Source organism: Podarcis liolepis, assembly GCF_965112155.1.
Source record: "Podarcis liolepis genome assembly, chromosome: 7".
NCBI lineage: Eukaryota > Metazoa > Chordata > Lepidosauria > Squamata > Lacertidae > Podarcis > Podarcis liolepis.
The window spans coordinates 3479563-3551105 of NC_139561.1; the positions used below are offsets into that span (position 1 = coordinate 3479563).

A 71543-nucleotide genomic window follows, 5' to 3' on the forward strand; every position below is an offset into this window, starting at 1 on the left:
CTTATAGCTTTTAGCAACAAATATTTCATTCATTTATTAAAATGTAAATAACTACAAAGTTCTAGTGGAGTCAAAGCTTAGTGTAAACTCTCAAAGCAACTGAATGCCTGTTTTGCTGAATTCTTCCCTCTTCCCATTCCTCTTTTTCAGAAAGTTGCTCTCATCCTGATCATGTTATGCATCACCTGGCTGGGCAAGTGCCAAGGCGCCTGTGTCCGAACCATGAATAAAGCAAATGTTAAAGATGGTAAAGTTATTGAACAGCCTACTGATTTGTGCAATTGATTATTTCATGCTTGGCTTTTTTTTAAAATAAAAAATTGATCCTGACTCAGGATTAGGGATGCGAGAGAAATTCCATTCAGTTTGCATTTGAAGGTGAATCTATCAAATTATCATTTTCTAGAAGACATGAGAAACAAAACAAAGTCTTCCTTTGCAATCTGCAGTTATATGAATTTTGCAAGGCAGTTCTCCAAACAAATAGTGTTTACAGAAATGCATATGCTAGGTAAAAGCGTGTGTAAGAATGAACATATTAGCAAAAATATAAAAATAAATGCAATATATTGGGAGAAATCACTTGCAAAAATGGGGACATTAGTCAAAACTGCATACAAAATGTGCTTATTATGAAATATTTGCACTAGCAATGTTGAACAATTTTCATGAAGAAAGAGCAGGGCCTGCACACTCAATCAAGCATTTCCATAGACTTCAACCCACCCCTACTTGCTGGGACAAGGCACCAGATGGCCAAATTCATGGAGATCCAGGCTTGGGCTGAGTCAGGTTGAGACAGCCCTAAATTGCCCTGGGTTGAATCAGGCCTCCAGAGCAATGAAAAGCTGTCAGGAGACAGCATGTCCAGAAGGAAGACTGCAGAGGTCAGCTTCACCACCTTGTTAAAAGCAACAGCTAAACATTAACTCCCCACCCAAATGGATTCAGGACTGGTTCGTGGGTGGGAGGGTTGATTCCTAGATTGTCCTGGATCAGGTGAAGGGTGTTTTGGAAATTCAAGCATTCTTTTGGATTCAGTGGCAACAGCAACAGTAGTGGAGAGGAGTTCACTGCCTTTATAGTGTCAGGCTCGAACACAGCATAAAAAACATACTTTTAGCAGAATGACCGCTCCCCGCTTAAAATGAGGGGCGCCCTTTGCGTGGACGCGTGCAGCCCCTAGATCTGGAGCGGCCCTATCAGCATAGGCTTGGCTTTGCCTTCCCTCAGGTGGGATACCTGGAGGTCTCCGCCTACCTCAGTCAGTTGTCCAATCCCACCTGGGGGAAGCGTTGCCAAGGAGACCAGGCCAGGTAGGGGAGGGATTACCTGCCCACACAATAGAGGGAGGATCTTACCTAGGAATCCTCACTTGGCTCCAGAGCTTCTCCCACCCTACCCACCCTCAGTTAATGTCTTCTTTTGCAGGTTAATTTTTCTTCACAGAAAAACTTACGCTAAGACTAGACCATGTCATTACCGAGGAGGCAGGTTTAGTCGTTGTTTGAAGACTATCCCTGCCTCCGGGTCTGGCCTTGACCAGATGGATACTGGAATCAACAGGGGAAACCCACATAACCTGAAGGTGTTGCTGTGTAATTCCAGGTCAATGATGAATAAAACCACTGCCATCCACGACCTGATTGTGGATGGAGGATTTGACCTGGCATGTGTGACAGAGACCTGGTTGGAGGAAGCAGATGGGCCTGTCCTTGCTGCTGCTTGCCCACCAGGTTTCTCTTACGCACAGCAACCCAGGTCATGTGGGCGGGGAGGGGGGTTGCAGTGATTTTTAGGAAGTCATTAGTTTGCATCAGGCGTCCTACTGGGAAGACCCAGTTTTCTGAGTGCATGTTCTGGAAGTTGGGCAATAGGGGCAGTACAGGATTCCTTTTGGTGTACCGACCTCCCCGCTGCACCAAGGATTCCCTGTCCGAGCTGCTTCAGGTCGTGGCAGATGTTCTCCTGGAGACACCTAGTTTGGTTGTCCTAGGGGATTTTAACATCCACGCCGACACGACCTTACAAGGGGCCGCTCGGGACTTCGTGGAAAGCATGGCCTCCATGGGGCTGTCCCTGAATAAGTCTGGCCCAACTCATAGTCATGGACATGCCTTAGACCTGGTATTCACCTCTAGTGACGTGGGTGATCTGACACTAACTAAAAGCGAAACCAAAGAAGTGCCATGGTCAGATCACTTCCTGGTGCAACTGGACTTCTCCGCGACCCTTCCCCTCTGCAGGGAGGTGGGACCAATTCGGATGGTCCGCCCCCGCCACTTAATGGATCCAAATGGTTTCCAGAGAGTGGTAGGGGATGCTTTATCCCATGTTGATGGCCTTTCAGCTGATTCCCTGGTGGCCCGCTGGAATGCGGAGTTAACCAGGGCTATCGACTGTCTGGCTCCGAAGCGCCCTCTCCGATTGCATGGAGCCCGGACAGCCCCGTGGTTTTCTTCGGAGCTGAGGGCGATGAAACAATCGCTGAGACGGCTAGAGCGTCGGTGGCAGAAAACTCACTCCGAATCTGACCGGACACAGGTTAGAGCTCAACGTCGAGCCTACCAAGTGGCGATAGCGACGGCGAAGAAGACTTTCTTCACCGCCTCTATTGCATCTGCAGAAAATAGTAGCAGGAGACTCTTTCAGGTGGTCCGCAAGTTAATGGAACCACCTTTACCACCGGGGCCTTGTAAAGACCCCAAGATCTCCTGCAACAATTTTGCAAAGTTTTTTGCAGATAAAATCACTCATATTCGGAAGGAGCTAGACACCACTGTGGGAGCAAGGCTGGGGCGGGAGAGTGCTGGAGCTCTGTCTGGTCAAGTTGCATGGAATCAATTTCAATCCGTTACCCCCGAGGATGTGGACAGGCTGCTTGGACACGTGAAACCAACCACCTGTCTCCTTGATTCTTGCCCATCCTGGCTAATAAAAGCAAGCCGGGAAGGACTGGGCGATGGGCTTCGTGGGGTGGTGAATGCTTCCCTCCGTGAGGGAGCCTTCCCAGACCCACTGAAAGAGGCGGTCATTAAACCGCTTCTTAAAAAACCATCTTTAGACCCGGCCAGTATGGCCAACTATTGCCCAGTCTCAAATCTTCCATTCTTGGGCAAGGTGATTGAGCGTGTGGTTGCTGAACAACTCCAGGCACGCCTGGAGGATGCGGACCATTTGGATCTCTTCCAATCGGGGTTCAGGCCTCATCATGGGACTGAAACTGCCTTGGTCGCACTGGTTGATGATCTCCGGCGAGCTAGGGACAAAGGTGAGAGTTGTTTCCTAGTTCTGCTGGATCTCTCAGCGGCCTTTGATACAATCAACCATAACATCCTTCTGGACCGTCTAGAGGGGTTGGGAGCTGGGGGCACTGTTATACAGTGGTTTCGCTCCTTCCTCCTGGGCCGTGTTCAGAAAGTGGTGTTGGGGGATGGGTGCTCAGACCCCTGGGCCCTCACTTGTGGGGTGCCTCAGGGTTCCGTCCTCTCCCCCATGCTTTTTAACATCTATATGAAGCCGCTGGGAGAGATCATCAGGGGGTTTGGACTGGGTGTCCATCAATATGCAGATGATACCCAGCTCTACCTCTCTTTCAAATCAGAACCAGTGAAGGAGGTGAAGGTCCTGTGTGAGTGCCTGGAGGCGGTTGGAGGATGGATGGCGGCTAATGGATTGAAGTTGAATCCTGACAAGACAGAAGTACTGTTCTTGGGGGACAGGGGGCGGGCTGGTGTGGAGGACTCCCTGGTCCTGAATGGGGTAACTGTGCCCCTGAAGGAAGAGGTGCGTAGCCTGGGAGTCATTTTGGACTCACAGCTGTCCATGGAGGCGCAGGTCAATTCTGTATCCAGGGCAGCTGTCTACCAACTCCACCTGTTACGCAGGCTGAGACCCTACCTGCCTGCGGACTGTCTTGCCAGAGTGGTGCATGCTCTAGTTATCTCCCGCTTGGACTACTGCAATGCGCTCTACGTGGGGCTACCTTTGAAGGTGACTCGGAAACTACAGCTAATCCAGAATGCGGCAGCTAGACTGGTGACTGGGGGCGGCAGCCGAGATCACATAACACCGGTCTTGAAAGACCTACATTGGCTCCCAGTACGTTTCCGAGCACAATTCAAAGTGCTGGTGCTGACTTTTAAAGCCCTAAACGGCCTCGGCCCAGTATACCTGAAGGAGCGTCTCCACCCCCATCGTTCTGCCCGGGCGCTGAGGTCCAGCGCCGAGGGCCTTCTGGCGGTTCCCTCATTGCGAGAAGCAAAGCTACAGGGAACCAGGCAGAGGGCCTTTTCGGTAGTGGCGCCTGCCCTGTGGAACGCCCTCCCATCAGATGTCAAAACGATAAACAACTACCTGACATTCAGAAGACATCTTAAGGCAGCCCTGTTCAGGGAAGTTTTTAATGTATGATATTTTAGTGTTTTTTTGGTTTCTTTGGAAGCCACCCAGAAACCCAGCCAGATGGGCGGGGTACAAATAATAAATTATTATTATTATTATTATTATTATTATTATTATTATTATTTGCAGGTTAACTTTTCTTCACAGGTAAGCGGGCGCTGCTACGTTAAGGTCACTGTTAAAGGGCCGGAAAGGAATTTCCCTGCATTGGCAGGTTTTGCCTTTCCCGTAGCAAAACGTCACAACTTTGGCGGTATCAGGCCTTGGGCGGAATCCTTTTGTCCATCTTCCTCTTTGCAGTGGCGATACCAGGGTTCCCCGTTAAAGGGGTTTTCTGAAGGGAGGCTTTGGCCGTACACCGAAAGGTCGTCATTGCTCTCTCCTGCGGCGGCGGCATTACGGGGGCGGCCATCTCTGCTTGAACATATGTTCTCCAGAGCCGGCCCATCCCCCCCCCACTGGATAACCCTGATGCTCCCTAGGTCCCCGGCGGGGACTGGGGAGGGAGAACGCCTAATGCCTGAGCCAAGGTTTACCCACATTTGAAATTTAATAAAGTTGTGGCCAATTTAATCCCATAGCACATTGTCTTGAGTCGTTATTCCACATGACGGGGGGACCGTGCAGGATCTGGGGACTCCGCCTGTCCACACAATAACATAGCATAAGCAAGATAAAATACTTTCCCCTTCAGTTATCAGGAGCACCAGAGGATAATAACAGAGAGATTTTAGCTGGCCAGTACACAGCAGGAACAGATCAGCGCCTACGTCAAAGCTCAAAGGTCAGACCCTATCAGGAAGATTGACATCCCTGAGAGGCTGTATGCTGGCTGGACTGACATCCAAAGGTCCTCCCACACCCTGCCAGCCCTTATCCCTGAAGCACATTAGCCATTCAGGGCAATAAAGCAACCCCTGAGAGTCCTAAAGGGTGTAACCTTTTAGGATGGGCCAATAATGAAGCAGGAAGACTTGTATAAACCAAAAAACCTATCTCCTCAGTATACAAAATTCTTTCGCAATAGGTTTTCCCTATAGAGGGGAGTGTGTGCACAGCCTTACGATGTACCAGGAACTATTCTTATTTCCTGATCCATGCACTTGATCAGTTACCATCCATATTTTGTTCCTTTGGTTTGCCTTCTGGGCATACCTTCTCAAACTGTGTTTTGCAGGATTGCCAGAGTTGTCCTCCTTCAGTATCCAGTCCCCTCTTCAGGTTCCCTAAATATTAAAGATTTGAGTGGGCAATGGTGTGTATCTTCTCTTTCCCACAGGAGTGGGGAATCTGTGGACCATCACTCTCACCATCCCCAGCCATTAACCACGCTGGTGGGTGGAGTCTAAAATGCAAATTGGAGTCTAAAAACACCTGGAAGGTCGCAGCTTGTCCATCCCTGGCCTAATATACAACTTGGTGAATGATCACACATGCACCCAAAGGCACCAGCCAGACCACAACCTGTCGTTTCATCAACCATTTCATCAACCACTGCAGCTGCAGAGGTGTATTTTGAAACCATTGGTTGTGGTGATGGGCATCCATGCAGGCAGGGGTGGGGGGAACCACTGCCCTCTCTCACAGGTGCCTCGTAATTTCCAGGTCCCCGTTTTTATTTTTTGAAAGTGGGAGGAGAGTGCATTTCTAGCATTTGCATAATTTGAACTTTCAGGCAAGATGTACAGGTGCTATTCTTCTCAATCTTGGGAGATAAACTAGTCTGTTCCCCCAGGGGGAAGCCCACAAGCGGAGAACAGGAGCAACTGGGACTCAGAAACAGGCTGTCTCCCACAGTGGGAAGAGCCAGACTGGAGAAATAAGCTGTGGGTGCTGTTACAGGCTGGGCAACCAGGAGAGTGTGGTGCCAAGTGGTGATCATTTCCCCAGGTTATCTTCTGATTTGAACAGCTGCTTTTTGTTGCATTTTGGAAGTGCGGGCACTGATGTCGATGAAACTGACCGTGTTCTCCCTGCCATCTCTAGGATCAGTCATTCCTCCAGATGGATGCACTTCTCCTTTGGATGGGACAAAACACGGAATGGGGTCTGAGTGGAATGGAGCTAATGGCATGAAATGCACATGCAGCAGAAGCGGAGCAGAATGCTGTGACAAAAGGTAGGAAAAAGTAAAAGATTGGCACTGGGCCTATTCATGCATTGCCCACACTGGCAGGGGGAGAATCTCCCTCTGTCAGTGAATAGAGGCTTGGTCAGTTATGGACACAGATTTACATGTGCTACTTTATATTTATTGGTGCAAATTTAGAAACAGTTAGAAATACAAGGCATTATAATCATCATCATCATCATCATCCTGCCCTTCCTCCCCCAGGAGCCCTTGGCAGCATACAGAAGTAGAATTTAATAGAGAAACAATGCAAATATTTTAAAACAGATTAAAACATCCTAAAAAGATCTAAACTCAATTGCAGCTTTAAGAAAACATTGTAAAAAACAATTTAAAACATTCTTTCATCCAAAGCTCTTAGGGCCGGTTAAACGACCCCCGTGGGCTGCTTGTGGCCCATGGGCCTTAGGTTGGCAACCCCTGCTTTAAAGCATGGGCTGTGCCTAGGAAGTGCATGGAAAGTAAGTGTGGAGAAGCCCTGAGACAAAGAAGACTGGCAGGCAGTGCCATTCCCTGGAGTGGCTGTCAGCAAGGAGGCAGGCGCTGGCTGAGGACCTCCTGAGCTTGCCTTAATGGGCTGCCCGCCACTGAGCCGGACACCGTGAGTAGCCCCTCTCGTTGGTGTTGTGGCACCACATTAAGATTGCAATCCTGTATAGCAATGTGCTTATCGAATTGACTCCCATGATCTATCAAGCTGAACCAGGGGCAAAGGACATGCAGTTAGAAGGAAAGGACAGGGTGAGCAGAGGGATTTCTTTTCAGGACCAGAACTGAGCAGAGCTCACACATCCCTTCCACACAGAAGTGCACATCTGGTTAGCCTTCTCCATTTCAGCCACATGTTTAGGACCTTGGCTTTTTTGTTGCTGTTGGTAAGCAACTGGGAGGCAGAAGCAGCTGTATTTGAAGAACTGCTGCAAATCACTAGGGGAATCAGTCTGCCAGGAGACCTTGATCTACCTTCTGCCCACACACCAAGGGAAGGCAAGCTGCTGAACTCCACGTTCAGCTCCTACTTTCACCAGTCCTGACCAGCATAGCTAATAGTCAGGGGTGATGGTAGCCTTGTTGGCTACTCCCAGTATATACACTTAGTGCCAATCCACATTTGCCTGAAAAATCCTGACTTGCTTTGCTCGGTGGCTCCATGGGTGCACTTTCTACTTCTGTCCTGGAACCATCTCCAGGAAACCAGGTTTCTTTGTGCACACTTGGGTTGTGCATTGTCAGATTTTTCTGAGTATTATCTGCCTTGCTCCACCCTCTGGGGGGTCAGTCTGGGGGTTACCTGTTGCTAAAAGGTAAAGAGAACAAGCTAAGTTTCCAGGACTCTTTGCTCCCCCCTCCAAATAGGTTATTAAGAGGGTTTCTAAAGGCACTCTAGGCTTCTGGCCTCCTTGCTCCCAACTTATCACCTCTGCATTCTCTAGAACGGCCTTTCAATTTTTTAAGAGGGAAGGTTTTGCAGTTATGCAGAAAGATGTGATACGATCAGAACGTGAGTGTTTTATTGCAGAACAGGGTCATCTGGAAAATGAGGGGGAAATCCCAGGTCCCAGACAGGCAATAACTGGGGGGGGGGTGCAGTTCAATGGTGGGAAGCTCTAATGAAAAACTATTGCCAGGGAGGGGGCATGGGAAGAAAGGGAGGAGGTGGGAGAAAACGGCCCCTGCCCGCAGATCTGCAGAAACTTCAAAGAAAGCTATTCACAAGCCCTTCCAAAATCAGTTTGCGTGGAGAGGCAGAGTCCCCCAAACCCTGGGCGGCCCCCATGTGGAATAACGACTCAAGACAACGTGCTATGGGATTAAAATTGGCCACAACTTTATTATGTTTCAGATGTGGGTAGACCTTGGCTCAGGCATTGGGCATTTATCCCTCCCAGTTCCCCACTGGGGATCTGGGGAACATCAGGGTTATCCAGTGGGGGGGGGTGGGCTGGCTCTGGAGAACATATGTTCAAGCAGAGAGAGTCTGCCCCTGTTACGGCACCGTCGCAGGGGAGAGCAATGACGACCTCTAGGCGTACGGTCAAAGCCTCCCCTCAAACAACCCCTTTAACGGGGAACCCTGGTATCACCGCCGCAAAGAGGAAGGAGGCGTGGGTCACCGCTGCACGCCCCCCCTCCATTCAGAGAAGATAGACTAAAGGATTCCGCCCAAGGCCTGATACCGCCAAAGTTGTGCCATTTTGCTACAGGAAAGGCAAAACCTGCCAATGCAGGGAAATTCCTTTCCGGCCCTTCAACAGCGGCCCTGACGTAGCAGCGCCCACGTACCTGTGGAGAAAAGGTTAACCTGCAAAAGAAGTCTTAACTGAGGGTGGGTAGGGTGGGAGAAGCTCTGGAGCCAACTGAAGATTCCCAGGTAAGATCCTCCCTCTATTGTGTGGGCAGGGGTCCCTCCCCCTACCTAACCTGATCACCTTGGCAACGCCTGCCCAGGCAGAATTCGGCAACTGACTGAGGTAGGTAGAGACCTCTAGGTATCTCACCTGGGGGAGGCGAAGCCAAGCCTGTGCTAATGGTGCCGCGTAGGGTCCAGGGGCTGCGTGCGACCATGCAAAGGGCCCCCCCCCCATTTAATGTGGGGAGCGGTCATTATCAAGTGGGCCAAATCTCTCTTCAGGTTTTCTGGCAAGATCAGATTTTCTCAAGAAACTTATGGCACAGCTGCAGAACAGCATGAAAAGCTCTAGGACCCAGAATAATTAGTTGGTACACAATGCGATCAAATTACAAGTCAAGCGAATGTGAATGTGGATTTATGAGTAGGCAGGCAGAGACTGCACTGAAAGATGTTAGCGATAGCTAAACTGGTGTGTCATTTTAGAGCTTCTTTAAAGGCTGTTGCAATTCAAGACAAACCTTGTTTCATACTTGTCAGGGGCTGCCTCAGGTCTCAGCTCACAAAAGACCAACGCCAAGCTCTTCTTATATACAAGGATGTTTATTGCAGTTCATTATTGGTTCCACAACCGAGGCGCGCAGCCCCGCGTCTCTAACGTCAGACATTTGAAGTCCCCTCTGAGTCGGTCCCACCTCTACACCAACTTAAGAGGCTTGTGCTAGACCACCTCTTCCTGTCTTTCCTTTTCCGCAGGGTCTTTCTGCCCCCCTGGGTTCCTTCCCTCCTGCTCTCTCCTGAAGCGGATTCCTCAGATGCCTGTTCCCCCCTCCTTCGTGCTTTGGGGCTAGGCTCCTCCTCCGGGCTTTCTCCATTTCCGCGCGCCTCCACATTTGAACTTGGCGCGCGTTCGCTACCCCTGGCCTTCCTCTTGACACTTACACTACTCCCTGTACTACTCTCCGCCTCTTCCGGCAGGACGTCCTGCCCCGATCTCCTTCCCCTGTCTCTTTCCTGCTCCGCTCCATGTGTCACACTGGGAACTCCCCTCTCTTCCCTTCGTTCCCGCTGGGAAGCCGGCCCCGATCTCCCACTCCCACTCGGGATTTCCCTGCTGCTTCCCTGCTCCTGGCAGGTCCCCCCTGTGACCCCCCTTGTCCTGACTAGGGGCGCCCCCTCCTGAGAATCCTCCGATTCACTTGAGAGACTCATGGAAGATCTCAAGTCATTGTCATCCTCTTCCTCACTGTCCTGGGATTCTTCCTCGTCGCTCTCCGTCTCCTCCCTCACCTGTGCCTCTGTCTCTGAACCCCTGACAATACTTAATGCTTCTTCTTTTATTAGCATACCTGGAACCAACGGGAAATGATGATGCTTCGCAGCTGAATTTTGAAGCTATAAAGGGACCCATCACAACTGTGATTCCATTCCCTTCATGTTAGAGAACCTGAATAAATCAGTCAATGTCTTCATCTCTGCCTCTTTTCTTCCATGAGTGCCAAAAGGATGAGTGTATCTTTATTGAATGACATGGCGGGGGCCTCGTCAGGTGGAGGGTCTCTCAAAGGGTTGGCCTGGGTCAATTTTTCATGTGTCCATTCCTACAATCTTTCTATTTCCAGATTTAACTGTGGATTCTCTTTTCTAAATCTCTTAGAAAATCCATACTTAAATACTATTTAAATGTGTGCTTTACCACAAAATACATGTTTAAATGTTGTATCTCAGCTCCTAAACACTTTTTATCAAAGATTAACAAATCTAAAAATGCATTTTAGGTAGGTTTTTGAGCCAAGAACTGAATCTCAGGTTTTGCGAGAGGAACAAAAATCGAAGTGTAATTATGATCCATGTATTAGTTTGGGAAGTAAGCTGAGGATTCAGTCGTGTGGGTTCTGCTTTGCAGGGGCTTTCCTTGGGGCAAAGGCACTGGCAAAGCAGACAAGGCCCTGCAGCTTCGCTTTCCTTTTTCCCAACTGACATTCCTTCCCACCCTTCTTCCTACCCTGACCTTCTTCCCACTCACCTCTCCTTCTTGTCTGATGCCCCACCCCCTGGCAGCCTAGGATCACTCTGGGCAGCCTGGGGTGATCCCCCTAGATTGGTCTGGTTCCAGGGTCAGACTCTGGTAATCTGCGCCAAGTGAGCCCAAAATTTGGCACCCCAAAATGGATCTTCTCAAATTTGCGCCCCCTTGGCTCAGCGCCCTGTATAGGGGAACCACTCGCACCACCCTAAATCTGGCACTTGAACCAGGATTTGGTGGAGTTGGGCACACAGCCACAATCCCTACCTGACAAATTCACTTTATTTCGGTTTGGTTCCTCTGCCAAGGGATACTGAGGTCTCCCAAATCTTGGCCGGTGAGGGAATTAAGACTCCGCCAGCCTCAGAATGCAGTCCTTCCCTGGAGCTTCTTGCCTTCCAAAAGTGGGAGACATTTAATCTATGGGTTCAGAATCCCTGGGAGGTGGGTGGCACATTTATGAGTGTCTTTGTTCTATGCACAAACTCAAGTGCATGCAGGGTATGTATGCAATTACTCATGCATTCACCACCCATCACTATTATAAGTAACCACACAGTGACAATGCACAATGGAACATACACACAAAGTATCTGTTATTTTTGTAAGCCACTTAGAGACTGTTTTAGTATTAAGCTGTATATAAAGATATGAAATAAAGAAAGGATAAATAAATAATATTGGGGAAAGGCTATTACATACCCTGCCACTGTCTTCTCTTTAGCCTTTCCTCATAGGGCTTGTTTCTATACTGCTGCTGACTATATATGCCCCCCGCCCCAATATCATGAGGAAACGTGGTCAGAGATACTCATTCAAAGAACAGAAAAGGAGACACCCACCATTTCAAACCAATAAATCTATCGCAAAATCACACAGATCAACTTTTCAGATTACATGCCTTTGTTTATGGGTCGCAAGATGTGTAACAGGTGATTTGTGGGACCACAGGGGATAAAGTATGTCACATCACTAGGTTTTCTGGGGCAACTTGTCTGTCCTGTGACTCTGGTTCCAAATTCCTGCAGTAAACACTCCTAGATACCTATCAAGCAGCTGGCCTAAGGTCAGCTGCAGAAAACGTCAGACTAAGATGCTGCAGGTAACAAGTCTCTGCTAGCTTGACAGGCTTTTTCATTTAATAAATTTATAAAGGGCACAAAAGGTACAATTTTGAAACAATAACAGAGTAAAATAAAACTTAACAATACATAATTCCAGGGTGGCAGTAAAGTTGGTAAAATTTATAAAAGCAATGAAAACACTATAAAAACATACTGGGAAAATAAAATAAAAACAAGTCTTTGCCATCAAAAAGATACCAAGACATCCTATATGAGAAGAGCTACGACTGAGAAGCACACAAGGTTGCTATTTAGCAGAGATCCAGATATTTATTTTATTTTATTGCATTTGCATGGTTCTCCCCTTCTTCATCTAGTCCCCACAGCAACCCTAAGAGGTAGGATGGACTGAGGGGCAGAGAGATGGGCCCAAGGTCCTAGTCTGACACTCTAACCACTACACCACACTGGCTCTGAGGGGACATGCACTGCTATGGTGGGCTTGTCATAAGCATCTGGTTGGCTTGTGTGGGAAAGAGTGTGCTCTACAATTCTATTAAACAGGCAAATCCCGTGCTAGGGATCATTAGGGAAGGCACTGGAAATAAAGCTGCCGATATCATGAAGCTGTTAGGCAAATGTATGATGCGATGGCATTTGGAGTACTGTGCACAGATCTGGTCACCTCACCTCCCCAAGGAGATTGTAGAGTTGGAAGAGGGCGGCCAAACCAATTAAGCAGGTAGAGAAAGGTGGGTGGGTGGGTAGTTTAGAGAACAGGTAGGCCACAGGTAGCATCAGGGAGGTCTGTGCATTTATGCAGAGCATGGAGAAAGTGGAGAGAGAGAACCTTCTCTCTCTCTCTCGCTCATAACAATAAAACTGTTGGACATCCAATGAGGCTGAACGTTGGAAGATTCAGGACATATAAAAGGAAGCATTTGTTCTTACAGCACACAGATTAATTATGGAACTTTATCCCCCAGAAGAAAGTTCCATAACGGTCACCAGCTTGGGTGACTTTGGGCCAAGTGGACCAATTCGTGGAGGAGAGGCCTATGGGGGCTACTCACTCTGATGGCTCGGATGTCAGAGGCACTATGTTTCTGAATGCCAATTGTTGGAAACCACAGGGGGGCGCTGTTGTGCTCAGGTCCTGCTTGTGGGTTTCCCATCAGCCTCTTGTGGTTTTTTAAAAATTATTTTTCATATTTTTTAACATTACAAACGTCAATTGAAACAAAATAACAAACTCCACCCCGGTTTTCAAAATGTACATTTTTTTATATTTACCGCATTTGATTACATTTATCTAACTTTAATTTAATCCTTTTTTTTAGTCTTTTGGTTTTTGCAAATTACAAGTGTTATAAAAAAAATAACGTCTTTAAGTGTTTACAATATTCTTTAATATAGTCTATGTATTTTTTCCATTCTGTATTAAATTTGTTGTCCTCTTGGTGTCTGTTCCTTCCAGTCATCTTCGCCATTTTAGCCTATTCCATCGCCTTCATAATCTGCTCTTCCTTAGTTGGTGTTTTCTCTTCCTTCCATCCCTGGGCGTAAAGCATTCTCGCAGCTGCCATCATATACATAAACAGTCTTTTCATATCCTTTGGTAATTCTTCTCCTATTATACCTCTTTAAAAGGCTTCTGGTTTCTTAACAAAAGTTATCTTAAACATTTTTTTCAATGCATTATATATCATTTCCCAGAATGCCTTTGCCTTTTCGCGCGTCCACCACATGTGGTAGAACGTGCCTTCTTTCTCTTTACACTTCCAGCATATGCTAGTATTATTTTTATATATTTATGCTAGTCTTACCAGGTCAAATACCATCTATACATCCAGGGACGTGGACTTAGAAAAAATATTGGGGGGGCCCGGGAAAGCTCATGAATAATAAATAAGCTCATGAATATGCAAATAAAGTGGCTCCGGCCCCAAATAGGGCAAGCCACGCCCCCCAGCCAGCCGATTGGCTGGCTGGGAGGTGTGGCCAGTCGGGATTCCCCTGTTCTCGCGGGAGCTGAAACGAAGCAGCGAGGCAGGAGCCCCCGCCCCCGGGGATTCCCTAATCTCGCGGGGGACGGCCGGGGCTCTCAGACTAGGGCGCGCGGCTGGCTGGCTGGCTGGCTGGCTGGCGAGGGACGGCGGCGGCGCTCTGCTGGAAGGGCGCCCGAAATTATTGGGGGGGCTGAGCCCCCCAAAAAAATTTTTTGAGGGGGCTCGAGCCCCCTCAGGCCCCATGGAGTCGGCGCCTATGTATACATCATTTTCATATAGTTCTCTTTTAACGTACAGCATGCTGTAAATTTCAAGTCCTCCTTCCACAGTCTTTCCCAATCTGCAAGTTGTATATTATACCCCACATCTTTTGCCCAGTGGATCATTAATGATTTTACCTCTTCATCTTTAGTTTCCCATTCCTGCAATAATTTATACATTCCCATCATCACTGTGAGAAAAGGTAAGAGGCGGCATGATAGAGGTGTATGAAATCATGTCTGGTATGGAGAAAACAGGTAGAGAAAAGTTTTTCTCCCCGTCTCTCTCACAGAGATGAACTCGTGGTCATCTAATGAAACTGAAGATTCAGGGAAGATGAAATGACGCCTGCTGCCCATAATTAAATTATGGAAACGTCTCACATGGCAGACAGTGATGGCTACCAACTTGGAGGGCTTGACAGGAGGATTGGACAAGTTCATGGAGGGTAAGGCTACTAACTGGGATGGCTGTCTTCTCCCTCCACTTTCATGAGCCGTAGGCTTCTCAGTGGGCGTTGTGTTGGCGGCTGTGAGAGCAGGATCCTGGACTGGGGAGGGCCATTGGCCGGATTCAGCAGGCTCTGCGCACAATGCATAAAGGGATGGAAGCTGCTCCCACAAGATGTAATGATGGCCACCAATTTGCTAAATTTAGGTAAGTGTGGATTTTGAAGGTGGCTGTATTGCAGTTCTCTTACTGTTTTGGAAAGTGCAAACCTGTTAAATTTTGGGTTAAATGTGAACTGAATCAAATTTCTTCCCCCCCCCAAAGAGAAAGTGGTAGCCACTTTCACCCAAGAGTGGCCTCTAAAAATGCCAAGCGCTGGGGGGGGGGTCCTACTGAGGAGTGCTATTTTTCCCATTACAATGCAGGGGAAAGAATGGGGGGAAACCATGCTACACATGGTTGTTGTCCAACAAAAGCCTGGGGGGGGGATATCATTCTTTACCACACCCAGAAAAGGTGTCAACAAAAATGCCAGGTGGATCTCATTAGGAGGGTGTTCCACAAATCATCAACAATTCCCGCTTTGAAACTGCCTGGCTTCAAATCCTGACCTGGCATAAATTCACTAGTCATCTTCCTCTCAGCCCAAATTCTCTGTGACTCTGCCCCAACCCAATCCAGCTAAAAGAGCTGCTATTTGCAGTACTCAAAGGTGGGCCAGTTCTGTCTGCCTGAAAAGGATGGTTGATTACATCCATTTCATCATGCCCTGCTTATTCCCACCCTATCCCAACTCTACAGCCCTCGTTGTCAGGTAAGTTATTGTCCCCAAGCCATCTCCCCCTCAAATGACACCCCATTTCAGGCCCCTCTCCTCAGCGGGCAGCCCTCTCTTTCCACAGCCTGTTGTTGTGAATATCTGGCGCTAAACTTCATGCAGGCTTCACTTTGCCAATGATGTTTTACAAGCTGTTCCTGTTCTGGTTTCTGCATGTTCCTACCAAGAAACAGATCTGAAGACGATTCAGCTGATAATACTCTGCCACCTACTCTAGTGTTCTCCGTGCAAAGAGAAAAAAGGCCCGGCTGAGACAGAAGCAAATGTTTTCTTCAAAACAAACATGATGTGGGCACAATAGTACACCACGAACACCAGGTCAAGGGAGACTTTCCCCTCAGCTTTGCCTCTCCACCTTCTCCTTCGTATAAATGTAGGCAGTGGATTCCCTGCCTACACACCCCGTACATTTCCCCATCACTTTCCTTCTCTCAGATAGTCCAGTCTTTTGAGGAGGTAGGCTTGTTGTGGAAAACCTCCAAATCAACTTTAATTGTGCAACCTGATCTTGCCGGCATGTGACTGAATCCCACCTTAATGCGACAGTTGGAAGCTCCCTCTGACATTACTGATTTATCCAAATTATGTCAACAAGATTATATCAATTGTATCACATTTGAGGAGTCTCTGCTAGAGGAATAAAGGTGGTTTATCTGCTCTACCTCTGTATATCAGGTTACTATCAAACGTAGAGGAGCCGTATCAGAAAAACAAACAATTTGGCAACTACAACTTGATTGTAGTGATCATTGTGACGAATGGCGGTTTCCCCAGATATACCTATAATTTCACTGACACTTGGAGGCTTGACACTAATGCAGAGGAAATTGGTTCCAGGTGAATGTACTGATTCTTATGATGCAAGCAAGCATCCATCTGGGTCAGCATGAAATACATGAGTTGCGAGTGTAATAATGGCACCATGAGCTGCTGTTCCAGGTAGGCATGAGCTTCCAAATTATTGATCTCTCAGCAAGTGGGTTTCCAAAAAAAAACCCCACCCAACCCCAATTGCCGGGTGTGGCAGAGATTTGGGAAGAGGGTACCACACAACCCTTTCCTCTCGGTTGTGACCTTCCTAACACACCACCCCCTCCGCCATGCAGCAATCAGCCTTGGGAATAAGGCTTCCGTTGTTACCAGTGTAAGGTTTTCCTCTTAGGGTTAAGAGGGCTAATTGCTGGAGCAAGCAGGGTTGAGATGGGATAATGGTGTGACTCCACAGGCAGGCAGCCTTTTGTCTTTTCCAAGACAGAGCTGCATTCCATACTGGGATATTAACTTGCAATAAACATTCAAAAGTTAAGCTGTATTTAAGTCAGCTTCTTTTAAGTCACCATCTATCAAAAGGGGTCGATTTAGAGAGGCACTTAGCAAGGTTTATTTTTCTGCTTCATCTTTATTGGTGATGTTTCTACAGAACTTCAATTAGCGCACAATTAAACCTCAAGGTCATTGTACTACAAAATGGAGGGGGGGATTGAATCGCAAGTCAGCATTAAAGCATAATAATGAGTTTAGGAGTGCTGGTGAATTTAGCTACAACATATCATTTATTTTGTTTAAGAAAATATATTGCCGCTCTTCCCCTGTTATCACAACACTCAGGGAAGCATCCCATTTAAAAACAATAATAAAATAATAAAAGTTTAAATTAACCCCAGATTCATTAAATTAAGATTGAACAAAGATGTTTATATTCTGTATTGGGTGGGGTGTAATTTTATAACAACCTTAAACATAAGAGAATTTTTACTAAATCTTGGCTCCTAGGAAAAATGAGAGCTCAAAAGACTGTGGGAAGTAAAGACGGAACTAATGTTTAAACATGTTTTTGTTTTTTAGATATGGTGCCATTGCTCACTTAGAAGGATGCACTTTGTAACTTGATAAAGAAATGTGTAAATACAAGTCTCATAAAATTAATGACCCCTCAAAACCATGTGATGTACCTTAAAAACCAGGCCTGTCTTCTTGTCATGTTTATATCAGGACATGAATAAACTGAGGGATTGCACAGCTCTCAGTCTCTGACTTCTTCCTTTCAGCAGCCAACAAACTAATGTCTTTATTTTCACTGTGTGGAGCGGGGAGAGGTCTCAGGGCCAGGCCAGGCCATTTTGCAACCTGGGGTGGGACCATAAACCTGCACTGCAGACCACGGCCCCAGCAACTAATCTTGCTGTAGCCAATTGCACAAGTTTTAAATTAAAAGCCAGAAGGTTATCTGCCCACCTCCACTGTGGGCAACTTTGAAAGTGAGGACACATTCTCCTGTTAATCACCTGATATCATTGTGACCACAAATATCACCAACACAAATGGAATAGGAATATTTAAGCCTGGGAACCGTTAGCAAATAATTATGCACAAGTTGTGCCATAAACAGACTGCTTGCGAGTTTAAACTCCTTCTACAATTAGGGATATCTTTGTGCATTAAGCCAGGGCAGTCGTGACAGGAAGGCAAGTGTGACAGGAAGATTCAAGGAAAATCAATATAGCATTTAAACATTTCAGTGTAGTATAGCATAGTATCACAAAAATGTTTTGGATATACAACCAGAAGCAGTATCCATTCCTCTCTTCAAAAGCATTGGCTATTCTTCTACAGTTCTCCATGACATTATGTTGTGAGCAGGGATTTTCAACTCTGACAAATATGAAAAATCAGAAAACAGTAAGGCTTCTTTGTGTTGATGAGGAGATGAGTGTTCGTTTGCCTCAAAATAGACCCAATATAAATGAGATTATCCGGCAAAAGCAAGCTCACAAATCTCATTGAGTTTGAACACATACTTAAGGTACGAGGCTCATATATAATTATTTTGGGAATGATCCATGTTCTTTTGTAGCTGCATTGTTTTATACTTTCCAGATGCCCCATGATAATATTATAAAGTAGGTACATTCTGTGCTATAAATCAAGCACTGCTAGGAGTTGCTTCTTTTTGTTTCCCCATACATTTCTTCTCAATTAAAAAATTGGTGTGGCACGAGCAAATTTTTATTCTGAAAGTGTGGCCAGAAAAAAAAGTTCAAGAACTACTGAGCTAAGGGAAGGGAGCCCCAGGCTCACAGGCCCAAAGTGGCCCTCCAGTCCTTTCTCTCTGGCCCTCAAGCAAGCCTTTCTCCAGGTCATGCCCTTCATGGGCGCTGCTCTGTTCTTTCCTTGAGTGCTTGGATTTGACTGGAATGTTTTCCTTGAGCTCTGGCGAAGTTTCCCATTTGCTTGTTGGAGAGGTGGGTACAGAAACATCTGACTTCTTCGTGGCTGGAATGTAGCCTCCTGTACAAAAGTAAGACTCACCTCTGTTGCTCTTCCCACATTTGCCTCTAGCCCTATCCATCTCTGCCATTTGAAGCTTGGGGTGTGGTCATCCAGGCTGATAAATGCACTCCCACAACCCCTGTATTAAGCAGACACCATCTCTCAGGTGTGCGTGACATGTCTATGCTAGAGGCAGGAAAGTAGCTTGTTGAGCTACTCAATGAGCATCCATCTAAGACCCAGTTGGTAAGGAGATAGAACGTATTTTAATGTGATTGTGGCTATAAAAGAGTTAACACTCTCCCATTACCCAGTCACAACCCAATGGTCAGTTACTTCTAGTAGCAAAAGTCAGAGGGGGACAGGGAGTGAAGGAAGTAGGGTGCTTTTGAAGGATTGTCCTGAAGTGGGAGAGTTAAACTGGACTCAGTTATGTCCTCTGAAAAGATGGGGTGGTATTGTACTACATGCCAATCTGTCAGGCAGGTTCTGACTCTTCTTGGGATAAATGGTGCTCTCTTTCAGGCCTTTTTCATCACTGGACAGGGATTTTCCACCAAAAGTCTTTTCCACTACGAATCTTTTGGTGCCAAGCCTCACACAATTTTCGCTGCTCCACTTGTGTTTTACAAGATGTTCCCATTCTGTTTTCAGTGTGTTCCTATTAAACAACATCTTCACAGCTTTCAAACAGGGGTCAGCAACTTTTTTCAGCCGTGGGCTGGTACACTGTCCCTCAAACCATGTGATGGGCCAGACTATATTTGGGGGGAGGGGAATGAACAAATTCCTATGCCCCACAAATAACCCAGAGATGCATTTTAAATAAAAGGACACATTCTAACCATGGAAAAACACACTGATTCCCGGACCGTCCATGGGCCAGATTTAGAAGGTGATTGGGCCGCATCTGGCCCCCAGGCCTTAGGTTGCCTACCCCTGCTTTAAAAGGCTGATAAGACCCTTCTGGGTTCTCCACTAATCTTCAGTGCAAAAGAAGCACCATTTGAATCAGAAGTCAATGTTTTCTTCCTGGCAAACATTTGTGCTCACATTAATTTTGCCCAAAACCTCTGGTGCCAAGGAGGCTTTCTCTCTCCTTCTCCTTTGTCTAAAGGTGGGTAGTGGGTTCCTGGAGACTTAAGTAAAGGGGCCTCCAGTTGCTACTAGACCCATTTCTGCCTCCAGTAGCAGCACACTGAGAAGCAAGATGGCAAGCACAAAGCATTTGCATTCCACTGTAACCAACTGTGGGTTGTATGCAACTAAATCCTACTCAGGGTAGACCCATTGAAATTAATAACTCTAAACCAGTCCTTGTATTGGATCCCACCCTGTTTGTTTAATCTGGATTTATTCCAAATTTTGAAAAGGAGTGGGGAAATCTGTCATTTTTTTGTTTCTTTCAGTTTCTCATTTTTCTACTTCTGAGTTCTCTACATTTCCGCACCAGTTTGTGAAACCTTTAAAAAAGTGACCATGAAAAATTAAGCAGCATTTAACTGCAACCTCCTCCTAATATACATCTTTCTATGTAATTTTACACATTTTATGCATTATACTCATGTTTCCAAAGTGACTTTCCTTTATATAATGCATCTTTCTATTCTAGTTTCAATAATAATAATAATAATAATAATAATAATAATAATAATAATAATAATAATTTATTTATACCCCACCCTCCCCGGCCAAGACCAGGCTCAGGGCCACTAACATCAGGTATAAAAACAAATGATTAAAATACAACTTTAAAACAGGATTAAAGTACAACTTAAAATGCAGCCTCATTTCAGTGGAAGCCCAGATCAAAAACTGTTTGGGGGGGGGGAGAAAACGTCAAATCTTCACCAAGGCCAACTATCCAGACTGGTCCTACGTGGGCCAGAAAAAAGCCAGGGAAGTCCCCAAATAGGGGTTCCATCACAGAAGGAAAAGGAAAGAGGGGGAGGGGATCAGGCTGATTCCAAGCCAAAGGCCAGGCGGAACAATTCTGTCTTACAGGCCCTGCGGAAAGAAATCAGATCCTGCAGGGCCCTGGTCTCATGAGACAGAGCGTTCCACCAGGCCGGAGCCAGTGTTGAAAAGGCCCTGGCTCTGGTGGAGGCTAATCTGACTTCCTTAGGGCCTGGGACCTCTAGGGTGTTGCTATATATGGACCTTAAGGTCCTCCGCGGGGCATACCAGGAGAGGCGGTCCCGTAGGTACGAGGGTCCTAGGCTGTGAAGGGCTTTAAAGGTCAAAACTAGCACCTTCAACCTGACCCTGTACTCCACCGGGAGCCAGTGCAGCTGGAAAAGCACTGGGTGAATGTGGTCCCATTTCAAGGATCCCATAAGGAGCATTCTGCACCCGCTGGAGTTTCTGGGGCAACTTCAAGGGCAGCCCCGCGTAGAGCAAGTTACAGTAGTCAAGCCTAGAGGTGACCGTCGCATGGATCACTGTGGCCAGGTTGGGGCAGGAAAGGTAAGGGACCAACTGCTTGATACGGTGGAGATGGAAAAATGCCACCTTTGCAGTAGCTGCAACCTGTGCCTCCATGGAGAGGGAGGCATTGAAGGTTACACCCAAACTCTTGACAGAAGGCACTGGCACAAGCTGAGCTCCCACAAGAGATGGGAGTTGGGGGGGGCACTAGGGGTGCCTTGGAAGAAGGCTGACAATACCATCTCTCCAGCTTGCACGAGGAGAAATTCACACCAAACTACTGATGTGGGAATGTGGAAAGCTGAGAGTTGAAGGAGGAGGGAACTGTAACTCACAGATCTTCCCATTCCTGGCTTAAGACCAGCTTGCCTTTTTCTTCAAGCCCTACTTGGGCCAATGTCCATCCCTCCACGATTCCCACCATGCAAGGGGTGCAGTGGACAGGGGCCTAGCCAGGATTTATATTAAAGGGCAGGCTTTTCGTGGGGGGGGGGGCAGAACTGAGTTATCTGTGATGCAATTGGTTAGTTAAGTTTGGGGAGCAGCTGCTCCCCCAGCACCCCCCTGGCTATGCCCATAGCAGCAGAGACAGTCTAGCTGTCCCTGGTCCTACAAATGCAACCCCTATAACTGGCCCCATTGCTCTCCATGCATTGGGGCTAGGCTCCTTTGCAATGGGGAGCCTTTTCTCCTTATGTGGGGCTACCCCGTGTGATTTTGAACCCTGAGCTTCCAGAATCCTACATCACTGCGAGAACCAACACAGATTGGGAAGGATGATTTGAGAATCCTTGCCCTGTAGTTCCATACATAAATAAATACAGCTGATGCTTTCTTTGCAATTTTGCTTTCTAATATCCCTAGCAGGAAGAATTCTGGCCTCTTGGGAAAGGTCAGTTTATTCCCCACCCCACCCTTATGTATCATATCCCAAAAGGCCTTGGTCTTTCTGCAGATCCACCACATGTGACACAATGACCCCTCACAGTTCTTGCATTTGCAACATTTCTTTGATACATTCTTATACATCTGAGCTAGTTCTTTGTAGATAGAAACATCTTAGTCGCTCACTAAGTTTCATATTTTGTTGAACTTTTTAAGCTTACATGCATTTTCCTGAAAGCTCAAGAGATCTCTGTATAGAACCCATTTAGGCTGCATGTTTATTTCTTTATGCACACAGCCCTCTGTTGGTAATAGTCATGGGGGGGGTTGTGTTCCAGAAGCTTTTTATTTCTCTTCTACATCTCCAGCAGATTCCTCCTTATATAATGGTTAAGAACATCATCTTTAAGCACTTTGACTTTGTCAAACCACAAATATGAATGCCACCTTTATCTTCTGTCAAATCCTTCCAAATCCAGTAACCTGGTATTCCTTAATGTTACCCACTCTTTAGCCGTGTGTGTGTGTGTGTGTGTGTGTGTGTGTGTGTGTGTGTAACTGGTCCTGAAAGCAACTGCCTCTCCCACTCTGGGGGGTACTTTCCCCCAGATTGACTTCTGACTTCATGAGCAGGTTTTCACTGACACTTTGCAGGTTTGGCTCCAGAGCTTTTCCCACCTTGCCCTCCCTTAGTTAAGCCTTCTTTTGCAGGTTAACCTCTTCTTCACAGGTACGCGGGTGCTGCTATGTCATGGTCACTGTTGAAGGGCCGAAAAGGAATTTCCCTGCATTGGCAGGTTTTGCCTTTCCCGTAGCAAAACATCACAACTATGGTGGTTTGAGGTGTTGGGCGGAATCCTTTAGTCTTTCTTCCTAAATGGTGTGTGTGTGTGTGTGTGAAGCAGTGACCCATGCCCCCCTTGCAGTGGTGATCCCAGGGTTCCCCGTTAAAGGGGTCTTGAGGGGAGGCACTGGCCATACGCTGAGCAGCGAAACAGGGGGCAGGAACATATGTTCTCCAGAGCCAGCCCAATCCCCACACATTCTGGATAACCCTGATGTCTCCCAGCTCCCCAGCTGGGGACTGGGAAGGATAGGTGCCCAGTGCCTGAACCAAGGTCTTCCTATGCCTGAAACGTAATAAATTTCTGGCCATTTTTAATCCCATAGCACGTTGTCTTGAGTCCTTATTCCGCTTGGGGGGCGCCTAGGGTTGGGGGGACTCCGCCTGTCGATGCAAATGGATTGAATTTCTCTCCGTAGGTGAACTCTATGCCCCAATAGATATGAGCAGAGCATGCACCCACATGGCTCCTCATGGAACACAGCTAAATGCATGAGTTGCAAATGTAGTAGTCATGGGATGCAATGCTGTCCCAGGTAGGCAAAAGCCTCCAAGCAGTGTTGTATTTATTCATCTCTAAAAGTATCACTAGAGCGTTTTGTCTCTCTGCCTGGAAGGAGAGTCATAGCCTCCATAGGGAGATGGCAATGGCTGCCCTCATTAAGAATTTAATGTGTGCATAGCGCTGATGATGTTCTGTGTATTGATCCAAATGCTTCCTCTAAAAAGGTAAAAGGTAAAGGACCCCTGACAGTTAAGTCCAGTAGCAGATGACTCTGGGGTTGTGCGCTCATCTCACTCTATAGGCCGAGGGAGCCAGCGTTTGTCCGCAGACACTTTATCCGGGTCATGTGGCCAGCATGACTAAGCCGCTTCTAGCGAACCAGAGCAGCACACGGAAATGCAGTTTACCTTCCCGCCGGAGCGGTACCTATTTATCTACTTGCAGTTTGACGTGCTTTCTAACTGCTAGGTTGGCAGGAGCTGGGACCAAGTCGCAGGGATTCGAACTGCTGACCTCCTGAGAGGCTCAGTGGTTTAGACCACAGCACCATCTGCATCCCAAATGCTTCCTTACAAACAAACAAAAGCATATCACACCCCAGTTCCTATCACTCTGTCTTGGACAGAAACATAGGGCTACATTTCCCTAATATAAAGCATTTGTATATGCTATTTCCACTAATATATTCATTTTTAAGCACATTTTTACCCACTTCATGTATTTTGGTAAACAATGGTTAGTTGGTGAACTGCATCACAAAATTTGGATAACTGAATTTCCAGAGATGCCTCTGTTTTGGTTCTCATATTATTTTGGAAAGTGCAAATTGGATAAATTTGGCTTTCAGTATGAACTTAAGTGAAACCCCCCCCCCCCATCCCTAATCAAGACCGGTTTCTTCTAATGTGCAGCCAAGCACATTTCATGCAGTGTGTGTGTGTTTGAAATGTTGTGTAGAATGAAACACATTTTTGCACAGCGGGGCCTGGTGCACGTCCAGCCCGAGATTCCCCAAGCAAATTTGCCTCAGGACAAGCCCAGGTATGATTTCCCAAACCTTCGTTTCCCCGGGATCCAGCAAAGCATTTCCAAGATAGATGAAGGCTGTGAAAGAAAAACACCTTGGCGACTTTAGATCAAGCTTGGCCTGCATGTTCAGCTCCTTCTTAGATACGGTGATTCTGCAGGTGCTGATGGATGCAAAGGGGACTTAGACTAAAAAACATGGGAATATAAGTACATTAAAATCCAAGGCCCCTCCAAGGCATGTTTCTAAGCTTTCAACACACATCCCTGTCCTTTCACATGCGGGAATCTAAATAAATCAGTTATCTGTGTGTGTCTCTTATCTTTTATTGAGTATTTATTACCGTGGATAAAAACAAGTGTATTCCACTGTGACCCAAAAACAACCCCCATTCTCCCAAGAAAACGCAGGCAAGGCACCTGAGGCCCCCAAGTCACTTGGGTCAGCTGAGATTAAGGCCACATGAGCAGCATCCATTGAAAGCACTCGGAGGTCACTTTCACAGTCATGGTGTCCCCCTAATCATCTTGGGAAGGATGTGAAGGGTGCTGAGGGGTGCCCTAGTCCCTTCTCCAGACTTGCCTGGGAAGGGAGATTGATGGTTAAACTACTCTGGGAGTGTAGCTCGCTGAGAGGAATTGACACTACTTGTAAAAAGGTAAAGGTGGACCCCTGACAGTTAAGTCCAGTGGCGAACGACTCTGGCTTTACTGGCCGAGGGAGCTGACGTTTGTCCACAAACAGTTTTTTGGGGTCATGTGGCCAGCATGACTAAGCCACTTCTGGTGAAACAAGAGCAGCGCAGAAAAAGGCCGTTTACCTTCCCGCTGGAGCGATACCTATTTATCTACTTGCACATTGACGTGCTTTCGAACTGCTAGGTTTGCAGGAGCAGGGACCAAGCAACGGGAGCTCACCCCGTCGCGGGGATTCACACCACTGACGTTCCGATCGGCAAGCCCAAGGCTCACTGGTTTACACCACAGTGCTACCCACATACATCTCCGAAAATATTGCTGAGGAATTCACTTCCCTGGGGCTCCAGGGAAGTGGCGTTTTCTGCCTCAGCGCAGCCGTAGTCTGGTCCTGGGGGTCCATGTTTTCCTCCCTGCGTGGCCGTTGGTGCCTCTCCCTTCTTGCTAAAAAGCCCCTGACCGCTAGGTTGCTAAAGATGCCTTATGATTGAAGCATGGCAAGATCTCCTTTTCTTGCTAGAACCCCCTGGCCATAAGGTTGCTAAAGATACCCAATTTCTTCAGAAACATGCAACAACTTGTTTTTCTTACTAAAAAGTCCCCAACCTCACGATTTCTAAAGAAACAACACCCTATAGAATGTTTAGCCGCAGCTATTTTGAAATAGCAATAGCAACCTATGCCCTAACTGCTATAGTCCTTTAGCCTTGTGACCTCCATAATAAATTTAAAAAGCATGTTTTATTTTGTGAAAGCAATCTGAAAAGACAACCTATATATGTTTCTCACAGCCAAGGAGGAATTTTTCCTGCAGATAAATGGGCTTTTGCTTGTCTCAGAGCAAATGTCACAACTTTGGCAGATGACCGACTGCAGAGGCAGAACAGTGACTGGTAGTGGATGAAAGCCCTCTCCTAATTTCATATGCCTGTATCATGTCACCTCTTACTTGCCTTTTCTCTACGGTAAAAAACTCCAAATGCTGTAATCTTTCCTTGGGGGAGTTGCTCCACCCCCTTCTTCATTTTGCTGGCCTTTTTTGACAGTATCCTTCTTGAGGTGAGGCTGTAAAGACAAATATCTAGAGCCATATCTCTTGCAGAACTCAGCACTATCCTGGTCTAATAACATTTAACGTGATTTTCCTGTTCCCGGTTCTGGTCTGAACTTATCAATGAATATCTCCGGAAGACGTAGAACTCTTCTAGCTGTTCTTGTAAACATTTTTGTCAGCAGAAGCAAATATTTCCTTCTGATGCAAACATTTCCTTCCCCCGTTAGGACCTCCATCCCTCTCATTTTGCCCCTCCTCCTTCCCATTTGTATAAAAGGGGGCATGGGATTCTCCACAGACTTACAGGAGGGACCCCAGAGCTCTTTCCTGCACCTCCCAGTAAGGGTTTGCCAGCAACTCATTGAAAAACCAAGATGGTAAGTGGAATGCTTTGGGGACGGTTGGTACACAACTTTTTCTTTGATCTAGATTATGTTTAAATGATGGAAAGGGAGATTTGTGGTGTGGAGAGGGGGCGTGCAAAGGCATTCAGAATTATGAGGATTGAGTATCTCAGTTGCTGAGGCTTTCTCAGACTCCAGGCCTATCATACTCAGAGTAGATCCATTGAAATTGATGGACAAGACTAACTTTGGCACATTAATTTCAGTGGCTCTACTCTGAGTAAAATTTAGTCACATAGAATCCATTTTTAAACAGAACGAGAGGTTCTACATATAAATATATGATAGCATCATGTGGAACGATTTGTGTATGTGTATGTCTATTTGCAGAAAATCCTCTTGAGCCTGACTGCCTTGTCTTTGACACTTGCCTTGTGTCAGGGATACTGCTGGTTCAGCGAGCACAAAGCAGAGATTAAAGATGGTAAGTAAACAGCAACGTAATGTTAATATGTAACCTATTCATGGCCAAATAATTATTTAATGTTTGAAAAATGTGTTCCTGACTAGAGATGAGGGGGAAATGCACCCCATTCATATTTTAGCATACACCTACCAAATCTGCTCTTGCAGAACCAGAACACAGACCAAAGTGCAGCTACCTTCAAAATCTACACTTCTCCGGATGTTGTGATGCTGCTCAGAGTCTAAAATGACCTAACGCTGCTCCTGTCTCATCTTCTCATTGATGAGTCCCTGCTTAAGCTCTTACTTTAATTATGTATTTTGTGTTTCTTATATTGTATTTTGAGGTTGTGAACTGCCCTGAGGATGATATATAAATAGTAATAATAATAATAACTGATAGAAATTGAAACGGCCAGATTCCCCATCCACAGGGCACCCCATTCACTCCCACCCTGTTTTAAGCTTGGAACCACCGTCTGCAGACGCAAGCAGGAGACTGCATGGCCGCAGTATAAGCAAGACAGATGCCCAGGAGTTGGACAAGAGGAAAATTTGCAGTCACTGTGCTTCTCTTGCGCAGTCTTTGCATTGTGGTGAGCAGCAGCTTCTGATTGCATTGATGTTAAATGTATAGGATTTCTCTCCCTAGGTCAGCCGGTACTGCCCACTGAGTGTACCGATCTCTATGATGGGAGCAAGCATCCATTTGGCTCCAAGTGGAATACAGCGGATTGCATGGAATGCACATGTGGTGAAAGTGGAATGGACTGCTGTTCCAGGTAGGCCAAATAACAAGAATAGCACTGGGTCTATTAATCTCTTTCAAATTATTTTGCTCCGTTCTCTCTGAAAGACCTTCTGCTCAATAAACATTCATGGATGGAATTAGCTGAAGACAGGTGTCCCAATTAATCTTTACATCTGAAGATATGTTGCATAAAATTGAGCATGTCTAGAGTGCCTTTCCAATCATCCAATCACCAGGCATTCGCTGCGTTGAAGCTTGGACTTTGGGATCTCCCTGAGTCCCAGATCCTCTCATCCGGAGACCACCTAGGTGCTGGTGCTGGGGAGAGGGACCCCGATGCACCCAATGGAAGAGGACCCCTCCTCTTTCCTGCACCTTCCTTCCTCCTTCTGTCTCCCTCCTGGCTGGTCTCTTGGTTTCGCAACAACATTTTGCTACACCCTTTTTTGTGCATGGGTGCTGCCCTCAACCACCGCAAACATATGGGGGGGGGGGAGAATCATCGTACAGCAACATGCAATGGCATATTGTGCAAGACATGTCCTTTGTGCATTCAGTTTGGGTTCCCCAGGTGAATTTGGCCTCAGGGCAAATGTTTTCCAAGGGATTGGTTTTCCCTGGATCGAGCAAACATCTTGCAAAACTGCTCTTCTGCCAGGTAGTTCCAATCATTCTTGGCATGTCCTAAGTGAGCAGGAGAAAGGAGCTCTCCTCTACAAGATCTCCATAAGCTCAGGGAAGCATTAGTTTACACATTGTTCTTCTTCTTTTTAGGTACGGTGGTACTGTTGAAGTTTCGGGATGTAAAGCAGTGTTAAATCCAAACACATGTGAATATGAGTTCTATAAACTGGATGATCCCTCCAAACCCTGTTTCTGAGCTTTACAAATCCCACCCAAATTCCCTTCATGTAAGAGAATCTGAATAAATCAGTCATATATGCATTTCGGTGTGTATCTGTTGTCTTTGCTTGATATCACTACTTGCAGAATTGGTACATATCATAATGAAAGTGATGGGCATGCCTATCTCAGCTATCAGCAGCTTTTTAGAGTCTAATGGATTGTTGTTGTTGTTTAGTCATGTCCGTCTCTTCGTGACCCCATTGGACCAGAGCACACCAGGCAATGGATTATTAAATATTGCTTAATTTGATATGTTGTTTATTTTAAAGTTATTGTGACTTTTTTGCATTGGATCAGATGGTTATTATTAATGTTTGACATTTTATTCTGTTTTTGTGTTTGTTGGGAGCAGCCCAGAGTAGCTGGGGCAACCCAGCCAGATGGGTGGGGAATAATAATAATAATAATAATAATAATGGGCAAAGTTCATGTAGTGACTAAATGGCCCATCACAAAGCCGTCTGTGGCTCCCATCCTCGTTATGTCTACTCAGAAGTAAGTCCCATTGAATTCAGTTGTGCTACCTCCCAGGTAAGTGCAGGTGTGGATTTATAGTTCTTTGAGGCCCTCTTCCTTCACTTAAACAAATATGATTATGTCGACACTGGGGAGGGTGAGTTGACAACAATAATATTTCTGGGTTTGCACTCTGATTCCCCTCCCCAAACAATTGGGGAACAATTCCTTCTGGAGGAAAAGGTGGTGCTGTGCTTCTGAAATACATGTCCTCCCCTCCCCCCAAAAAATTGGGAACTATGGGGGGAAATATGGAGACAATGCTGCTGCTGATGATCTTGATGATACTTATGTACTGCCTCCCAAGACAACTTGTGAATTATCTGGGGAAAGTTTATAACAATTCTGATGCCTCCACACTGGGAACCCCCTTCCCCATACAAGGGGGGGGGGCGACATGGAAGATTCAGGGAATAGATCAAGTCGATTTAAATTCTGATAATGATTATCCTAGCGCATCTGCACTGCCCCCAACAACAATAGCTTGGGGACAATTAGGTAAAAGTAGAACATGGATGGGGCTGATGAGGCCTCTGAACTAGGAGGCCTCCTGCAACCGCTTTGCAACAACCTCTGCTGTGCAGCAGGCAGCAGGAACAAAAAAGCATTCCCATCTCCTCCCCTCTCTCTCTCATATTCCACTGAGGCGCCTCTCAAGTAGCTGCCTGCTTCATATGTCAGCAGGCAAGAAGAAAAACACGGCAGCCATGGGTTGACCCCCCTATTTCTGCCTCCAACCCACCCCGGCATTTTCAAAAAGTCCCTCAAGGAGCAACACAAGGAACAGGCAATTCCTGCGCTGCTCCACATCCCAACACACACTTTTTAAATAAAAGGGTAGCTGCCTGCCTACTGCTCCATGTGGCTGGCAGGCAGCAAAGCAAAACTGGCAAGTGGGTGGATTCTGCCCTTCTTCCTCCAGCACTACATATACACACACTTTCAAGCAAAAAACAAAACCCACTCCTCCATGGCCAAAGCAGCTGCCTAGCAAAGGAAGGAGGGGGGAATCAGACCCTGACATGTCTGCTCCCTCCTTTTCAAAAAGACTTCCCCCACCCACAATAAAATGTTTCCCTCCACATTTTCCATAAGCCCTTCCATGGGTGGCAAAGTAAAGGGAAGGCTGGTGGGTGTGACACTTTCTAGAATCATAGAATCATAGAATCATAGAGTTGGAAGAGACCACAAGGGCCATCGAGTCCAACCCCCTGCCAAGCTCTCATGCTTTTTCAAAGGCCCTTTCATGGGCAGCCAAAGCAGAGGTGGTGAACAGCACTTCCCGTACCCCTAACAGCACCCCCAAAGTCCCTCTCTGCTTTAGTCCCACAGCATCTGCCAAGGCAAGGGCTTCCCTCCAGAAAGGAGTGGAGGAAGGAACAGCAGAGCCAGTTGTAGCTGGAAGTGGGTGCTCTGGGCTGCAGAACCAGAAGAAGCATTAGACTCAGCCCTCTCTTTGCGTTGGGCTATCAGCCCTCAGCTTAGATGGTTGCCTGCACATTATTTGTCAAAATATTTTGTTTCTAGAAGGGCTAGAGACTTCCTTTTGTTAAAGAGAAAGCTCATCCTACACGCCCATGCTAGCATACGTTCAGGTGCAATTACTTTAACTGCACCATTAGAAATTGGGCCCTACTAGGATGTTGGGAGGGACACGGGTGGCGCTGTGCGTTAAACCACAGAGCCTAGTACTTGCCAATCAGGCGGTCAGTGGTTCGAATCCCCGCGACGGGGTGAGCTCCCGTTGCTCAGTCCCTGCTCCTGCCAACCTAGCAGTTTGAAAGCACGTCAAAGTTCAAGTAGATAAATAGGTACCACTTCAGCGGGAAGACCATGCACTGCTGCCCACATGACGCGGAAGCTGTATGCTGGCTCCCTCAGCCAATAAAGCGAGATGAGCGCTGCAATCCCAGAGTCGGTCACGACTGGACCTAATGGTCAGGGGTCCCTTTACCTTCAGGATGTTGGGGGCTCCTATTCCTTGGTGTCCAAAGAACTCACCAATCACAATTCTGACTTGGCTGAAACCTCTGACAGACAGGAGTGGCCAGGCTGGCTCATTTAACAGAAGTTGCTTAGAACATAGAATCATAGAGTTGGAAGAGACCACAAGGGTCATCGAGTCCAACCCCCTGCCAAGCAGGAAACACCATCAGAGCACTCCTGACATATGGTTGTCAAGCCTCTGCTTAAAGACCTCCAAAGTAGGAGACTCCACCACACTCCTTGGCAGCAAATTCCACTGTCAAACAGCTCTTACTGTCAGGAAGTTCTTCCTAATGTTTAGGTGGAATATTCTTTCTTGTAGTTTGGATCCATTGCTCCGTGTCCACTTCTCTGGAGCAGCAGAAAACAACCTTTCTCCCTCCTCTATGTGACATCCTTTTATATATTTGAACATGGCTATCATGTCACCCCTTAAACACCTCTTCTCCAGGCTAAAGATGCCCAGCTCCCTTAGCCGTTCCTCATAAGGCATAGTTTCCAGGCCTTTGACCATTTTGGTTGCCCTCCTCTGGACACGTTCCAGTTTGTCAGTGTCCTTCTTGAACTGTGGTGCCCAGAACTGGACACAATACTCCAGGTGAGGTCTGACCAGAGCAGAATACAGTGGCACTATTACTTCCCTTGATCTAGATGATATACTCCTATTGATGCAGCCCAGAATTGCATTGGCTTTTTTGGCTGCCGCGTCACACTGTTGGCTCATGTCAAGTTTGTGGTCAACCAAGACTCCTAGATCCTTTTCACATGTACTGCTCTCAAGCCAGGTGTCACCCATCTTGTATTTGTGTCTCTCATTTTTTTTGCCCAAGTGCAATACTTTACATTTCTCCCTGTTAAAATTCATCTTGTTTGTTTTTGCCCAGTTCTCTAATCTGTCAAGGTCGTTTTGAAGTGTGATCCTGTCCTCTGGGGTGTTAGCCACCCCTCCCAGTTTGGTGTCATCTGCAGATTTGATCAGGATGCCCTTGAGTCCATCATCCAAGTCGTTGATAAAGATGTTGAATAAGACCGGGCCCAAGACAGAACCCTGTGGCACCCCACTAGTCACTCTTCTCCAGGATGAAGAGGAACCATTGATGAGCACCCTTTGGCTTCGGTCAGTCAGCCAGTTACAAATCCACTGAGTGGTAGCATAGTCAAGACCGCATTTTACCAGCTTCTTTACAAGAATATCATGGGGCACCTTGTCAAATGCCTTGCTGAAATCAAGGTAGGCTACATCCACTGCGTTCCCTTCATCTACCAGGCTTGTAATTCTGTCAAAAAACGAGATCAGGTTAGTCTGACATGACTTATTTTTCAGAAATCCATGCTGACTATTGGTGATCACAGCATTCCTTTCTAGGTGCTCACAGACTGTTTGCTTAATGATCTGCTCCAGAATCTTCCCTGGTATTGATGTCAGACTGACTGGGCAATAATTATTTGGGTCCTCTCTTTTCCCCTTTTTGAAAATAGGGACAACATTTGCCCTCCTCCAGTCTGCCGGGACTTCGCCTGTTCTCCAGGAATTCTCAAAGATGACTGCCAGTGATTCACATTGCACATTGTGCTTCATAACCTCCTTCCTAGGAGGGTTAGAGACTCACCTTTTAACATTTATTTTTATTATATTTGTATACTGCCCTCCACCCAAAGATCTCAGGGCGGTTGACAGCATAAAAATACAAAATAAAATGCAAAATACCTACTAAAAACAGGAGGAGAAAAAGAAAAGGAAAAAGGAAACTACCTCTCCCACCCACTGGACCTCTTGGGAAGGAGGCACATGAAGAAGGGCCTCAGAAGGTGATTGTAGGGTCCGGGGAGTGTCTTGCTTTGGGGGGTCAGATCCCTCCCACGGTGGCAGCCAAGAGGCAGAGGAAGGAAGAAAGTTCTTACCAAGCCATTTATTCAGTAATTCACAAAGCGTGACAAAGGAATGCAGTCTTCCCTAAATAACGGCATTGCTCCAAGTAAATTCCCCTCCCCTCCAGGTCTCCTCTATTCTACGTCACTCCTGCATCGGCTTATCTGAGCTGTCTGCCTCTGTGCTCTCTGTTCTGCTACCCTCGATGCCCACCTGGCTGCGGAAGGGGGGCTGGCCAGGAATCCTTTCCAAGGACACGGAGTCTGTCAGCTGTCTCTCCCCTGGTGCTGCTGCTTCTTCGGCTCTTCCTCTCCCAATATTTCCCACCTTCTCCCCTCTGAAGCCTCTCAGCTATGCCCTTCTGCAAACCACTGTTCTTCATTGGCTTCCCGACAGATATGCTATTTCCACTAATATACAGTGGTGCCTCGCAAGACGAAAAGAATCCGTTCTGTGATTCTCTTCGTCTAGCGGTTTTTTCGTCTTGCGAAGCAAACCCATTGACAGATTAGCGGGTTAGCGCTATTAGCTCTATTAGCGGCTTTTAGCAGCTTATCGGCTTATCGGATCAGCTGATAAGCGGCTTAGCGGCTTAGAAAAAGGGGGGAGGGAAAAAACCCGCAGGAACTCGCAAGACATTTTCGTCTTGCGAAGCAAGCCCATAGGAGATTCGTTTTGCGAAGCACCTCCAAAACGGAAAACTCTTTCGCCTAGCGAGTTTTCCATCTTGCGAGGCATTCGTCTTGTGGGGCACCACTGTATTCAGTTTTAAGCACATTTTTACCCACTTCATGTATTTTGGTAAACAATGGTTAGTTGGTGAACTGCATCACAAAATTTGGATAACTGAATTTCCAGAGAAGCCTCTGTTTTGGTTCTCATATTATTTTGGAAAGTGCAAATTTGATAAATTTGGCTTTCAGTATGAACTTAAGTGAACCCCCCCCCCCAATCCCTAATCAAGACCGGTTTCTTCTAATGTGCAGCCAAGCACATTTCGTGCAGTGTGTGTGTGTTTGAAATGTTGTGTAGAATGAAACACATTTTTGCACAGCTGGGCCTGGTGCACGTCCAGCCCGAGATTCCCCAAGCAAATTTGCCTCAGGACAAGCCCAGGTATGATTTCCCAAACCTTCGTTTCCCCGGGATCCAGCAAAGCATTTCCAAGATAGATGAAGGCTGTGGAAGAAAAACACCTTGGCGACTTTAGATCAAGCTTGGTCTGCATGTTCAGCTCCTTCTTAGATACGGTGATTCTGCAGGTGCTGATGGATGCAAAGGGGGGATAGACTAAAAAACATGGGAATATAAGTACATTAAAATCCAAGGCCCCTCCAAGGCATGTTTCTAAGCTTTCAACACACATCCCTGTCCTTTCACATGCGGGAATCTAAATAAATCAGTTATCTGTGTGTGTCTCTTATCTTTTATTGAGTATTTATTACTGTGGATAAAAACAAGTGTATTCCACTGTGACCCAAAAACAACCCCCATTCTCCCAAGAAAACGCAGGCAAGGCACCTGAGGCCCCCAAGTCACTTGGGTCAGCTGAGATTAAGGCCACATGAGCAGCATCCATTGAAAGCACTCGGAGGTCACTTTCACAGTCATGGTGTCCCCCTAATCATCTTGGGAAGGATGTGAAGGGTGCTGAGGGGTGCCCTAGTCCCTTCTCCAGATTGCCTGGGAAGTGTTAAACTACTCTGGAAGTGTAGCTCGCTGAGAGGAATTGATACATCACAGAAAATATTGCTGAGGAATTCACTTCCCTGGGGCTGCAGGAAAGTGGCGTTTTCTGCCTCAGCGCAGCCCTAGTCTGGTCCTGGGGGTCCATGTTTTCCTCCCTGCGTGGCTGTTGGTGCCTCTCCCTTCTTGCTAAAAAGCCCCTGACTGCAAGGTTGCTAAAGATGCCCTATAATTGAAACATGAACAAACACAAATTTCTTCAGAAACATGCAACATGTTTTTCTTACTAAAAAGTCCCTAACCTCACGATTTCTAAAGAAACAATACCCTAAAGCATGTTTAGCCACAGCTATTTTGAAATAGCAACCTACACCCTAGATGCTATAGTCCTATAGCCTTGAGCCCTTCATAATTAATAAAAAAGCATGTTTTATTTTGTGAAAGCAATCTGAAAAGACAACCTATATAATTTCTCAAAGCCAAGGAGGAATTTTTCCTGCAGATAAATGGGCTTCTGCTTGTCTCAGAGCAAATGTCACAACTTTGGCAGATGACTGACTGTGGAGGCAGAACAGTGACTGGTAGTGGATGAAAGCCCTCTCCTAATTTCATATGCCTGTATCATGTCACCTCTTACTTGCCTTTTCTCTAGGGTAAGAAATCCCAAATGCTGCAATCTTTCCTTGGGCGAGTTGCTCCACCCCCTTCTTCCTTTTGTTGGCCTTTTTTGACAGTATCCTTCTTGAGGTGAGGCCCTGGAGACAAATATCTAGAGCCATATCTCTTGCAGAACTCAACACTATCCTGGTCTAATAACGTTTAACCTGATTTTCCTGTTCCCGGTTCTAGTTCTGAACGGCACTTATCAATGAATATCTCCGCAAGACATAGAACTCTCCCAGCTGTTATTGGAAACATTTATGTCAGCAGAAGCAAATATTTTCTTCGGCCAGTTAGGACCTCCATCCCTCTCATTTTGCCCCTCCTCCTTCCCATTTGTATAAAAGGGGGCATGGGATTCTCCACAGACTTACATGAGGGACACCAGAGCTCTTTCCTCCACGCCCCAAGAAGAGTTTGCCAGCAACTCATTGAAAAACCAAGATGGTAAGTGGAATGCTTTGGGGATGGTTGGTGCACAATTTTTTCTTTAATCTAGATTAGGTTTAAATGGTGGAAAGGGGGATTTGAGGTGGGGAGAGGGGGTGTGCAAAGGCATTCAGAATTATGAGGATGAAGTACCTCACTTGCTGAGGCTTTCTCAGACTCCAGGCTTATCTGAAGGCTTATCCACATTTACTTTTCCTCTGCTTTTTCCAGGCACAGTCTGTGCTTTGCAGCAGGGTTGGCAACCTAAGGCCCAGGGGCAGGATGCAGCCCAATCACCTTCTCAATCCGGCCCCCGGACAGTCCATAAGTTTTTACATGAGTAGAATGTGTCCTTTTATTTAAAATACATCTCTGGGTTATTTGTAGGGCATATGAATTTGTTCATATTTCCCCCCAAAATATAGTCCAGCCCACCACATGGTCTGAGGGACGGTGGGCTGACCCACGGCTGAAAAAGGTTGCTGACCCTGCTTTATAGCTTTAGAGCTCACATTTGGGGATCAAATCCAAAGCTGGGATGGCTTTTGTAATTCTGGAACCGTCCCTCTTAAAAATCCCTCTTAGGAATAAAATGACCCAACTCAGCTACTCAAGTGTAGAAGCTTAATATAGAGGGATTTTTACAAAGGCCTAGGGTTTAATCCAGGGCGAGTCATACCCAGAGTAGATCCATTGAAATTGATGGACAAGACTAACTTTGGCACATTAATTTCAGTGGGTCTACTCTGAGTAAAATTTAGTCACATAGAATCCATTTTTAAACAGAACGAGAGGTTCTACATATAAATATATGATAGCATCATGTTGAACGATGTGTGTGTCTCTTTTGCAGAAAATCCTCTTGAGCCTGACTGCCTTGTCTCTGACACTTGCCTTGTGTCAGGGATTCTGCACGTTCAGCGAGCACAAAGCAGAGATTAAAAATGGTAAGTAAACAGCAATGTAATGTTGATATGTAACCTATTCATGGCCAAATAATTATTTAATGTTTGGAAAATGTGTTCCTGACTAGAGATTTTTTAGCATACACCTACCAAATTGCTGCCAAGGAGTGTGGTGGAGTCTCCTTCTTTGGAGGTCTTTAAGCAGAGGCTTGACAACCATATGTCAGGAGTGCTCTGATGGTGTTTCCTGCTTGGCAGGGGGTTGGACTCGATGGCCCTTGTGGTCTCTTCCAACTCTATGATTCTATGATTCTAAATCTGCTCTTGCAGAACCAGAACACAGACCAAAATGCAGCTACCTTCAAAATCTACACTTCTCCGGATGTTGTGATGCTGCTCAGAGTCTAAAATGACCTGACGCTGCTCCCATCTCATCTTCTCATTGATGAGTCCCTGCTTAAGCGTTTACTTTTATTATGTATTTTGTGTTTTTAGATTGTATTTTAAGTTGTGAACTGCCCTGAGGATGATATAGAAATAGTAATAATAATAACTGGTAGAAATTGAAACGGCCAGATTCCCCATCCACAGGGCACCCCATTCACTCCCACCCTGTTTTAAGCTTGGAACCACCGTCTGCAGACGCAAGCAGGAGACTGCATGGCCACAGTATAAGCAAGACAGACGTCCAGGGTCACTACCTTTCTTGTCAGCAACCAGGACATGCAAGAATAAAGGTGGCAAAGCTTCCCACTCCACTCCGTGTCAGGAAACGCTTTACCTATTACATTTTCACGTATCAGGCTGCGGTCAGAAGCACAGGAGGAGCTGGACAAGGGGACAAGTTGCAGCCACTGTGCTTCTCTTGCACAGTCTCTGAATTGTGCTGAGCAGCAGCTTCTTACTGCCTGAGCTGTTTGGGGGCTGATATTAATTTTCTCTCCCTAGGTAAACCGGTGCTGCCCACTGAGTGTACCGATCCATATGATGGCAGCAAGCATCCATTTGGCTCCAAGTGGAATACAGTGCAGTGCATGGAATGTGTATGTAGTGAAAGGGGAATGCAGTGCTGTTCCAGGTAGGCCAAATACCCAGAATGGCACTGGGTCTATTAATCTCTTTCAAATTATTTTGCCCCGTTCTCTCTGGAAGATCTTCTGTTCAATAAACATTCATGGACAGAATTAGCTGAAAACGGGTGTCCCAATTAATCTATACATCTGAAGATAGGTTGCATAAAATTGAACATGTCCAGAGTGCCTTTCCAATCATCCAATCACCAGGCATTCGCTGCGTTGAAGCTTGGACTTTGGGATCTCCCTGAGTCCCAGATCCTCTCATCCGGAGACCACCTAGGTGCTGGTGCTGGGGAGAGGGACCCCGATGCACCCAATGGAAGAGGACCCCTCCTCTTTCCTGCACCTTCCTGTCTCCTTCTGTCTCTCTCCTGGCTGGCCTCTTGGTTTCGCAACAACATTTTGCCACACCCTTTTTTGTGCATGGGTGCTGCCCTCAACCACCGCAAACATATGGGAGGGGGGAATCATCGTACAGCAACATGCAATGGCATATTTTGCAAGACATGTCCTTTGTGCATTCAGTTTGGGTTCCCCAGGTGAATTTGGCCTCAGGGCAAATGTTTTCCAAGGGCTTGGTTTTCCCTGGATCGAGCAAACATCTTGCAAAACTGCTCTTCTGCCAGGTAGTGCCAATCATTCTTGGCATGTCCTAAGTGAGCAGGAGAAAGGAGCGCTCCTCTACAAGATCTCCATAAGCTCAGGGAAACCTTAGTTTACATCAGTGTTTCCCAACCAGTGTTCCGCGGCACACTAGTGTGCCGCGAGATGTTGCCTGGTGTGCCGCGAGATGTTGCCTGGAGGGAGGCGGGCGAGTCCAAAAAAGGTTGGGAAACACTGGTTTCTCTTTCAAAAAGGAAACGTGGGTTAAAGCGGCGCCGCTGCCTCCCACTCACTTTCCTGCTCTGGCTTCCCTAACAGTTTTCCGAGTTGCGTCACTGGATCCAGCCCCCTTTTCCACATGTGACACGGGGCTGGAGGGAGGGAAAGAGGGCTTTACGTCGCGCACAAAGGCAGCCTCCTAGAAGCGCTCTGGGCCGGCGCCGTTTCGCCGAAGGCCCCCCACCCTCAGCTCCTTCAGAAAGGAAGCCCCGCCCCTCGGCTCCCTACGCCGCCAGGCAGCTCAGCTGACTGACGAGGACGTTCTGCGGCGGCCGCCGCCGCACAACCACCGCAGTTGCTGGCAGCGTCCGCAGCGCAATAAGTAACAGCGCCTGGTGCTGCCAACTCTTTCTCTCTCTCTCCCGCCCCGCCCCCAAGCTCTCGCGCGCCCCGCGTCAACATCGCCGCGCGCAGCTTCCCGAGCTCGAGGCCAGCCGCTGCACGCACGCGCCGGCTTGTCATCGGCTCCGGTTGTTGCCTTTCTCCGCCGAGGTCGGTGGACCCCGAGCCTAGGCTTCCTTCCCGCACCCCGCTTTCCGAAGACCGCACACCAGTTGGGCCAGTACATATTCCCCTCCCGTGACTGGAGCGGAATAGCCCTTTCTCTTCTTCCCCAACCCTTGTCGTTGGAGGAGTCCCTCAGTCCCTCGCTTTGCTGCCTCCTCCCCCCCCCCACCCCCAAAGCTTGGAGGTTCCCCGGCAAGGGGGAGGGGAAAAATTTAAAAGTTACACATTCGTGCGTCCCTCCCGGCGTGACGCTGCGCGCTGACGTCACGGGGCTGTAATGGTGGTGTGCCTCGAGATTTTTTTCATCAAACAAGTGTGCCTTTGCCCAAAAAAGGTTGGGAAACACTGGTTTACACATTGTTCTTCTTCTTTTTAGGTACGGTGGTACTGTTGATGTTCCGGGATGTAAAGCAGTGGTAAATCCAAACACATGTAAATATGAGTTCTATAAACTGGACGATCCCTCCAAACCCTGTTTCTGAGCTTTACAAATCCCACCCAAATTCCTTTCATGTAAGAGAATCTGAATAAATCAGTCATATATCCATTTCAGTGTGTATCTGTTGTCTTTGCTTGATATCACTACTTGCAGCATTTGGTACATATCATAATGATGATGATGATGATGATGATAATGATGATAATAATAATAATAATAATAATAATAATAATAATAATAATAATAAATTTTATTTATATCCTGCCCTCCCCTGCTGGAGCCGGGCTCAGGGTGGCTAACAACAATAAAACGGTACAACACTCTAAAATAATTCATTATAAAATTAAGTCAAATCAAACCAATGGCAATCATTGGGCCAGAGCTCCGCGAAGATTGCCAAAGGAGGAAGTCAAGTCAGGTTGTGCCCTGGCCAAAGGCCTGGTCGAACAGCTCTGTCTTGCAGGCCCTGCGGAAAGATGTCAAGTCCTGGAGGGCCCTTGTCTCTTGTGACAGTGCATTCCACCAGCTTGTAGCCACAGCCGAAAAAGCCCTGGCTCTAGTTGAGGCCAGCCTAGCCTCTCTGTGGCCTGGGACCTTCAGGATGTTTTTATTTGAAGACCGTAAGTTTCTCTGTGGGACATACCAGGAGAGGCAGTCCCATAGGTACGAGGGTCCTAGGCCGTATAGGGCTTTAAAGGTTAAAACCAGCACCTTAAACCTGATCCTGTACTCCACCGGGAGCCAGTGCAGCTGGTATAGCACCGGGTGAATGTGATCTCGCAGTGAGGACCCTGTAAGGAGTCTCACTGCGTCATTCTGCACCCGCTGGAGTTTCTGGGTCAGTCTCAAGGGCAGCCCCATGTAGAGCGAGTTAGAATAATCCAGTCTGGAGGTGACCGTCGCGTGGATCACAGTGGCTAGGTCAGGGCGAGAGAGGTAAGGAGCCAACTGCTTAGCTGGGCGGAGATGAAAAAATGCCGCCTTTGTTATAGCTGCAATCTGCACCTCCATGGAAAGGGAGGTGTCGAAGATTACACCCAAACTTTTAACGGACGGTGCTGGCACTAATTGCGCCCCTGCAAGAGATGGGAGTTGCCCCCCCAATCTCATATCATCCTGTCCCAGCCAGAGGACCTCTGTCTTTGAAGGATTTAACTTCAACCGGCTCCCACGTAACCATCCAGCCACAGCTTCCAAACATCTGATCAGTGTGTCTGGGGCCGAGTCAGGATGGCCATCCATCAACAGATAGAGTTGGGTGTCATCGGCATACTGATGGCAGCCCAGCCCCAAACTGGGCAAGATAAGCTGGGTGAGGGGGGCGCATAAAGATGTTGAAAAGTATCGGGGAGAGTATCACACCCTGAGGCACTCCACACACCAAGGAGTGGCGCGATGACAATTCCCCCCCAAGCGCCACCCTCTGTCCCCGACCAGAGAGAAACGAGCACAGTCATTGAAGGACTGTGCCCTGGATCCCCACGTCGGCAAGGCAGTGGTCCAGAAGTTTGTGATCGACCATGTCGAAGGCTGCTGACAGGTCTAGAAGAATCAGCAGCCCCGACCCACCTCAATCCAGCTGCCTGCGGAGATCATCTGTTAGGGCGGCTAGAGCCGTCTCGACCCCATGACCAGCGCAGAAGCCGGACTGGAATGGATCCAGAGCTGATGTTTCATCCAGAAACCCACCAAGCTGTTCAGTAACCGCTCTCTCAATCACCTTACCCAGAAATGGAAGATTCGAAACCGGGCGGTAATTGGATAGATCTAAGGGATCTAATGATGTTTTCTTTAAGAGCGGGTGCACCACTGCCTCCTTCAGTTCCCCTGGGAAGTGCCAAGGGACAAATTGATGATATCCCCTAGGGGGGCCCGCACCTCGCCTGGACACGCTCTAATCAGCCAAGACGGGCACGGGTCAAGAGGACAGGTGGTGGGCTTTCCAGCTTGGAGGAGTCTGTCCACATCAGCTGGGGATATCTGGTTAAAGTGGTCCAATACTGGACAGTCGAGGGGCCTCCAGTTCCTTTATTGTATCCAAATTGGCAGGGAGGCAATTCATGGCGAAGCAACAAGACCTTCTCCACAAAAAAGCTTGCAAATGCCTCACAGCTGTGTGTCAAATTGTTATTTAAATTTGGCTGTCCTTCAAGGGACGTTAAAGACCTAATTATACTAAATAATTGCGCCGGGCGAGAGCTAGCGGGTGCAATGGAGGCCGAGAAGTAAGACTTCTTAGCGGCCTTCACTGCCATCTCATAGGTTTTCATAAAAACCCTATAAGATGTTCTTGAGGCTCCGTCACGGGCACCCCGCCATACTTGCTCTAGCCGTCTGAGGTCCCGCTTCATTTTCTGAAGCTCCTCGGTAAACCAGGGAGCCTGGTTTCTGCAGGGTCGCAGAGGGCGCTTAGGTGCGATCTCATCGATGGCAGCCAGGAGCTGGATATTCCAGCCCTCAACAAGCTCAGTCAATGAGTCGCCAGGAGGAGCAAGGTCCCGCAAGGCTTGGCAGAATCTATCAGGGTCCATCAGCGTCTGCGGGCGAGCCCAAATCGGCTCGCCACCTAAGCAGGGTGGGGGTGGAAAGTCAATCCTGGCTTTCAGAGCGTAGTGATCAGACCATGGCACCTTCATCGAAGGAGACATGATCACATCTATACCTACGCCAAATATCAAATCCAGCGTGTGGCCTGTTTGGTGTTTGGGGCCCGAAACAAACATGGATGGGGCTGATGATGCCTCTGAACTAGGTGGCCTCCTGCAACCGCTTTGCAACAACCTCTGCTGTGCAGCAGGCAGCAGGAACAAAAAAGCAGTGCCATCTCCTCCCCTCTCTCTCTCATATTCCACTGAGGCGCCTCTCTCTTTTTATATATATATATATATATATAATATTTATTCAAAGTTTAAGGTTTCAAAAAGAAAAAAGAACAATACATAATATAAAAAAGAATACAACAGTAACAGAAAAAGAGAAAAAATAGATATAAAAATACATTCAATTAAAAAAAGATTTTATAAAAAAAGAACAGATTAAACCTTTACATAGCTTTCTTCCTTTACTTATTTCCTTGACCTCCTCACACCTCCCAATTTTGTATTCTAATTCAAATCGTTTTTTCAGCGAATCCTTCCAACCTTATTTTCATTTAAATAATTTAATTTAAAATAATATAATTTAACGTCAACTCTTTCATCACATTCATCAACACATTTTTACTTAATCCTTTATCTCATATCTACCAAAACTACCTAATTTTCTTTTTCCAACACCTTTCTAACAGTCCTTAATTTTACAATATTTTTGAATAAAAAAAATTCCTTCCAGTAGCACCTTAAAGACCAACTAAGTTAGTTCTTGGTATGAGCTTTCGTGTGCATGCACACTTCTTCAGATACACAAAATATTTTTGAAGATATACTTTAATTTTTTTCCAATCCTCTTCCACCGACTCTTCTCCTTGGTCCCGGATTCTGCCAGTCATCTCAGCCAGTTCCATATAGTCCATCACTTTCGTCTGCCATTCTTCTCGGGTAGGTAATTCTTGTGTCTTCCAGTACTTTCCGATGAGTATTCTTGCTGCTGTTGTGGCGTACAAAAAAAAAGTTCTATCCTCCCTTTGCACCAATTGGCCGACCATGCCCAGGAGGAAAGCCTCTGGTTTCTTCTGGAAGGTATATTTAAATACCTTTTTCATTTCATTATAAATCATCTCCCAGAAGGCCTTAATCCTTGGGCATGTCCACCAAAGGTGAAAGAATGTGCCCTCCGTCTCTTTACATTTCCAACATTTGTTATCGGGCAAATGGTAAATTTTTGCCAGCTTGACTGGGGTTAAGTGCCACCTGTAAATCATTTTCATTATATTTTCTCTTAAGGCATTACAAGCCGTGAACTTAATACCTGTGGTCCATAACTGCTCCCAATCAGCAAACAACATATTATGTCCAACATCTTGTGCCCATTTAATCATAACAGATTTAACAGTTTCATCTTGTGTATTCCATTTCAACAGCAAGTTATACATTCTTGATAAATTCTTGGTTTTAGGATCTAACAATTCTGTTTCCAATTTTGACTTTTCCACCTGAAAACCAATTTTCTTATCTAAATTATAAACCTCCCTTATTTGATAGTAATGAAGCCAGTCTCGTACTTTAGTTTTTAAATTGTCATAGCTCTGCAGCTTTAATCTATCTCCGTCTTGTTCTAAAATTTCCCAGTATTTTGGCCAGTTTGTCTCCATATTAATTTTTTTCAGAGCCTTGGCCTCCATTGGTGACAGCCACCTTGGTGTTTTACTTTCCAGCAAATCCTTATATCTCACCCAGACATTAAACAATGCTTTCCTAACAATATGGTTTTTAAAAGCTTTATGTGCTTTGACCTTGTCATACCACAGATATGCATGCCATCCAAAAACATTATTAAAACCTTCTAAGTCCAAGACGTCCATGTTTTCAAGAAGCAGCCAGTCTTTCAGCCAACAAAATGTGGCTGATTCATAATAGATTTTAAGGTCTGGCAGGGCAAATCCCCCTCTTTCTTTAGCATCAGTTAAAATCTTAAATTTTATTCGAGGTTTCTTGCCCTGCCAGACAAATCTCGAGATATCTCTCTGCCATTTCTTGAAACATTCCATCTTGTCCAAAATTTGCAATGTTTGGAACGGAAACAACATCCTAGGCAATACATTCATCTTTATCGCAGCAATTCGGCCCAGCATTGATAACTTCAATTTTGACCATATTTCTAAATCCTTTTTCACTTCCATCCAACATTTTTCATAGTTATCTTTAAATAAATTCACATTTTTAGCAGTCATATGGACCCCTAGATACTTAACTTTCTTGACCAATGTTAATCCTGTCTCCTTCTGAAACCTCTCTTTCTCAATCTCTGTTAAATTTTTCTCTAGCACCTTAGTTTTCAACTTATTCAGCTTAAATCCTGCAACTTGACCAAATTCTTGAATTAATTGCAATACTCTTTTGGTACTGGATTCTGGCTCCTGTAATGTCAAAACCAAATCATCAGCAAAAGCTTTCAATTTATACTGTTTGGTTCCGAGTTGTATACCTTTAACCAATTGGTCCTTTTTAATCATATTGAGCAAAACCTCCAGGACCGAGATAAAAAGCAGTGGGGAGATTGGGCAGCCCTGTCGTGTTCCTTTCTCAATCTTAAACTCTTCTGTGACTACGTTATTCACAATTAATTTTGCCTTTTGTTCTGAATATATTGCACCTATACCGTTTTCAAAGCCTTGGCCTACCCCCATTCCCTGTAAATTTTTCTTCATAAAACTCCAAGAAATATTATCAAATGCTTTCTCCGCGTCCAAAAATATCAAAACTGCTTTAGTATTAATATTCACTTGTAATTTTTCCAAAATATTAATTATGTTCCTTGTGTTGTCTGACAAATGTCTCCCCGGGAGAAAGCCCGCTTGATCTTTATGGATTTCTTCTACCAGCACCTTTTTAAATCTTTTAGCCATAATTTCTGCAAAAATTTTGTAATCCACATTAAGTAAGGATATGGGACGGTAGTTCTTCAGCTGTGTCTTTTCCGCTTCTGTTTTCGGTATCAGTGTAATATAAGCTTCTTTCCACGACTTGGGTGCCTCCCCCCCCCCTAATATTTCATTACAAACTTCCTTCAAAGGCTGTATTAACCATTCTTTCAAAGATTTATAATATTTTGCAGTCAAACCATCCGGCCCTGGAGATTTACCCAATTTCATATTCTGAATGGCTCCTTCCACCTCTTGGTCAGTTATTTTGTAGTTTAACATTAATTTACTCTCTTGAGAGATTTTTTGTAATCCATTTGTTCTCACAAACCGGTCAATGTCTATTTCTTTCTGAGTCTCCTGTGTATATAACTGTTTAAAATACTTCTGAAAACACTTCCTGATCTCCACAGGATTCTGTATGTTCTTTCCCTCCACCACTAGATTCGTAATAGTGTTAAGTTTTTGTCTTTTTTTCATTTGCCATGCCAGCAGTTTCCCACACTTGTTCGCTGATTCAAATGTCTTTTGTCTCATCTGTTTGATCTTCCATTCTATCTCCTGATTCATCAATTTCATATATTGTACTTGATATAACTTTATCTCTTTCAGGATCTCCTGTGATTTCGGTTTCGCCCTCAGTCTCTTTTCTCCATCCTTTATTTTCTCCAATATTTTTCCCCTTTTTTCATTTTGTACCCTTTTCTTAATTGCATTTTGTTGTATCAAAAACCCTCCTATAACTGCCTTACCTGCATCCCAAATCACTCTTTTTTCAGTCGTGGTATTCATATTTATCTCAAAATAGTCTCTCAAGTTTTGCTGGGCCTTTTTAGTGAATTCCTCGTTCCTAAACAAGGAGTCATTCATCCTCCATCTAAAGGAACCAGTTGGCATTAATGTCATTTCCATCTTCATTGCATTGTGGTCGGAGCAAGTTTTAGGGCAAATTTCCACTTTTTTTTATCTTCGGGGCCAGTCCCCTAGTTATCCAGATTTGATCAATTCTTGTCCATGTCATTTTGGCTTCAGAGAAGAAAGTTCCTTCTCTTCCCAAGGGGTTCTTAGTTCTCCAAATATCAACAAGGTCCATATTGTCAGTCATTTCGAAAAACGTCTTTGGTAGTCTGCCATCTTTCGTCACCGTTTGTCTTTGGGCTTTATCCATGTTCGTAGACACCACTCCATTCATATCTCCCATCAATATCATGTTGTAATCTAAATAGTCCAATAAAATTTCATACAATTTCTTTAAAAATTCTGATTTTCCCTCATTCGATGCATAAATACCTACTATCAGGAACTTCTCTCCTTGTAATTGAATTTCAATTGCAACAAATCTTCCTTGGTCATCTTTAAATAAAAATTTCGGTGACAGGCTTTCCTTTGCATAAAGTACTACTCCTCTTTTTTTAACTTTATCTGATGAGATGCATTCTGATCCTAATCTTTTATTAGTCAAAATTTTCCGATGTAGCCTTGTCACATGCGTTTCTTGTAGACAGATCAAGTCCAAATGTTCTTTTTTTAATATATGAAATACTCTCCCCCTCTTTTCCCGGGAGTTCAGTCCATTCACATTCCAGCTTAGTACTTGCAGTGTCATAATGTAATTACTCTCCTTCTCCCCCAATGGCGCCCAGTAGTTTATCTATATCAGTCGGTGGTGTTGATTTTCCTTTTTTTGTGAACTCCTGTCTAGTACGGCTGGCTCTTTTCCAAGTCCTTTCTGCAGATCTTCTTTGTGTATACTCAAGAACTTATCTTTTTCCTCCACTGATCTTATTTTTATCTTTCTTCCTTTGAAGCTGAAAGATAAACCTTGGGGAAATTCCCACCTGAAAAGGATATTGTTTTTTCTCAATAGGGCCACCAAATCTCCAAAGTCGTGTCTTAAATCCAAAAGATGTTTCAGTATATCTTTGAAGATTTCCACTCTTGATTGCAGAATTATCAAAGGTTTCTGAAAATGCAAACTCAAAATTTTATCCCTTTCTTCTTTGGATCGGAGGGTAATCAGGCAGTCCCTTATTTTAATATTTTTTCCTTCTTTTCCTAACCTGAAAGCCCTCACAATCTTAAAATCTTCATGTTTCAATTCCGATTTCCAAAACTCTGCAAATTCTTGCGTCAAAAAGTCTGTCAGGGTGCCCTTCTCCAATTCAGGAATAGCTCTAATCCTTAAATTCATCTGTTTTTCCTTCAGTTTGATCATAGACAACGTCAGCTTGTGATCTGCAATTTCCTTCTGTAGGCCTGGAACCTTCTCTGTCTCCAGCTGCGCTACTTTAAATTCCACAGCAGCAGTTTTTTCCTGTGTCAATTTCGATTCCTGCAATAGTTTCTGAATAGATTCTGTATTACTATTCACCTTTTCCCCCAAATTGTCTAATGTTTCTGTGTTTAAGTCAATTTTTTTATTTGCCATATCAACTTTCTTATTGGTCTCTTCAACCTTCTTATTGGTCTCTTCGACCTTCGTACTGAGTTGTAGCAGAGTTTCATTAATCTTAACCAATGCATTTGCTAAAACTTCTTCTGTCATTCCGCTAGGCTTTGATTGTGTGGATGCCGAACCCGATGCTGTAGGAAGGCCGGCAGTTGATTGCCTTCGCTGCCCCCAAGCTTTCCCAGACCTCAGAACTGACGCGTCTATTTTCTCTTTCCCATCTGCCATAACAATAAAGCAGCAGAAAAGCCAAGGTCAATTTCAGATAAGCTGTTCCTGTTTACCAGTGGAAAATTCCCCTTGTTGCAGTTTCTAAGGGTCCCCCTAGGTTTACACAGTTGCAATAGTCCGATAGAATAACTTTCACTCTTTTAACAAAAGAAAAAAAACTCCAGCCGAAGAATAAAAACAGTTTCAATTTAGTTACCTTCCAGTTGCTTTCCCCCCCCTTCTTGACAAACAAAAACCAAGGCTGGCCACAATGTATCCAACCTACTGTCAAATAATCCTTTTATTGACAGCTGACGTGCAGGCTGTAAAAGCAACAGTCTTAGTCCGTAGGCAGACCGTTCCCTGGTCTGAGCGGTGGATTTTAAGCACTTCTCCTCTCTTTATGCAGATTTAAATAGTCCAAAATAGTCCAAAACAGCCCCCTTCCTTCCCTGCTTCTAGGAGGGGGGTTAGGAAGAGTTCTCGGGTTAGAAAGCAACCCTTTTCAAATTTATTTCCAGCTCTTTAGCTCAAAAGTCTCTATGCTTTGATCTATTTACAAAACGGGAGGCAGACTTCCTGTTTATACCTCCCGCCGCGGTAACCAATTAAGTCTTTAAACTCTTTTTTTTTCTTCAATAAATCCAATTCCCCCTACTCATGGGTACTTTCTTTAGAATCCAATTGTTCCAGGAAAGAAATCAGCGCTCTCCAGCAACGGCCATGCGGCTTCGCTCCGCAAAAGAAGCAATCTACTCACAGCAGCGCGCCTTTCCCCCGTTTCGCTCCGAAGCCCCGAAAAAGGCTTCCTCGCAAGCTGGGGGGGCGCAAAAGGTGCCCACCGAGTCACCACGTTCCCAGGCTTCACCGCCTGCGATTTGTGAGTGTCCCCGCTTCGCTGCAGCGTAAAGGACCCGATTTCCGCGGAGCCGATCCCCTCCAGATCAAAGGGAATCCGCCATTAGCTGATGGCGCTGACCGGAAGTCAATGAGGTGCCTTTCAAGTAGCTGCCTGCTTCATATGTCAGCAGGCAAGAAAAGAAACACGGCAGCCATGGGTTGACCCCCCTATTTCTTCCTCCAACCCACCCCTGCATTTTCAAAAAGTCCCTGAAGGAGCAACACAAGCAACAAACAATTCTTGCACTGCTCCACATCTCAACACACACTTTTTAAATAAAAAAAGGGGCTGCCTGCCTGCAGCTCCATGTGGCTGGCAGGCAGCAAAGCAAAACTGGCAAGTGGGTGGATTCTGCCCTTCTTCCTCCAGCACTACATATACACACACTTTCAAGCAAAAAACAAAAGCCCACTCCTCCATGGCCAGAGCAGCTGCCTGGCAAAGCAAGGAGGAGGGAATCAGACCCCGACATGTCTGCTCCCTCCTTTTCAAAAAGACTCCCCCCTCCCAGACGAGAAAATGTCTCCCTCCACATTTTCCATAAGCCCTTCCATGGGTGGCAAAGTAAAGGGAAGGCTGGTGGGTGTGACACTTTCTAACTCTCATGCTTTTTCAAAGGCCCTTTCATGGGCAGCCAAAGCAGAGGTGGTGAACAGCACTTCCCGTACCCCTAACAGCACCCCCAAAGTCCCTCTCTGCTTTAGTCCCACAGCATCTGCCAAGGCAAGGGCTTCCCTCCAGAAAGGAGTGGAGGAAGGAACAGCAGAGCCAGTTGTAGCTGGAAGTGGGTGCTCTGGGCTGCAGAACCAGAAGAAGCCTTAGACTCAGCCCTCGCTTTGCGTTGGCTTATCAGCCCTCAGCTTAGATGGTTGCCTGCACATTATTTGTCAAAATATTTTGTTTCTAGAAGGGCTAGAGACTTCCTTTTGTTAAAAAGAAAGCTCATCCTACAGGCCCAGGCTAGCATAGGTTCAGGTGCAATTACTCTAACTGCACCATTAGAAATTGGGCCCTACTAGGATGTTGGGAGGGACGCGGGTGGCGCTGTGCATTAAACCACAGAGCCTAGGACTTGCCAATCAGACGGTCAGTGGTTCGAATCCCCGCGACGGGGTGAGCTCCCATTGCTCAGTCCCTGCTCCTGCCAACCTAGCACTTCAAAAGCACGTCAAAGTGCAAGTAGATAAATAGGTACCCCTTCAGCGGGAAGACCATGCACATGAAGGAGGCACATGAAGAAGGGCCTCAGAAGATGATTGTAGGGTCCAGGTAGTATCATGCTTTGGGGGATCAGATCCCTCCCACGGTGGCAGCCAAGAGGCAGAGAAAGGATGAAAGCACATTTTTACCCACTTCATGTATTTTGGTAAACAATGGTTAGTTGGTGAACCGCATCACAAAATTTGGATAACTGAATTTCCAGAGATGCCTCTGTTTTGGTTCTCATATTATTTTGGAAAGTGCAAATTTGATAAATTTGGCTTTCAGTATGAACTTAAGTGGAACCCCCCCCCCCAATCCCTAATCAAGACTGGTTTCTTCTAATGTGCAGCCAAGCACATTTCGTGCAGTGTGTGTGTTTGAAATGTTGTGTAGAATGAAACACATTTTTGCACAGCTGGGCCTGGTGCACGTCCAGCCCGAGATTCCCCAAGCAAATTTGCCTCAGGACAAGCCCAGGTATGATTTCCCAAACCTTCGTTTCCCCGGGATCCAGCAAAGCATTTCCAAGATAGATGAAGGCTGTGGAAGAAAAACACCTTGGCGACTTTAGATCAAGCTTGGCCTGCATGTTCAGCTCCTTCTTAGATACGGTGATTCTGCAGGTGCTGATGGATGCAAAGGGGAGTTAGACTAAAAAACATGGGAATATAAGTACATTGAAATCCAAGGCCCCTCCAAGGCATGTTTCTAAGCTTTCAACACACATCCCTGTCCTTTCACATATGGGAATCTAAATAAATCAGTTATCTGTGTGTGTCTCTTATCTTTTACTGAATATTTATTATCACAGATAAAAATAAGTATGCTATTTTTTGCTCTATAAGACTCACTTTTTCCCTCCTAAAAAGTAAGAGGAAATGTGTGTGCATCTTATGGAGCGAATGCAGGCTGCGCAGCTATCCCAGAAGCCAGAATAGCAAGAGGGATTGCTGCTTTCACTGTGCAGCGATCCCTCTTGCTGTTCTGGCTTCTGAGATTCAGAATATTTTTTTTCTTGTTTTCCTCCTACAAAAACTAGGCCCGTCTTATGGTCTGGTGCATCATATAGAGCGAAAAATACGGAATATTCCACTGTGACCAAAACCTACCCCCATTCTCCCAAGAAAACGCAGGTAAGGCACCTGAGGCCCACAAGTCACTTGGGTCAGCTGAGATTAAGGCCACATGAGCAGCATCCATTGAAAGCACTCGGAGGTCACTTTCACAGTCATGGTGTCCCCCTAATCATCTTGGGAAGGATGTGAAGGGTGCTGAGGGGTGCCCTAGTCTCTTCTCCAGACTTGCCTGGGAAGGGAGATTGATGGTTAAACTACTCTGGAAGTGTAGCTCGCTGAGATGAATTGATACTACTTGTCAAAAGGTAAAGGACCCCTGACAGTTAAGTCCAGTCGCGAACGACTCTGGCTTTATTTGCCGAGGGAGCTGACGTTTGTCCACAAACAGTTTTTCCGGGTCATGTGGCCAGCATGACAAAGCCACTTCTGGTGAAACAAGAGCAGCGCAGGGAAAGACCGTTTACCTTCCCACTGGAGCGATACCTATTTATCTTACTTGCACATTGATGTGCTTTCGAACTGCTATGTGGGCAGGAGCAGGGACAGAGCAACGGGAGCTCACCCTGTCGCGGGGATTCGAACCAATGACCTTCCAATCGGCAAGCCCAAGTCTCACTGGTTTACACCACAGTGCTACCCACGTACATCTCCCAAATTATTGCTGAGGAATTCACTTCCCTGGGGCTCCAGGGAAGTGGTGTTTTCTGCCTCGGCGCAGCCGTAGTCTGGACTTGGGGGTCCATGTTTTCCTCCTGCGTGGCCATTGATGCCTCTCCCTTCTTGCTAAAAAGCCCCTGACCGCAAGGTTGCTAAAGATGCCTTATGATTGAAGCATGGCAAGATCTCCTTTTCTTGCTAGAACCCCCTGGCCATAAGGTTGCTAAAGATACCCAATTTCTTCAGAAACATGCAACAACTTGTTTTTCTTACTACAGTCCCTAACCTTGTGATTTCTAAAGAAACAACGCCCTATAGAATGTTTAGCCACAGCTATTTTGAAATAGCAATAGCAACCTATGCCCTAGCTGCTATAGTCCTTTAGCCTTGTGACCTCCATAATAAATTTAAAAAGCATGTTTTATTTTGTGAAAGCAATCTGAAAAGACAACCTATATATATTTCTCACAGCCAAGGAGGAATTTTTCCTGCAGATAAATGGGCTTTTGCTTGTCTCAGAGCAAATGTCACAACTTTGGCAGATGACTGACTGCGGAGGCAGAACAGTGACTGGTAGTGGATGAAAGCCCTCTCCTAATTTCATATGCCTGTATCATGTCACCTCTTACTTGCCTTTTCTCTAGGGTAAGAAATCCCAGATGCTGCAATCTTTCCTTGGGGGAGTTGCTCCACCCCCTTGTTCATTTTGCTGGCCTTTTTTGACAGTATCCTTCTTGAGGTGAGGCTGTAAAGACAAATATCTAGAGCCATATCTCTTGCAGAACTCAACACTATCCTGGTCTAATAACATTTAACGTGATTTTCCTGTTCCGGGTTCTGGTTCTGATCTGCACTTATCAATGAATATCTCTGGAAGACGTAGAACTCTTCTAGCTGTTCTTGTAAACATTTTTGTCAGCAGAAGCAAATATTTCCTTCTGATGCAAGCATTTCCTTCCCCCGTTAGGACCTCCATCCCTCTCATTCTGCCCCTCCTCCTTCCCATTTGTATAAAAGGGGGCATGGGATTCTCCACAGACTTACAGGAGGGACACCAGAGCTCTTTCCTGCACCTCCCAGTAAGGGTTTGCCAGCAACTCATTGAAAAACCAAGATGGTAAGTGGAATGCTTTGGAGACAGTTGGCACACAACTTTTTCTTTGATCTAGATTATGTTTAAATGATGGAAAGGGAGATTTGTGGTGTGGAAAGGGGATGTGCAAAGGCATTCAGAATTATGAGGATTGAGTATCTCAGTTGCTGAGGCTTTCTCAGACTCCAGGCTTATCATACTCAGAGTAGATCCATTGAAATTGATGGACAAGACTAACTTTGGCACATTAATTTCAGTGGCTCTACTCTGACTAAAATTTAGTCACATAGAATCCATTTTTTAACAGAACGAGAGGTTCTACATATAAATATATGATAGCATCATGTTGAACGATGTGTGTGTCTCTTTTGCAGAAAATCCTCTTGAGCCTGACTGCCTTGTCTTTCACACTTGCCTTGTGTCAGGGATTCTGCACGTTCAGCGAGCACAAAGCAGAGATTAAAGATGGTAAGTAAACAGCAACGTAATGTTGATATGTAACCTATTCATGGCCAAATAATTATTTAATGTTTGGAAAATGTGTTCCTGACTAGAGATGAGGGGGAAATGCACCCCATTCATATTTTAGCATACACCTACCAAATCTGCTCTTGCAGAACCAGAACACAGACCAAAGTGCAGCTACCTTCAAAATCTACACTTCTCCGGATGTTGTGATGCTGCTCAGAGTCTAAAATGACCTGACGCTGCTCCCGTCTCATCTTCTCATTGATGAATCCCTGCTTAAGCTCTTACTTTTATTGTGTATTTTGTGTTTTTTAGGTTGTGAACTGCCCTGAGAGTGGTATATAAATAGTAATAATAATAACTGATAGAAACTGAAACGGCCAGATTCCCCATCCACACGGCACCCCTTTCACTCCCACTCTGTTTTAAGCTTGGAACCACCGTCTGCAGATGCAAGCAGGAGACTGCATGGCCGCAGTATAAGCAAGACAGATGCCCAGGAGTTGGACAAGTGGAAAATTTTCAGTCACTGTGCTTCTCTTGCGCAGTCTCTGCATTGTGGTGAGCAGCAGTTTCTGATTGCATTGATGTTAAATGTATAGGATTTCTCTCCCTAGGTCAGCCAGTACTGCCCACTGAGTGTACCGATCCATATGATGGCAGCAAGCATCCATTCGGCTCCAACTGGAATACAGCGGATTGCATGGAATGCACATGTAGTGAAAGTGGAATGCAGTGCTGTTCCAGGTAGGCCAATTACCCAGAATAGCACTGGGTCTATTAATCTCTTTCAAATTATTTTGCCCCGTTCTCTCTGGAAGATCTTCTGCTCAATAAACATTCATGGATGGAATTAGCTGAAGACGAGTGTCCCAATTAATCTTTATATCTGAAGATATGTTGCATAAAATTGAGCATGTCCAGAGTGCCTTTCCAATCATCCAATGACCAGGCATTCACTGTGTGGAAGCTTGGACTTTGGGATCTCCCTGAGTCCCAGATCCTCTCATCCGGAGACCACCTAGGAGTTGGTGCTGGGGAGAGGGACCCCAATGCGCCCAATGGAAGAGGACCCCTCCTCTTTCCTGCACCTTCCTGTCTCCTTCTGTCTCCCTCCTGGCTGGCCTCTTGGTTTCGCAACAACATTTTGCTACACCCTTTTTTGTGCATGGGTGCTGCCCTCAACCACCACAAACATAGTGGGGGGTGGAGGGTCATCGTACAGCAACATGCAATTGTTGAATGGTTTCTTTAAATGTAAAGGTTCATCATTGTTCCACTCCATGTGTATGTCTTTAAGGGGCCAGAGCAAGGGCCAGAGCAAGATAACGAAACCCAGCTTTACAGCTGTAAAACATAGCAGGTGCTGCTGAGTTGTATTTGATTAAGGTGTGTCAGCATCTGGGTGTAGTATATAAGGAGCAGCACCTAGTTCTCCTATTACCCTGGGGGATGGGTTGGTGGTTGGGTCTGGTTTGTTGATGTATTTAGTGTAAATGGAGTTTTTGTTTTTCTTATTAAAACCTTCTTTAAGTTATTTTTGAGTCCTTTCTTTTTAATGCATGGTCTCCCCAGCAAGCTCTCTGCAGCGCTACCATACTGCAAAAAGCCAACAGCAATGGCATATTGTGCAAGACATGTCCTTTGTGCATTCAGCTTAGGTTCCCCAGGTGAATTTGGCCTCAGGGCAAATGTTTTCCAAGGGATTGGTTTTCCCTGGATCGAGCAAACATCTTGCAAAACTGCTCTTCTGCCAGGTAGTGCCAATCATTCTTGGCATGTCCTAAGTGAGCAGGAGAAAGGAGCGCTTCTCTACAAGATCTCCATAAGCTCAGGGAAACCTTAGTTTACACATTGTTCTTCTTCTTTTTAGATACGGAGGTACTGTTGATGTTCCGGGATGTAAAGCAGTGTTAAATCCAAACACATGTGAATATGAGTTCTCTAAACTGGATGACCCCTCCAAACCCTGTTTCTGAGCTTTACAAATTCCTTTCATGTAAGAGAATCTGAATAAATCAGTCATATATGCATTTTGGTGTGTATCTGTTGTCTTTGCTTGATATCACTACTTGCAGAATTTGGTACATATCATAATGAAAGTGATGGACATGCCTATCTCAGCTATCAGCAGCTTTTTAGAGACTGATGGATTGTTGTTGTTGTTGTTGTTTAGTCGTGTACGTCTCTTCGTGACCCCATTGGACCAGAGCACACCAGGCAATGGATTATTAAATATTGCTTAATTTGATATGTTGTTTATTTTAAAGTTATTGTGACTTTTTTGTATTGGATCAGATGGTTATTATTAATGTTTGACATTTTATTCTGTTTTTGTGTGTGTTGGGAGCAGCCCAGAGTAGCTGGGGCAACCCAGCCAGATGGGTGGGGAATAATAATAATAATAATAATAATAATAATAATAGGCAAAGTTAATGTAGTGACTAAATGGCCCATCACAAAGCCATATGTGGCTCCCATCCTCGTTATGTCTACTCAGAAGTAAGTCCCATTGAATTCAGTTGTGCTACCTCCTAGGTAAGTGCAGGTGTGGATTTATAGTTATTTGTGGCCCTCTTCCTTCACTTAAACAAATATGATTATGTCGACATTGTGGGGGGTGAGTCGACAACAATAATATTTCTGGGTTTGCACTTTGATTCCCCTCCCCAAACAATTGGGGAACAATTCCTGCTGGAGGAAAAGGTGGTGCTGTGCTTCTGAAATACATGTCCTCCCCTCCCCCCCAAAAATTGGGAACTATGGGGGGAAATATGGAGACAATGCTGCTGCTGATGATCTTGATGATACTTATGTACTGCCTCCCAAGACAACTTGTGAATTATCTGGGGAAAGTTTATAACAATTCTGATGCCTCCACACTGGGAACCCCCTTCCCCATACAAGGGGGGGGGGCGACATGGAAGATTCAGGGAATAGATCAAGATGATTTACAGGCAATTCCTGCACTGCTCCGCATCCCAACACACACTTTTTAAATAAAAAAGGAGCTGCCTGCCTGCAGCTCCATGTGGCTGGCAGGCAGCACTGCAAAACTGCCAAGTGGGTGGATTCTGCCCTTCTTCCTCCAGCACTACATAGGGTGAGGTGGGGGAGATTGATGCAGAAAAATTCAATATCATATTTTATGTAACAAAAATGAGTCTTTTTTTTTTTTGCTTTATGCATGGCATAACTAATCAATATTATAATAGCAATCAAAAGAACCATTATAGCTAGAAGAACAAGAATACAATGACTTTAGTAAAAAAAATGAGTTTTGTATCATTCTGCTACACCTACAGGGCACTTTGATACATTGGATGGGGCACTTTGATACAAAGTGTAAATTTTATGAGAATGGTAACAATTTACAAAAAATTAATGAAAAAAACAATTTTTATTGTGAGAGATCATAATTAGCCATACAATTTATTACTTAAATTCCAAATAACATATCGAAACTAACAGTGTTTCACACATATCATAGACTTTATGGCAGGTTTTCTTAACAAAACATCAAAACCTATATTAATCTTTCATCAAACACATATCCATTAAAAAAAAAACTTTGAAAAAACTTTTAAAAGTATAAGAACTCACATTAAATGGTTAAAAAGTAGTAATTTAAACAAAATACTTACAAGAAATAAGATAATTACTTAATGTTTAGCTTCTATTGCACATTATATCCACTGAAGTCAATAGAAAAAGCATAAAGAGATGATGTTTGAGATGTGCCCTTTGAGAAATTTGGTTTTGGCAACTGCAAAACAATATCCTTCAAATCAATACTTGCCTTATCTTCTAGAATGGGGAAGACAAACATACAAGATCCTGTTTTTTCCCTAAGATATGACACTTGAAAGTCGTATTATATTATTATATACGATGTAAAACAGCATTGGAACACTTTTAAATTTCATGTAATTTTGTAGTTGAGTTGGCCACGCTAAAAACACACCTACTCTCATCAAATGATAACAGCTAACTGGCGGGCGGCGCTGTCTCAGCTGCTGTACTCACACATGTATAGAAACATTTTAGTGATGTCACGACACGAATAATGTTTCTCAAAACTGAAATGTTGTTGGTGTATCAATGTGCCCCTTGCATCAATGTGCCCTGCCTCACCCTATACACACACTTTGAAACAAAAAACACTCCTCCGTGGCCGGAGCAGCTGCCTGGCAAAGCAAGGAAGGAGGGAAGCAGACCCTGGCATGTCTGCTCCCTCCTTTTCAAAAAGACTCCCCCCCCCCAGACAATAAAATGTCTCCCTCCACATTTTCCACAAGCCCTTCCATGGGTGGCAAAGTAAAGGGAAGGCTGGTGGGTGTGACACTTTCTAGCTCTCATGCTTTTTCAAAGGCCCTTTCATGGGCAGCCAAAGCAGAGGTGGTGAACAGCACTTCCCGTACCCCTAACAGCACCCCCAAAGTCCCTCTCTGCTTTAGTCCCACAGCATCTGCCAAGGCAAGGGCTTCCCTCCAGAAAGGAGTGGAGGAAGGAACAGCAGAGCCAATTGTAGCTGGAAGTGCAGAACCAGAAGAATCATTAGACTCTTCCCCTCTCTCTGCGTTGTGAAGGTCGGCAGTTCGAATCCCTGCAACGGCGTGAGCTCCCATTGCTCAGTCCCTGCTCCTGCCAATCTAGCAGCTCGAAAGCACGTCAAAGTGCAAGTAGATAAATAGGTACCGCTCCGGCAGGAAGGTAAACGGCGTTTCCGTGCACTGCTCTGGTTCGCCAGAAGCGGCTTAGTCATGCTGGCCACATGACCCGGAAGCTGTACGGCAGCTCCCTCGGCCAATAAAGCGAGATGAGCGCCGCAACCCCAGAGTTGGTCACGATTGGACCTAATGGTCAGGGGTCCCTTTACCTTCAGGATGTTGGGGGCTCCTATTCCTTGGTGTCCAAACAACTCACCAATCACAATTCTGACTTGGCTGAAACCTCTGACAGACAGGAGTGGCCAGGCTGACTCATTTAACAGAAGTTGCTTAGAAAATGCACATTATGCTTCATAACCTTCGGCCTAGAAGGGTTAGAGACACCTTTTAACATTTATTTTTATTATATTTGTATACTGCCCTCCACCCAAAGATCTCAGGGTGGTAAAAATACAAAATAAAAACACAAAATACCTACTAAAAACAGGAGGAGAAAAAGAAAAGGAAAAAGGAAACTCCCTCTCCCAGCCACTGGACCTCTTGGGAAGGAGGCACATGAAGAAGGGCCTCAGAAGATGATTGTAGGGTCCGGGGAGTGTCTTGCTTTGGGGGGTCAGATCCCTCCCACGGTGGCAGCCAAGAGGCAGAGGAAGGAAGAAAGTTCTTACCAAGCCATTTATTCAATGATTCACAAAGCGTGACAAAGGAATGCAGTCTTCCCTAAATAACGGCATTGCTCCAAGTAAATGGTTTGAGTCGGCAAAAGGCAGCTTCCTGTGTCCCTATGATTGTCTTTGTCCTCCCACCACTTTGCTTTAGACCAGGCACCCCCAAACTCGACCCGTCAGACTACAACTCCCATCATCCCTAGCTAACAGGACCAGTGGTCAGGGATGGTGGGAAGTGTAGTCCCAAAACATCTGCAGGGCCGAGTTTGGGGATGCCTGCTCTAGACCAGTGGTTTTCAACCAGTGTGCCATGGTTCCCTGGGGTGCCTTGAATGGTGGTCAGGGGTGCCACGGGCAACACTGGCCTCTGTCCCTCTTTCCTTCCCTCCCTCCTCTGATGCCCTCTCATGTCTCTGCCTCCCAAAGGCTTTCACAGCTGTTTGTTGCAGCAGCCCTGGCTACAAGCTCCCCAGGCGAAAGGTGCTTCTAGGGCAGTGTGAGGAGGCACTTCTCTTTGGGGCAGGGGGGGCAGTTCAGGGACCTGGGGCAGCAGCTGCGGCTGCCCAGAGGACTCCCAAGGAGGGGGGAGAAGAGAGGAGGCTGAGGGAACCCTCCACAAGGGAGGGAGAGGGGCTGCCGGCTCTGCAGGAAAGAGGTGACACAACTGGGCTCCTGAGCCCCACAGGAGTCTGCAGAAAGAATGCAGTTGGTCAAGGGAGCTGTGGACTCAAAAAGGCTGAAAACCTCTGCTCTAGCCAATGATCCCAAACTGTCTTTGACGCTGAAAAAAAGACACAACCACAGTATAGCTCAACTCTTGTTTCTTGGGTAGCTCATTGAGAATGCCAGAATGAGGCTGGTGTAGGCAGCTCCCCCACCCAGGTATTAATAATAAAACCTATACTTCTACGGGTACCTACTCAAAGTTAAACCCTGGGTTATTGAGTCGCCACAACTATGACATAATGCACTTGAGAGCATGTGCTGAATGGAAGGCGGGAGGAGGAAGGGTGCCAAATGAATCTTTGGGGCGCCATATTCCTAAAGTCTGCCCCTGCCATTGAGTGAGATGCCTTTTTGTGCATCTCAGCTGAGCTGAAGTTCCTCCTCCAGATGTCACTGGACTGCAACTCCCATCAGTTTCCCTGATTACAAAAGCAGATAAAGAAGCCGGTTTTGTTTCCGACACAGTTCATTAAAATGGCAATCAGCTTAATCTTATGGCTTAATTTAAAAACACAGCTAAATGAGCAAGCAAATGATCTCCAGATCTTGATAGACCCAGAATTGTTATAGTCATCTGCTGATTTTCCTTCTCTTTTGCCTCTTTCAGAAAGTCATCCTACCACTGATTGTTTTGCCCCAGGGGTTTTGCTTCCTTGGCCCCTTCAAAGCAGAGATAAAAAATGGCAGCATTGTCAAGCAGCCTATTAATATGAGCAAAGGATGATTTGATGCTTTGAACACACACACACACACACACACACACACACAGAGAGAGAGACAGGTAAAGGACCCCTGTCCAGTCCAGCCAAAGGCGACTATCTCACTATATAAATGTGTTTTCCTACATTTTGTTATTTTCCAATTCAACAAAAATAGTGACTTCCTGCTCACCCAACATTGATGCTTATCACCCAATTATCCAATTTCATCCTCTTTAGCATGTTTCTCAATATGTTCTGCTCTTTTCTTACACTTCAATCCCCACTATGGTCTTCTCGTATGGGAAATAACTTCTTAAATAGATTACAGTCTATTTAAGGCCATCTTTAGCATATGCACCAATGGAGTGCAAAGATCCGCCCCAAATTTACTTTAGCTCCCAAATTAACTTTTATTATGCCTGTGTCACTATTATCTTTTGATAAATAGCGCTCACACCTGCGCAGCTCCAAAAGTAAGGCTTTTGTGTGTTTTGTTTAAAACCAGCTTTTCTAAAGAAGACAAAGAACAAAGTGTAAAGACTCCAGGCATGCGCTTACAGTCGTAGGGAGGTGTCTGGAAGATGAGACGGGCGGGCATTGTGCGCATGCGTTGGAGAAATGTCTCGGGCAGCCTTTCATTGTGGGAGCAACCTTCTTTCTAGAAGAGCTGGGAGGGCCCTTGTGAGCACACATATACGAGTTCTTCTTGGGAAGGTTCCGGAGCCTGCACACACTCCCGTCGCTAGATAGGCGCGTTCTCTTTTCTTTCTTTTTTTTAAGATATTTTATTAAAGATTTTAAACAATTCTGGGCTTTTTGCCCTGCCAGACAAACTTGGAGATATCTCTCTGCCACTTCCTGAAACACTCCACCTTATCAACAATCTGTAAGGTCTGAAACAAAAACAGCATTTTTGGCAATACATTCATCTTTATAGCAGCAATTCGGCCCAACAAGGAAAGTTTCAATCTTGACCAACTTTCTAGATCCTTTTTGATTTCTGACCAACATTTTTCATAATTATCCTTAAATAAATTCAGATTCTTGGCTGTCATGTTCACCCCTAGGTATCTCACCTTTTTAACCACATTTAAATCTGTCTCTTTCTGAAACCTTTCTGATTCTGAAGGTGTCAAATTTTTTTCCCAATACCTTAGTTTTTTGCTTGTTTAGTTTAAATCCCGCCACCCGACCAAACTCATGAATCAATTCTAAAACCCTTTTTGTACTAGATTCTGGCTCCTGTAGTGTCAAAACCAGGTCATCTGCAAAAGCTTTGAGTTTATACTGTTTAGCTCCGACCTGAATTCCTTCAACCAACCGGTCCCCTCTAATCATATTCAAGAGCACCTCCAGGACTGAGATAAATAACAAAGGGGAAATAGGGCAACCTTATCATGTTCCTTTTTCAATCTTAAACTCTTGTGTCACCACATTGTTAACTATCAATTTAGCTTTTTGTTCTGAATAAATTGCATCTATGCCATTTTCAAACCCCCGTCCCACTCCCATCCCTTCAAGGTTTTTCTTCATGAACTTCCATGAGATGTTGTCAAAGGCCTCCTCCGCGTCTATAAAAATTAACACTGCTTTTGTATTAATGTTTGTTTGCAAAAGTTCCAGAATGTCAATATTACTCCTTGTGTTGGCAAACAAATGTCTGCCTGGGAGAAAGCCTGCCTGATCTTTATGAATCACTTTCATTGTGGGAGCAATCTTCTTTCTAGAAGAGCTGGGAGGGCCCTTGTGAGCACACATATACGAGTTCTTCTTGGGAAGGTTCCGGAGCCTGCGCACACTCCCGTCGCTAGATAGGCGCCTTCTCTTTCTGTCTCTCCCTCTTTCCTGTCACTCCCCCTCCTCCCAGCTTTGGTGAGCGGCAGGCATGCGGCGCAAGGTCAGTCGTGTCGAAGGTGCTGCTGACCCCGCTGCCGCAGTGCAGCTCAATACAATATGCTTAGGTGGCTTCATCGGTGGGCGCCTGGTGCCCCCCAGAATTCGGCGCCCGGTGCTCTGCACCCTTGCACCCCCGGGTAAAGACGGCCCTGGGTATGGCCATTCCCCTTAAGCCAGGCATGGCCAAACTTGGCCCTCCAGATGTCTTGGGACTACAACGCCCACCATCCCTAGCTAACAGGACCAGTGGTCAGGGATGGTGGGAACTGTAGTCCCAAAACATCTGGAGGGCCAAGTGTGGCCATGCCTGCTTTAAGCAGTCCTCCTTAAAAGATTCTCAATTTGTGTCTCTAATCATTGCCTCAGTTTTGCCCTCTCTGCATATTCCAGGATTTTCATCAGCCATTCTTCCTTTGAGGGTGTCCTTCCATTTCTAAACGTAGAGAATCCTTGCCGCTGTAGTTACATACATAAATACAGCTGAAGCTTTCTTTGGAATTTTGCTTTCTAACATCCCCAGCAGGAAGAATTCTGGCCTCTTGGGAAAGGTCAGTTCATTCCCCCCCCCCCCTTATGTATCATGTCCCAAAAGGCCTTGGTCTTCCTGCAGATCCACCGCATGTGATAAAATGACCCCTCACAGTTCTTGCATTTGCAACATTTCTTTGATACATTCTTATACATTTGAGCTAGTTCTTTGTAGATAGAAACCATCTGCACATCTCAGTTGCTCACTAAGTTTCAAATTTTGTTGAACTTTTTAAGCTTACATGCATTTTCCTGAAAGCTGAATAGATCTCTGTATAGAACCCATTTAGGCTGCATGTTTATTCTTTTATGCACAGAGGCCTCTTTAACTGTGTGTGTGTGTGTGTGTGTGTGTGTGTGTGTGTGTGTGTGTTGTGTGTAACTGGTCCTGAAAGCATCTGCCTCTCCCACTCTGGAGGGCACAGCTAAAGAATACCAGGCCATCTAGTCTCGGTTCTAAAACTTCCAAGGAAGGCCAGTCCAACCTTCCCAGGTAATCTGTTTCTGAAGAAATTTGTGTTTGTTCATGCTTCAGTCATAAGGCACCTTTAGCAACCTTGCGGTCGGGGGCTTTTTAGCAAGAAGGGCGAGGCACCAACATCCACGCAGGGAGGAAAACATGGACCCCCAGGACCAGACTACAGCTGCGCCGAGGCAGAAAACACCTGGAGCCCCAGGGAAGTGAATTCCTCAGCAATATTTTGGGTGATGTATCAATTCCTCTCAGCGAGCTACACTTCCAGAGTAGTTTAACACTTCCCAGGCAATCTGGAGAAGGGACTAGGGCACCCCTCAGCACCCTTCACATCCTTCCCAAGATGATTAGGGGACACCATGACTGTGAAAGTGACCTCCGAGTGCTTTCAATGGATGCTGCTCATGTGGCCTTAATCTCAGCTGACCCAAGTGACTTGGGGGCCTCAGGTGCCTTGCCTGCGTTTTCTTGGGAGAATGGGGGGTAGGTTTTGGGTCACAGTGGAATATACTTGTTTTTATCCATGATAATAAAGACATCAATAAAATATAAGAGACACACAAAAATAACTGATTTATTTACATTGTGTGGACAGGCGGAGACCCCCGACCCTGCGTGACACCTGTGTGGAATAATGACTCAAGACAACGTGTTATGGGATTAAAATTTGGCTACAACTTTATTAAAACTTCAGCTGTAGGGAGACCTTGGCTTAGGCATTGGGTGTTTATCCCTCCTTGTCCCTGGCAAGGGATCTAGGGAACATCAGGGTTATCCAGAATATATGGGGATTGGGCTGGCTCTGGAGAACGTCTGTTCAAGCAGAGAGTCCGCCCCCCATTTCGCCACCATCCCAGGGGAGAGCAATGACAACCTAACAGCGTATGGCCAATGCCTCCCCTCAAAACAACCCCTTTAACGGGGAACTCTGGGATCCGTGCCGTGGGGGAGGGGTCACTGCTTCGCCCCCCCCCCCCCCATTTAGGGAAGACAGACTAAAGGATTCCACCCAAGCCCTGAAACCGCGAAAGTTGTAACGTTTTGCTACGGGGAAGGCAAAACCTGCCAATGCAGGGAAATTCCTTTCCGGCCCTTCAACAGCGACCATAATGTAGCAGCGCCTGCGTACCTGTGGAGAAGAGGTTAACCTGCAAAAGAAGGCTTAACTGCGGGAGGGCAGGGTGGGAGAAGCTCTGGAGCCGACTGAGAACTCCCAGGCAAGTTCTGCCCACTGTTGTGTGGGCTGGTCAGTCCCTCCCCTTACCTGGCCAACTCTCTCCTGGCAACGCAGGAGATGTCCACAAGTTCTACTCTTATGAGAGATAAAAACTTTACTTTCTCCACTTTGCTCCACCCCCTTCTTCATTTTGCTGGCCTTTTTTGACAGTATCCTTCTTGAGGTGAGGCTGTAAAGACAAATATCTAGAGCCATATCACTTGCAGAACTCAACACTATCCTGGTCTAATAACATTTAACATGTTTTTCCTGTTCCCAGTTCTGGTTCTGATCTGCACTTATCAGTGAATATCTCTGGAAGACGTAGAACTCTCCAGGCTGTTCTTGCAAACATTTAGGTCATCAGAAGCAAATGTTTCCTTCCTGGCAAGCATTTCCTTCGCCCGTTAGGACCTCCATCCCTCTCATTTTGCCCCTCCTCCTTCCCATTTGTATAAAAGGGGGCATGGGATTCTCCACAGACTTACAGGAGGGACACCAGAGCTCTTTCCTGCACCTCCCAGTAAGGGTTTGCCAACAACTCATTGAAAAACCAAGATGGTAAGTGGAATGCTTTGGAGACAGTTGGCACACAACTTTTTCTTTATTCTAGATTATGTTTAAATGATGGAAAGGGAGATTTGTGGTGTGGAAAGGGGGTGTGCAAAGGCATTCAGAATTATGAGGATTAAGTACCTCAGCTGCTGAGGCTTCCTCAGACTCCAGGCCTATCATACTCTGAGTAGATCCATTGAATTTGATGGACAAGACTAACTTTGGCACATTAATTTCAGTGGCTCTACTCTGACTAAAATTTAGTCACATATAATCCATTTTTTAACAGAACGAGAGGTTCTACATATAAATATATGATAGCATCATGTTGAACGATGTGTGTGTCTCTTTTGCAGAAAATCCTCTTGAGCCTGACTGCCTTGTCTCTGACACTTGCCTTGTGTCAGGGATTCTGCACGTTCAGCGAGCACAAAGCAGAGATTAAAGATGGTAAGTAAACAGCAACGTAATGTTAATATGTAACCTATTCATGGCCAAATAATTATTTAATGTTTGAAAAATGTGTTCCTGACTAGAGATGAGGGGGAAATGCACCCCATTCATATTTTAGCATACACCTACCAAATCTGCTCTTGCAGAACCAGAACACAGACCAAAGTGCAGCTACCTTCAAAATCTACACTTCTCCGGATGTTGTGATGCTGCTCAGAGTCTAAAATGACCTGACGCTGCTCCCGTCTCATCTTCTCATTGATGAGTCCCTGCTTAAGCTCTTACCTTTTTTGTGTATTTTGTGTTTTTTAGGTTATGAACTGCCCTGAGAGTGGTATATAAATAGTAATAATAATAACTGATAGAAATTGAAATGGCCAGATTCCCCATCCACAGGGCACCCCATTCACTCCCACCCTGTTTTAAGCTTGGAACCACTGTCTGCAGACGCAAGAAGGAGACTGCATGGCCACAGTATAAGCAAGACAGATGCCCAGGAGTTGGACAAGTGGAAAATTTTCAGTCACTGTGCTTCTCTTGCGCAGTCTCTGCATTGTGGTGAGCAGCAGCTTCTGGTTGCATTTATGTTAAATGTATAGGATTTCTCTCCCTAGGTCAGCCGGTGCTGCCCACTGCGTGTACCGATCCATATGATGGCAGCAAGCATCCATTCGGCTCTAAGTGGAATACAGCACAGTGCATGGAATGCAGATGTAGTGAAAGTGGAATGGACTGCTGTGCCAGGTACGCCAAATAACCAGAATAGCACTGGGTCTATTAATCTCTTTCAAATTACTTTGCCCTGTTCTCTCTGGAAGACCTTCTGCTCAATAAACATTCAGGGACGGAATTAGCTGAAGACGGGTGTCCCAATTAATCTTTACATCTGAAGATATGTTGCATAAAATTGAGCATGTCTAGAGTGCCTTTCCAATCATCCAATCACCAGGCATTCACTGCGTTGAAGCTTGGACTTTGGGATCTCCCTGAGTCCCAGATCCTCTCATCCGGAGACCACCTAGGAGTTGGTGCTGCGGAGGGACCCTGATGCACCCAATGGAACGGGACCCCTCCTCTTTCCTGCACCTTCCTGTCTCCTTCTGTCACCCTCCTGGCTGGCCTCTTGGTTTCGCAACAACATTTTGCTTCACCCATTTTTGTGCATGGATGCTGCCCTCAACCACTGCAAACATATGGGGGGGGGGAGAATCATCGTACAGCAACATGCAATGGCATATTGTGCAAGACATGTCCTTTGTGCATTCAGCTTGGGTTCCCCAGGTGAATTTGGCCTCAGGGCAAATGTTTTCCAAGGGCTTGGTTTTCCCTGGATCGAGGAAACATCTTGCAAAACTGCTCTTCTGCCAGGTAGTTCCAATCATTCTTGGCATGTCCTAAGCGAGCAGGAGAAAGGAGTTCTCCTCCACAAGATCTCCATAAGCTCAGGGAAACCTTAGTTTACACATTCTTCTTCTTCTTTTTAGGTACGGTGGTACTGTTGATGTTCCGGGATGTAAAGCAGTGGTAAATCCAAACACATGTAAATATGAGTTCTATAAACTGGACGATCCCTCCAAACCCTGTTTCTGAGCTTTACAAATCCCACCCAAATTCCCTTCATGTAAGAGTATCTGAATAAATCAGTCATATATGCATTTTGGTGTGTATCTGTTGTCTTTGCTTGGTATCACTACTTGCAGAATTTGGTACATATCATAATGAAAGTGATGGACATGCCTATCTCAGCTATCAGCAGCTTTTTAGAGACTGATGGATTGTTGTTGTTGTTTAGTTGTTTAGTCATGTCCGTCTCTTCGTGACCCCATTGGACCAGAGCACACCAGGCAATGGATTATTAAATATTGCTTAATTTGATATGTTATTTATTTTAAAGTTATTGTGACTTTTTTGTATTGGATCAGATGGTTATTATTAATGTTTGATATTTTATTCTGTTTTTGTGTTTGTTGGGAGCAGCCCAGAGTAGCTGGGGCAACCCAGCCAGATGGGTGGGGAATAATAATAATAATAATAATAATAATAATAATAATAATAGGCAAAGTTAATGTAGTGACTAAATGGCCCATCACAAAGCCATCTGTGGCTCCCATCCTCGTTATGTCTACTCAGAAGTAAGTCCCATTGAATTCAGTTGTGCTAACTCCCAGGGAAACAATTGGGGAACAATTCCTGCTGGAGGAAAAGGTGGTGCTATGCTTCTGAAATCCCCTCCCCCCCCAAAAAAATTGGGAACTATGGGGGGAAATATGGTGACAATGCTGATGATGATGATGATACTTATTTACTGCCTCCCAAGACAACTTGTGAATTATCTGGGGAAAGTTTATAACAATTCTGATGCCTCCACACTGGGAACCCCCTTCCCCATACAAGGGGGGGGGGCGACTTGGAAGATTCAGGGAATAGATCAAGACGATTTAATTTCTGATAATGATTATACTAGCGCATCTGCACTGCCCCCAACAACAATGGCTTGGGAACAATTAGGTAAAAGTGGATCATGGATGGGGCTGATGAGGCCTCTTAACTAGGAGGCCTCCTGCAACCGCTTTGCAACAACCTCTGCTGTGCAGCAGGCAGCAGAAACAAAAAAGGGCATTTCGTGGACAGGCGGAGTCCCCAGATCCCGAGTGGTTTCCCCCCCCCCATGTGGAATAACGACTCAAGACAATGTGCTATGGGATTAAATTGGCCATAACTTTATTATATTTCAAATGTGGGTAGACCTTGGCTCAGGCATTAGGCGTTCTCCCTCCCCAGTCCCCGCCGGGGACCTAGGGAGCATCAGGGTTATCCAGTGGGGGGGGGGATGGGCCGGCTCTGGAGAACATATGTTCAAGCAGAGATGGCCGCCCCCATTACGACGATGCCGCAGGGGAGAACAATGACGACCTTTCGGCGTACGGTCAGAGCCTCCCTTCAGAAACCCCTTTAACGGGGAACCCTGGTATCGCCGCTGCAAAGAGGAAGATGGAGAAAAGGATTCCACCCAAGGCCTGATACTGCCAAAGTTGTGACGTTTTGCTATGGGAAAGGCGAAACCTGCCAATGCAGGGAAATTCCTTTCCGGCCCTTTGACAGTGACCTTAACGTATCAGCGCCCGCATACCTGTGAAGAAAAGTTAACCTGCAAAACCTGTGAGGAAAAGTTAACCTGCAAAATAAGGCATTAACTGAGGGTGGGTAGGGTGGGAGAAGCTCTGGAGCCAAGTGAGGATTCCCAGGTAAGATCCTCCCTCTATTGTGTGGGCAGGTAATCCCTCCCCTACCTGGCCTGATCTCCTTGGCAACGCTTCCCCCAGGTGGGATTGGACAACTGACTGGGGTAGGCAGAGACCTCCAGGTATCTATACTCTGAACAAAAGGCCAAGTTAATTGTAAATAATGTGATAACTGAGGAATTCAAAATAGAAAAAGGGACACGACAGGGGTGCCCAATCTCCCCATTACTTTTTATATCAGTCCTGGAGGTTTTGCTAAATATGATTAGAAGTGACCAGCTGGTTAAAGGGGTCCAGGTCGGAGCTAAACAGTACAAATTGAGGGCCTTTGCAGATGACTTGGTACTTACATTACAAGAGCCAGACACTAGTACGAAAAGAGTTTTAGAGTTAATTCAAGAATTTGGTCAAGTCGCCGGATTTAAACTGAATAAACAAAAAACTAAAGTTTTGGAGAAAAATTTAACAGTCATGGAAAGGGAGAAATTTCAGAATGAAACAGGCCTGACAGTGGTTAAGAAGGTGAAATATCTAGGGGTTAATATGACATCTAAGAATTTGAATCTATTTAAAGATAACTATGAGAAATGTTGGACAGAAGTTAAAAAGGATTTAGAAATATGGTCAAATTTGAAGCTTTCCTTGTTAGGCCGAATTGCAGTTATAAAGATGAATGTATTGCCTAGAATGTTATTTTTGTTTCAAGCATTGCAAATTCTTGACAAGATTGACTGTTTCAAGAGGTGGCAGAAGGACATTTCGAAATTTGTCTGGCAGGGCAAAAAACCCAGAATAAAATTTAAGATTTTAACGGATTCAAAGGAAAGAGGGGGATTTGCCCTGCCGGACTTAAAACTGTACTATGAGTCAGCAGCGTTCTGCTGGATGAAAGAGTGGATGCTCCTCGAGAATACAGATATCTTGGACTTGGAAGGTTTTAATAATGTATTTGGATGGCATGCATATTTATGGTATGATAAGGTTAAAGCGCATAAAGCTTTTAAAAATCACATTGTTAGGAAAGCATTATATAATGTCTGGATCAGATATAAAGATCTGTTGGAAAACAAAACCCCTAGATGGCTGTCGCCAATGGAGGCTAAAGCTGTGAAAAAACTCAATATGGAGGCTAAATGGCCGAAATATTGGGAAATTTTGGAACAAGAGGGTGATAAATTGAAATTACAGAGTCATGAAAAATTGAAGACCAAAGTACAAGATTGGCTCCATTATTATCAAATAATGGAGGTTTACAAACAAGACAGGAAAATTGGCTTCCAGGTGGAGAAATCAAAATTAGAAACAGAATTGTTAGAACCCAATGCTAAGAACTTGTCTAGAATGTATAACTTGTTGCTGAAATGGAATACACAAGATGAAACAGTTTAATCAGCTATGATTAAGTGGGCACAGGACATTGGTCATAACATTATGTTTGCTGACTGGGAACAGTTGTGGACCACCGGTTTGAAATTTACGGCATGTAATGCCTTAAAGGAAAATATTATGAAAATGATTTATAGGTGGTACATGACCCCAGTCAAGCTAGCAAAAATTTATCATTTGCCTGATAATAAGTGTTGGAAATGTAAAGAAACTGAAGGTACCTTTTACCACCTTTGGTGGACGTGCCCGAAGATTAAGGCTTTCTGGGAAATGATATATAATGAAATGAAAAAGGTACTTAAATGTACTTTCCCTAAGAAACCAGAGGCCTTTCTCCTGGGCATAGTCGGCCAATTGGTGCCAAAGAAGGATAGAACTTTTTTTATGTATGCCACCACAGCAGCAAGAATACTTATCTCAAAGTATTGGAAGACTCAAGATCTACCCACTCTGGAAGAATAGCAGATGAAGGTGATAGACTATATGGGACTGGCTGAAATGACTGGCAGAATCCGCGATCAGGGGAAAGAGACGGCGGAAGAAGATTGGAAGAAATTCAAAATTTATCTTAAGAAACATTGCAAAATTAATGAATGTTAAAATGTCGAGGTTCTAGGGGAAAATGGGGGTTACAGCTGTAAAAGATTAAGCAAAAGAAAAGAATAAGGGGAAATTTGATAAAAGTAAGTTTTGTTAGGATTTGCTGAAATAATTTTTGAAATTGGGATGTAGAAAGGGGAGGTATGGGGAAGTCGATGAAGTAAGGTTTAAGGAAAAAAGGATATGAAATTATACATGTTTGTTTGTGTGTTTGTTTGTTTGTTTGTTTATGTCTATTAAAACTTTGTAAAACCAATAAAAATTTTATATATAAAAAAGAGACCTCCAGGTATCCCACCTGAGGGAAGGCAAAGCACCCCCCATTTTATGCGGGGAGTGGTCATTGCCATCTCCTCCCCTCTCTCTCTCATATTCCACTGAGGCGCCTCTCAAGTAGCTGCCTGCTTCATATGTCTGCAGGCAAGAAAAGAAACTCAGCCACCATGGGTTGACCCCCCTATTTCTTCCTCCAACCCACCCCAGCATTTTCAAAAAGTCCCTCAAGGAGCAACACAAGGAACAGGCAATTCCTGCACTGCTCCGCATCCCAACACACACTTTTAAAAGGGGAAAAAAAGGAACTGCCTGCCTGCTGCTCCATGTGGCTGGCAGGCAGCAAAGCAAAACTGGCAAGTGGGTGGATTCTGCCCTTCTTCCTCCAGCACTACATATAAAGCAAAGTCATGGTGTCCCCCAAATCATCTTGGGAAGGATGTGAAGGGTGCTGAGGGGTGCCCTAGTCCCTTCTCCAGACTTGCCTGGGAAGAGGCATTGATTGTTAAACTACTCTGGAAGTGTAGCTCGCTGAGAGGAATTGATACTACTTGTAAAAAGGTAAAGCTAAAGGACCCCTGATGATTAAGTCCAGTGGCAAACGACTCTGGCTTTACTGGCCAAGGGAGCTGACGTTTGTCCACAAACAGTTTTTCCGGGTCATGTGGCCAGCATGACTAAGCCACTTCTGGTGAAACCAGAGCAGCGCATGGAAACGCCGTTTACCTTCCCGCCGGAGCGGTACATATTTATCTACTTGCACATTGATGTGCTTTCGAACTGCTAGGTGGGCAGGAGCTGGGACCAAGCAACGGGAGCTCACCCCGTCACGGGGATTCAAACCACTGATCTTCCGATCGGTAAGCCCAAGGCTCACTGGTTTACACCACAGTGCTACCCACATACATCTCCGAAAA

General features: G+C 45.6%; 1 protein-coding gene and 3 long non-coding RNA genes across 4 annotated transcripts; 3 read left to right on the top strand and 1 right to left on the bottom strand.

Moving 5' to 3' along the window:
- Positions 1 to 145: 145 nt before the first annotated feature.
- LOC310710493 lies at positions 146 to 10357 on the top strand. The gene is made up of 3 exons (XR_014528093.1): positions 146 to 247; positions 6391 to 6523; positions 10230 to 10357. It is a non-coding gene; the product is annotated as an uncharacterized lncRNA (long non-coding RNA).
- Positions 10358 to 27704: 17347 nt separating this feature from the next.
- LOC310711994 lies at positions 27705 to 39770 on the top strand. Its single transcript, XR_014528707.1, has 2 exons — positions 27705 to 27831; positions 39600 to 39770. It is a non-coding gene; the product is annotated as an uncharacterized lncRNA (long non-coding RNA).
- A 2784-nt stretch (positions 39771 to 42554) lies between these two features.
- Positions 42555 to 48826, bottom strand: LOC310712023. The gene is made up of 3 exons (XR_014528737.1): positions 48230 to 48826; positions 43052 to 48162; positions 42555 to 42950 (listed from the first exon to the last, which is right to left on the bottom strand). It is a non-coding gene; the product is annotated as an uncharacterized lncRNA (long non-coding RNA).
- Positions 48827 to 52276: 3450 nt separating this feature from the next.
- On the top strand, positions 52277 to 55270 carry LOC310711969 (small serum protein 2-like). Its single transcript, XM_083514502.1, has 4 exons — positions 52277 to 52321; positions 53144 to 53237; positions 53855 to 53984; positions 55111 to 55270. Exons 1-4 carry the CDS (start codon positions 52292 to 52294, stop codon positions 55214 to 55216), a joined length of 360 nt encoding a protein of 119 aa, XP_083370628.1. The 5' UTR covers positions 52277 to 52291; the 3' UTR covers positions 55217 to 55270.
- The last annotated feature ends 16273 nt before the right edge of the window (positions 55271 to 71543 follow it).

What these genes read in the sequence shown, in the direction of transcription:
- LOC310711969 (XM_083514502.1), top strand. Translation starts at nt 52,292, where the DNA reads ATGTCACCTCTTACTTGCCTTTTCTCTAGG. An exon ending in TTACTTGCCTTTTCTCTAGG is followed by an intron (nt 52,322 to 53,143) that starts GTAAGAAATCCC and finishes TCTCTTTTGCAG; the next exon opens with AAAATCCTCTTGAGCCTGAC. An exon ending in GGAATGCAGTGCTGTTCCAG is followed by an intron (nt 53,985 to 55,110) that starts GTAGGCCAATTA and finishes TCTTCTTTTTAG; the next exon opens with ATACGGAGGTACTGTTGATG.